The sequence below is a fragment of the Oncorhynchus kisutch genome, linkage group LG11 (assembly GCF_002021735.2).
Source record: "Oncorhynchus kisutch isolate 150728-3 linkage group LG11, Okis_V2, whole genome shotgun sequence".
NCBI lineage: Eukaryota > Metazoa > Chordata > Actinopteri > Salmoniformes > Salmonidae > Oncorhynchus > Oncorhynchus kisutch.
The window spans coordinates 40,305,377-40,377,465 of NC_034184.2; the positions used below are offsets into that span (position 1 = coordinate 40,305,377).

At 41.3% G+C, this 72,089-nt stretch overlaps 1 protein-coding gene across 1 annotated transcript; it reads left to right on the forward strand.

Annotated features, from left to right (window-relative positions):
• The first annotated feature begins 4,727 nt into the window (after positions 1-4,727).
• LOC109899691 (V-type proton ATPase subunit B, brain isoform) lies at positions 4,728-56,545 on the forward strand. The gene is made up of 14 exons (XM_020495135.2): positions 4,728-5,025; positions 38,451-38,506; positions 39,084-39,182; positions 39,308-39,401; positions 39,970-40,047; positions 40,735-40,874; positions 43,187-43,288; positions 44,134-44,231; positions 44,398-44,521; positions 51,191-51,341; positions 52,003-52,085; positions 52,305-52,409; positions 53,933-54,062; positions 55,634-56,545. Exons 1-14 carry the CDS (start codon positions 4,920-4,922, stop codon positions 55,774-55,776), a joined length of 1,509 nt encoding a protein of 502 aa, XP_020350724.2. The 5' UTR covers positions 4,728-4,919; the 3' UTR covers positions 55,777-56,545.
• Positions 56,546-72,089: the final 15,544 nt, after the last annotated feature.

Below are 72,089 nucleotides of genomic sequence, written 5' to 3' on the forward strand. Positions count from 1 at the left end.
TGTCATGTTTCTTTTACTGAGGAATGACTTCCATCTGGCCACTCTATCAGAAAGGCCTGATGGTTGTCTTTTGCTGATTCCAAACTTCTTCCACTTAAGAATGATGGAGGGCACTGTGTTCTTGGGGACCTTCAATGCTGCAGACATTTCTTGGTACCCTTCCCCAGATCTGTTCCTCGACACAATCCTGTCCCGGAGTTCTACAACAATTCCTTCAACCCCATGGATTGGTTTTTGTTCTGACATGCACTGTCAACTGTGGGACCTTATAGAGACAGGTGTGTGCCTTTCCAAATCATTTCTAATCAATTGAATTGACCATAGGTGGAGACCAATCAAATTGTAGAAACATCTCAAGGATTATCAATGGAAACAGGATGCACCTGAGCTCAATTTTGAGTCTCATCGCAAAGGGTCTGGATACTTATGTAAATAAGGTATTTATGTTTTTAAAAATGTGTAATTAATTTGCAAAAATGTCTAAACCTGTTTTCACCTTGTCATTGTGGGGTATTGTTCCTTGAGGATAATTAGGAACGTGGTTTCATTTTTATGAATTAAAAAAAAATAATCTCAGGTTGACATTCCGCTGGAATTGCTCTAATACCTACATAGTTTGTATAAAATGTTCTCAAATTTGGACCAAAAGGTGAACACTGCATATATTCTTATATGGTGTCCCCCACACATCACACTTTGTAAGAAAGTTAGAACCACTGGGGTTGGCTATAAATGACTTTCGCTCTAAGCAGCGCAAGGGGAGAACGCAGAAGAAATATCAGCCTGCACAGAGAAGAACGATACTGACCTTCACTCAACTTACCTTACCTTCCCTATATATGTCACTCCCTGTGGTTCCTTCCCCAGGCGTCATTGTTTCAGTTTCATGTGTGTGCGTTGTTCATTTTTCATTTATTGATTAAATCACTCACTCCCTGAACTTGCTTCCTGACTCTCAGTGCACATCGTTACAGAATGATGCCTCACCTAAGGGAAGCATCAGGGAGTGTTTTTTTTTTGTTTCGGTGGGGTCCGGGAGCCGCTACAGGCTCTCATGCCTCAGACAGATCGCCAGGCACCTCTGCCTCCGGTGGTTCGTCAGGCTCCCATGCCTCAGCCCGATCGCCAGGCTCCCCTGCCTCAGCAGGGTGACCGGTCCGCTCCTGATCCCCGGGATTGTCCCTTTGGTTGGCATCCTGCGGCTGGAGCCAAACACGCCTGGGAGGGGGAACCATCATGTATGCTCTCTCTCTAGCCTCTAGGTCACCAGGCTACTCATTATGGCGCACACCTATCATCACTTCCCTGATTACCTTCCCTATATATGTCACTCCCTTTGGTTCCTTCCTCAGGCGTCATTGTTTCTGTTTCATGTCTGTGCATTGTTCGTATTTCTTGTTTTGTTTTATGTTTCGTTTATTGATGTCACTCACTCTCTGAACTTGCTTCCCGACGCTCAGCGCACATCTTTACACGGAATTCCTTAAATATTTAAAGCTGTATGTCAATTGGCCTTGAGGTACAAGATTATAGATATTTTGTGTAGTCACGTCAATACATATTAGTCAAATGAACTAATACAAGTGTGGTCACTAACAGCCATAATGCCTTTATTGTTTGATCCATTGCACATTTTTCATTCAGACTCATGGCAAAATGTGTAGAATATCAGGAAATTTGCTAAAAAACATTTAGTGTTTTAACATATCAACTAACTCTTAATGTTGTGATCTTATATATCAATTACCACAAAGTGTTGGTTTATCTAACACCAAATGTGCAGTGGCCTCGTCTTTAAAGTAACACTGAGCCAGACACAATATAACAGCACTATACTTGCATCTACAGTATGAAGATTCCAGGTAGTTTAGGTAGGTAGTAAAGGTGTTTGCGTGAAATCATATCTGATAAATGAGGGCAGTGCTCCTGTGGGCAAGGAGCCCTTCAGTAGTATTAATGTGCTATTTTTTTGCATACAGTCTAAAACTTTTGGATAGGCTCTCCAGGGACTACGGGAATGGGTTGTGTCGTCAGATTCCCCACTGTAAAGCTTACCCACTTCAATTTGTAGTGCTTTTTCTGCCATCAGAGAGCTGGAGTGAGTGAATGAAAGTGTGTGTGGGGGGAGGTGGGCAGTTAAGAGCGCTGGGCCTGTAACCGAAAGATTGCTGGTTTGAATCCCTGACTCGACTAGGTCAAAAATCTGATGTGCCCTTGAGCAAGGCACTTAACCCTAATTGCTCCTGTAAATTGCTCTGGATAAGAGTGTCTGTCTACTAAAATGTAAGTGTGTGTTGGTTGGGTAGGAAGCAGAGGTTCAAAACCATCTTCAAACGTTCACTTTTAACCTATTGTGCTGGATGTGCTGCTTTAAGTGAAACAGGATCAGTGATGTTTTTATCTGGCACTCAAAATGAGTGATAACGCACTCACCAGGACACCGTGTCAGTGTGAGGCACATGTGGTTTCAGAAATCTGGAGCAAATACTCAACCTAAGGTCACAACGCACTAGCAGATCACCGATTTTGATAGATCACTAACTCGTGTACGGTAGCAATAGGTTATGTGGAATATACAGACAAAGCCTCTCTTTTGCCATATATTATATCAAACTAAATTATAAGGTGAGGAGGTCATGATTTTCATTCATGACTCATGAGATTCTAGTGGGCATTGCTGTTCTCTCAATTTTCTAATATAGTACCTGAAACAAAACATCATAGGGAAAAGCAAAAAAAACACATGCCTAAAATAGACATTGAACGTTCAGTGAGGCTTTACTGCCACACTGGCGGTGAGAAGTCATCCCATTTGGGATGTAGCACTGTTTTTATATGTAATCAACTAGCTAATTACATTTGATTTGAATAAAGGTATTCTAACTGAAGTAGACTACTTTCAATGACCTTTTAAACTGTATGCCCTCAATACACAAGTACCCTTGCCCGATCCTGGCATGTTCTACTGCTGTAGGCCAGGCAAAAAAAAAAAAAGGGGTTTATGTGTGGATTAATAGGGACAGGTCGAAAAGCATTAAACATATGGCAATTTATCTAGCGAGCTTGCAGTTGCTAGCTAATTTGTCCTATTTAGCTAGCTTGCTGTTGCTAGCTAATTTGTCCTGGGATTTAAACATTGAGTTATTTTACCTGAAATGCACAAGGTCCTCTACTCTGACAATTAATCCACACAAAACGGTTAAACGATTTATATAGCCCTTCGTACATCAGCTGATCTCTCAAAGTGCTGTACAGAAACCCAGCCTAAAACCCCAAACAGCAAGCAATGCAGGTGTAGAAGCACGGTGGCTAGGAAATACTCCCTAGAAAGGCCAAAACCTAGGAAGAAACCTAGAGAGGAACCAGGCTATGTGGGGTGGCCAGTCCTCTTCTGGCTGTGCTGGAAGTACCACTATAGCCAAAAGGTGGACATGCTCATAGAAGGCGGGGTGCTGAATTTTTTGGGGGCTCGCTCTACAGACTGCTATATTGGTCCTCTAGTACAGGACTAGTAAAGGACCAGTGGACTACTTTTGTGAAGAAAATAATAATAACAACAATACAATTCAAATAATAATAATTTCAGGGGGGTGCTGCAGCACCCTGCACATCCCTACTTCCCACAGCTATGGGCAAAATGTAATCCCCATAGGTGCTGGGAAAGACAACCTACACTGAACAAAAATATAAATGCAACATGTAACGTGTTGATCCCATGTTTCATGAGCTAAAAGAAATCCATATGCACAAGAATCTTATTTCTCTCAAATTTTGTGCACAAATTTGTTTACATCCCTGTTAGTGATCATTTCTCCTTTGCCAAGATAATCCATCCAACTGACGGGTGTGGCATATCAAGAAGCTGATTAAACAGTATGATCATTACACAGGTGCACCTCGCACTGGGGACAATAAAAGGCTACTTTAAAATGTGCAGTTTTTCACACAACACAATGCATAGCTGCCTCCAACATAATTTTTGAGAATTTGGCAGTAGGTCCAACAGTCAAAACCACATTTGGGGGGGGGGGGGGGGGTATTTCTGTCTGTAATAAAGTGTTTTTGTGGGGGTAAAAAGTGGCCACTGCTTATCACAGGGCAGCTCAGCACTCACCTAAAAAGTCCATAGTGTTTTTGTGGGGAAAAACTCATTCTGATTGGTTGGGCCTGGCTCCCAAGTGAGTGGGCCTATGCCCGCCAAGGCCCACCCATGGCTGCACCCCTGCCCAGTCGTGTGAAATCCATAGGTTAGGGACTAATGAACTCATTTCAATTGACGGATTTCCTTATATGAGCTGTAATTCAGTAACATCTTTGAAATTGTTTAATTTTGCGTTTATATTTTGCCGGGGCGGCAGGGAAGCCTAGTGGTTAGAGCGTTAGACTAGTAACCGGAAGGTTGCAAGTTCAAACCCCCGAGCTGACAAGGTACAAATCTGTCGTTCTGCCTCTGAACAGGCAGTTAACCCACTGTTCCTAGGCTGTCATTGTAAATAAGAATTTGTTCTTAACTGACTTGCCTAGTAAAATAAAGGTAAAATATATATATATATATATATATATATATATATTTGGCATTATAAAATCTATTAAGTGTGTGTTTAAAAATGTCCTCCAATTATTCGATTGAGAGTCGTGTTAATATCATTATTTAGTGTAGGATCGGTCTGTATCCCATATACACTATGTAGCGTTTATTTAAAAAAAATGTGCCTGTGATACAGAGGCGCGCGCAGGCAGCCGCAACGATCATGTGAACGCGCCCTCTGTCGTGGCTTCCAATGTCATATGACTAGCCGCCGCAGTGTCATTTAATACCGTACAGAAATAGCTAGCTTGTTACCAGTATCTTTTAGTTATTACCCTTAGCTACTAGCACACCAGCTATACTGTAGTTCAGGTAGAGGGTTTATTTAAGTATGGCAACCTTGGTGGGAAACAGGACAATGGACATCAACGGTCCTGCTGCGGCAAGGACACACACACAAGCTGTGACCAGAAACTACATCTCTCAACCAAGGCTGAGTACGTAGCTAGCTACCTAGCCAGATGCTTGATTCTCCATAGCTTGCTAACTACTGGATTGTTTGCGCGAAAACAAATACTTACAGTGTATGTGAAATATTCGATATAAAATACATTTTGCATTACCATTGAACCGACTGTCACTGCAGTGACATAAGTAAAATGCTTAAAGGTGTGAAATGGCTAGCTTGCAAACTAATATTAGCAAGCTAGCTAACCTGTGTGCGGAGCTGTTTTGCAACAGTCCCATTTATAATCTTTGCTTGTCTGTTTATGTAAAAGTGTAATCTACCAGTTTAATGTTAGCGTACACTTATAAATATAACTATGCGTTTAACTATTTACTATATTTGTTAATCATCAAGCGTTATGCGAACATAAGCTAGCTAAAGACAAAGTAAGCTAACTAGCTAGCATAGGCAAATCAGCTGACTGCTCCTGACAGAATGAATAACCGTGCGACAGCAAAATATAGCGTGTCACGAAATCAACGCCTTTACTCTATAATGTACAGAAGATTGGTGTATGTCATGGAAATTGTAACTATGTAGCTAACTAATTGTATTGGTTTGTGTTGTGGAAATTATTGCTAGGAAGATGGAGTTATAGACTGACAAATAAGTTGATTATCCCACTAAGACATAATCACGTGAGGCTGAAGGCACAGACAACATTGAGACCGATGTTTCACTGGATGTACAAATGTGACGCATCCGGTTGGCGTTTCCACTCACTACCAAATATGGTAGTGAGGAAGCCAACTGGCGTGCAGTGGGAGAAGATGGAACGAGATGGATTTTGACCGACATTCATCAAATCTACTCCTCAATTAAACATTTTAATCTCAATACAGTTTTCTGTTCCCAAAACTAGAATCTGTTAAACAGAATGGATTAAGTTTTGTTGACTTCACTCTTAGCACACTTTTTATTTTATTTAGCAGTTTAGGAGTGTGAAGGTGAACTGAGGTATTGCACACGGTCACCTCAGAGTAGGCATTCCTTACAGAATATGCAGATGCAGATTAGAATGCGCCAATAGGATATAGCTATTACTTGTTCTGCCCACTGACTCATTTGTTCCTATTGGGAATTACAAGCTGTGGTCTATCTTGGTCTAGTTATCACTGTACATAGATTTTTTTCTCCCTATTGTGTTATTGACTGTACGTTTGTTTAACTGTTTTTGTCGCACTGCTTTGCTTTATCTTGGGCAGTTGTAAATGAGAACTTGTTCTCAACTGGCCTATCTAGTGAAATAAAAATTATAAACAATCTTTGTTGCAGGCCTGCTGCTGGTAGTCATTAGATATCACGTTTTTGGTTTTTGCCCTAGCACTACACAACTGACTCATAACCAACTCATAATCAAGCTTTGATTATTTGAATCAGTTGTCATGCTAGTGTAACCGACGTGAAATGGCTAGCTAGTGGTGGTGCGCGCTAATAGAGTATCAATCGGTGACCTCACTCGCTCTGAGACCTTGAAGTAGTGGATCCCCTTGCTCTGCAAGGGTCGTGGCTTTTGTGGCGCGATGGGCAACGATGCTTCAACAATTTGAGGTGTTTTCTGGTCATTAGTTCTATTCGTATTGACTGCCATGTAAAGCAAAACTACCCAAGCTCTGGTTGATAGTTCCAGAATTTTGCAGGTTCTTATGGCAAACAAAAATGGTTGCTGTGCCCCCCCCCGCCCATGTCCCTTGCTAGCTCACCAACTACACAGCTAACACAATCATTGGGGCGGCAGGGTTGCCTAGTGGTTAGAGCGTTGGACTAGTAACCGGAAGGTTGCAAATTCAAACCCCCGAGCTGACAAGGTACAAATCTGTCGTTCTGCCCCTGAACAGGCAGTTAACCCACTGTTCCTAGGCCGTCATTGAAAATAAGAATTTGTTCTTAAGGCACATGAACATGTTCACATGTTCCTGAAGAGATCACAAAAAAAAACATTTTGATCAAAAAATAAAACGTTCAAATTCCTCTCCTGGGAGTGACATGCAAAATTACGCCTAGTTTCTTGAAACGGGTCGCATATGGTCACCAAGAGCAGAAGGCTGAATTCAGACTACAATATCAAATAAAATAAAAATATTGGTCACATACACATATTTAGCAGATGTTATCGCAGGTGTAGAGAAATGCTTGTGTTCCTAGCATTTTGTTTGTGTACTGCCTTTAGCCGGCATCAGAGACAGCAGGATGATGGCCAGGCCTATTTTCACACTGTGGTGGAGAATAGATCTCTGAAAGGCAGCCTTTTCCCAATCCACCACTGCTAAAAGGCCTGCGAGATGGAGGCATATCACAGATGGATGGTGACCCCATTAACTATCCCTTGAAATAATAACATGGGGATGCGATTTCTCTCTGTTCTTTCATATAATCCTGTATTAAATGTTGGCCACTATTCAAGAACACATCAAAAACCACATGTTATCCACTTTTAGGCAAAGAGATTCATAAAAATATAAGTAAAAGCTGAGCTGCAGAAATGTATTATTTAGCAACACAATGCAGACAGGTATTTTTGTACAGACAAGGCAAAAGATTTGCAAGCTTCAGTTCAATTGATAAAGCTAGTCATAATTTAATAATGGGAAATTTCAGTTAGGTAACAGAAACCAAACTTTGTATCTGCACAGTTGTTACTGTAAATGTGTTATACAATTTTCTGTGGAAATTGTTAAAAGTAGTCTGTGCATAGATTTCTATGGTTTGTTCAACTTTTAAAATCAATTGTTCGTCTGGTACATATTGTAAAGTGAAAAATCTGAGTCAGCGTGATTTCGTTACCATGGAATTGCTATTGCTAACATGAGTCAATTCACCTAAATTGCAGTTGGCTAGGCTATATCTTGGCTGCCAATTTCAACCATTTAATGGATATTTTAGAACGGGGCATTGGCTAGATGATTAGTTGTAATATTTGCAGTGTCGTAGACAGTCATTTTCAAAAACATGTTTACAAATAATATATATTTATACAGGATGACAATACAAGAGGGGAATGAATAAATTAACTTCTTCGGGGTATCCCCCTTCTCAATTTCCGCCTGAAGACATACTCTAATCTAACTGCTTGTAGCTCAGGCCCAGAAGCAAGGATATGCATATTCTTGGTATCATTTGAAAGGAAACGCTCTAAATTTTGTGGAAATGTGAATTGAATGTAGGAGAATATAACACACTAGATCTGGTAGAAAAACTGTTTTTCCTTATATTATTTTATCATTGTTGCATCTTTCAAATGACCAAGAACAGCCAAACATTCAGATAGGATGCTGGTTATAAGTTGAATGAAGAACATAAGAGGGCAACAATAGTTTAGCAAAGTTTCAGACAGATAACTTCAAGAATGAGCAAGCTACATGATATTGAGCATGAAGTCTCCCAGGTGTCCCACACAAATGTACCCAAGTGGTACATTTTGAAGCAAATAACTATGTACATAAATGCTATTCTAACACACCCCCACCCCCCCAAAAAATCTATATTAAGAAAGTGTATATAGATATATATATATATACATGCATACATACATGCATGCATACACACACACAGTGGGGCAAAAAAGTATTTAGTCAGCCACTAATTGTGCAAGTTATCCCACTTAAAAAGATGAGGCCTGTAATTTTCATCATAGGTACACTTCAACTATGACAGACAAAATGAGAAAAAAAATCCAGAAAATCACATTGTAGGATTTTTAATGAATTTATTTGCAAATTAGGGGTGGAAAATAAGTATTTGGAAAACAAGCAAGATTTCTGGCTCTCACAGACCTGTAACTTCTTTGGTGTTAGGGGGCAGTATTTTCATTTTTGAGGAAAAAAAACGTTCCCGTTTTAAACGGGATATTTTGTCAGAAGAAGATGCTAGAATATGCATATAATTGACAGCTTTGGATAGAAAACACTGTTACTCCAAAACTGTAAAGATATTGTCTGTGAGTATAACAGAACTGATGTTGCAGGCGAAAGCTTGAGAAAAATCCAATCCGGAAGTGCCCCAGGTTTTGAAAGCGCTGCGTTGCAATGACTCCCTATTCAGCTGTGAATGTACCATCAACGAGCTTACGCTTTCTACATATTCCCCAAGGTAGGCAGCCACATTGCGTAAGTGGTCACATGGTGGCTCCGAGAGAGATTCTCGCGTAAAATACAGAGGTAGCCATTACTCCAATCGGTCAGAGTGAAAAACGAATTGTCCCAACTGATATATTATCAAATAGATATTAGAAAAACACCTTGAGGATGGATTCTAAACAACATTTGCCATGTTTCTGTCAATATTATGGAGCTAATATATTATATATATATATATATATATATATATATATTTATATTTATATAATAACATGAGTCAATTCATATATATATATATATATATATATATATATATATATATCCTAAATGTCCATTTTATTTGGTGCGTTTTATCCAGAAAAACACCGGTTCCAACTTGTGCAACGTGACAAAATATCTCAAAAGTTACCTGTAAGCTTTGCCAAAACATTTCAAACTACTTTTGTAATACAAATGTAGGTGTTTTTTAAAAGCAACTTATCTATAAAATTGAAGACTGGATGATCTGTGTTCAATACAGGAAGACAAACTGAAGCATGCTTTCTGGTCATGCGCCTCTATCTAACAGTACACTTCAAGTTACCCTCGTTCTGGATGGCCGTACTTCATTACACAAAGGAATAACCTCAACCAATTTCTAAAGACTGTTGACATCCAGTGGAAGAGATAGGAACTGCAAGAAGGTCCCTTAGAAATCTGGATTCCCAATGAAAACTCATTGAAAAGAGTGACTTAAAAAAATCAGACTGTGTCCTCTGTTTTCGTCTGCTAAATAAGTTCTGTTATACTCAGGCATGATAAACTGTTTTAGAAACTTCAGAGTTAAAAAAAAAAATCAAAATCTACTAAAATACGCATATCTTTATCTTCAGGCATTTGAATTTGGGCATGCATTACATCCGGATGTGAAAATACTGCCCCCTGTCACCAAGAAGTTAATAAAAGTTAGATTTTATAGTAAATTATTTGAATTTGGTGCTCTGCATTTCCCCTGGCTTTTGGCCAGGTGGTACCCTAGCGTCCCACATATCACAGAGGTTAACAAACTTGTATGCCATCTGTTAATACGAATAAAATAGGTAAATAACAAGCCTAGTTGGTTTACCCACAGAAAAATACAGGAACCTTCCTGCCAGCCATGATTGGCTGAGATGATGGATGGGCTGGAGATGTCGAGAGATGAGTTCAGATTGGTCTGCCATGCAGCCTGCTTCTGTCTATAACATGAGCTGCTAAGTATGTGTGGATAATACGGTCTTCCGCAGCTTTTTTTTTTAAAGATATCATGAAGAACTGAACGGTTTGCTACTGCTCTCAACACTGCTGCCCTGAAGTTAATAGCACTATCGACAAAGCTCAGTGGGAAAAACGTTGGAGTAGTTTCTAAAGGATGTCGTGCCATGCTTACTCTCGCTGACTCTGAAAATGAATAAGCCAATGAGGAAACCCCTGATTCAGTTGACATTTTCATTGATCCAGACATTAGTGTCTTCTGATGACAATGGTGGGGAAGGCTGGCTCGCTAGCTAACGATAGCTGGCTGGCTCGCTAGGAAATGTTTACGATCTGTGTAGGACCCCCCCCCCCACGAGTTCCCGAGTTGGATGACAGTTCAAATTGTATTTATTTTTTTGTTTTTCTCCCCCCCAGTCAGTTTTGTCTCTCTCTCGTACCCAGTTATTTTCAACGCGGTATTAGTTGGGATTATGGTTCATTGTTTAGCAAGCAAGCTAGCTTCCTACATGTCATAACAAAAGACTCCACTATGCAAGTAACAATTTCACTGTTTACTGTGCATTTGCGTTTAGGGATCCTGAGTGGCGCAGCGGTCTAAGGCACTTCATCGCAGTACTCTAGGTGTCACTACAGACCCGGCAGTCCCATGGAGCGGCACATAATTGGCCCAGCGTTGTCCGGGTTTGGGGAGGGATTGGCCAGGATAGGCTTTCATTGTCAATAAGAATTTGTTCATCACTAACTTGCCTGTTTGAATAAATAAAAACGTGACAGATTGTGTTTTATATAGTATATGTTTACCAGAAACTTTAATGTGAACAACATTTTGTTGTTACATCCTGAATTCAAAATGGATAAAATCTTTTTTTTCCCTCACTCCTCTACACACAATACCCCATAATGACAATGAAGACATGTTTTTAGCACATAAAAAAAAAAATGGAATGGATATCTAATTTGTACTCTTTGTACAAAAATATTAATGTAACTTGCAACAATTTCAAAGATTTTACTGAGTTACAGTTCATATAAGGAATCAATTAATTTCAAGTATTAAATTGAGGCCCTAATCTATGGATTTCACATGACTGAGAAACCAGATATGCATCTGTTGGTCAGATACCTTAACCTCTAGTGACACCCCATCCCGTGAACGGGACCGTTATCATCATCTGACACTAATTAGCGTAACGCAACGGACATAAATCTTCCTAGAAAATCTTCCTATTCATGAAAATCACAAGTGAAATATATTGGAACACAGCCTTTTGTTAATCACCCTGTCATCTCAGATTTTCAAAATATGCTTTACAGCCAACGCTAGACAAGCATTTGTGTAAGTTTATCATAGCCTAGCATAGCATTATGCCTTCCTAGCAGCAGGCAAACTTGTCACGGAAATCAGAAAAGCATTCAAATTAAATCGTTTACCTTTGATGAACTTCGGATGTTTTCACTCACGAGACTCCCAGGTAGACAGCCAAAGTTCATTTTTTCCCAAAATATTATTTTTGTAGGCGAAATAGCTCCGTTTGTTCTTCATGTTTGGCTGAGAAATCGCCCGGAAATTGCGGTCACCACAACGGCGAAAAATATTCCAAATTAGCTCCATAATATCGACAGAAACATGGCAAATGTTGTTTAGAATCCATCCTCAATCCATATAGGGAGTCATTGGAACGCAGCGCTTTCAAAACCTGGGGCACTTCCGGATTGGATTTTTCTCAGGCTTTCGCTTGCAACATCAGTTCTGTTATACTCGCATACAATATTTTTAAAGTTTTGGAAACGTTAGAAAACACTATCGAAAGCTGTCAATTATATGCATATTCTAGCATCTTTTCCTGACAAAATGTCCCGTTTTTAAAACGGGAATGTTTTTTTTCCAAAAATGAAAATACTGCTCCCTAACACCAAGAGGTTAAAAAAAGTAGGGGCGTGGATCAGAAAACCAGTCAGTATCTGGTGTGACCACCACTTGCCTCATGCAGCGTGACACACATTCGCATAGAGTTGATCAGGCTGTTGATTGTGGCCTGTGGAATGTTGTCTCACTCGTCTTCAATTGACTGTTTGAAGTTGCTGGATATTGGTGGGAACTGGAACACTGGTGGAATATGCAATTCAAGTGAGAGACTTTGTCATGTCTTCAAACAATCATCTTTATTTAATATCGATATATTTTTGCAATAATGAAACCGGTCAACTCGACAGTCTTCACTGTTGGGATGAGCAGCCTAACTGAAAATGAACAAACAGATCTTATATAGGACCTAAAAATGCTTACTCAGACTAGTTCCAACCTTCCCATAAGCCACCTTGGTCCATCTCCTGGTTATCTGCACGTGATGTTGTTTAACTTCCAACCCGGCTTAGTTTCCCAGATGCCAGGAAGATGAGACAATGAGGCATTGTTCTAAACTCTCCCAGGCTCGCAGTTCACACACACTACAGGTTTTTAATCACCAAGTCATTGTCAGCTCAAGCCATCTCTAGCAATACCTATTTGTCTTGACCATAGGAAGCTAGAAGCTAGAGTGGAAACCACCTCTTTATAGAAACGCAGTATTAAACAGAACAGGAATGTCCTACTATTTAAGTATTGATTGCTAACTATTCATATCAAACAAATCAGGTAAAATGTCATTTTTATGACATTCCCCCATTTTGAGAACTCTCTTACCTTTTTTTAAAAGAAGAATTACAAGGTTTTAAAGACATTTCCTCTGTTTAGTGCCTAATGAACATGACCCAGGACAAGCATCATGATTCCACTATGTAAAAGACAACGCCTATGAACTCCGTGCCATTAGCACAAACCTGCTATAGTTCCTAAGTATTATCATCAAAAATTGCAATTTGGCCATGGATATAAATCAAATAGATTAGGATCAGTTTCACTCCGGATCAGAGTTCACCCCTCCATTCACCACGGCATGCTGAGAATAGTCTCAACATAGTACACAACTTCTTTACCCATGTCATCATTAGTATAACAACAATCAATCCATAATACATTCATTGCTCCACTCATATAGTTATCATACAAAACTTACTCAAATCAGTCATTTAAAAAAAAAATCATTCAGTTTCCAAATCATAATTAAAACACCAATTGAATTATCCAACCCAAATTTAGAATGACATTCCTCAGTGATTCACATTGGTTCTATCACTCAAAATGTAAAACCCTCAACTTAACACAAATCAACACTGGAAGAATGTACATTTATATTAACATACAATACATTCACCTTATAATTAACAAACTTTCTCATCAGGGTTATAATTACAGATCAGTAGCAGTGTATAGACCTCAAATCAACCTGATTTATTATAATCAATTACGTGCACAGTTGACCAACCCCCTCCCTTTCCCAGCACTCAATCTTCTGGCATTTCTTAGTTTTTCTTCTTCAGATGGCTTCAAAGTGGATGGCCCATGACAATACCCCAATTTCAATGTCTCACCTGAACCCCACCAAAATTATTATGTCTTGTCAACCAGTATACCAGCAATGTGAGAAGTTTTGGAACGGATCTATCTCCATGCTCACTCCACATGGACTTCTTTTGCACTCCTGATAGAAAAGGAAGTTGATAGCTTCAATTGGATGCTGTACACTCTGGCTCGGACACAGATCTCTCGATAGAAGTGGTGTATGACAAGGCCGTATTGAATGCCATGTCTTCAGCCGGTTAGAGGGGGTTTTGAGGTCTTCACCCTGTTTGGTCAAATTATCCCTTCCAAGCATTTTCAGTGGTTCCTCCTTTAAAAATTGCAAGCTTACACCGCAGGACCTAGAGGTAATTTGTGGTTTAGGACGGTACCCTGCGTCACCACTTCATTGCTCCAGACCAGCGCAAGGGGGAGTTAGGACACTGATTATGCTTTTGGGTCCTACTGTGTCTTTAACTGACAATGAATTGGTGACATAAACCTAAATATAAACTGATAATTGTGCACAACTTCAGTATTACTTACTAAAACTGTTGTTAAACTAAGATTTGTATTTTATTTTGTAAGCATTATTTTGGTTTTACTATAGGCCACTCCCGACCAGTCACGTTTTACAGCACCTAAGTGGCGTAGCGGTCTAAGACGCTGCATAGCATACTGTGTTGCTGCAGATGCTGGTTCAATACCCGTGCCGGCCTCAACTGGGAGACCCATGAGATGACTAGGTTTTTCTCCCTCTAAAAACAGAAATAAATAATTCTAAATAACAAACTGGCTTTATTTACAAATTAGTAACAATGTCTCACTTAATGTTCAACAATGGCCTTTTTTATTATTGATTTAGAATTATATAAAAGGCTGTTGTATATTCTCACACATATTATTTACCCTGTTATTAGCAGGACAATATATTTTGTTCATGGCTCCCGAGTGGCGCACAATGGGACTGCCTTGCAATTCTCCAGCTGTATCCACTGAACGCGTGCAACGTTCAAGGCACGGAGGAAGGGGGCACGGGATGGGCCGCAGAGCCGCGCACAGAACACTGACCTAGCCCATAGGGAAGGGAGGGGGAGGACCTCCACACTGGCAGCACTTTAAAGGGCATTACACTAATAATGGCGCTGACTCAGGAAACGTTCCCTGTGTTAGTGCCAGTCTGCACGTTCAAACTAAAACCATGTAACTAATAATGGCAGCCTTATGCTTTTGTTAATAAAATAATGATAAAAATACTTTCAAAATGTAGATGTTTATTGAGTTATGGATCCATAACGAATTACTATGGGAATAAATATCACTGAATTACAGAAATATCTTCTATGTAATTATTGGCAGAGTCACGTCATATTTTTCAATATACTGTAGGCCTACCGTAGGCAACATGAGTCTCAATAGTGTTGAGTAATGTGCTGTTAAAAGTAGTGTCGGTCTTACTTAGACTATATTGAAGGTATAAGCAATAGGATTTAAAGCGATACCCTACAACTATTTTAGCACCGTTTCGCACTGCTCTGAGACAAGCATGGGAACTGGTCTTGATTAATCTATGCGATTTTTATTTTCACTGAATCTCCGTTTGGTTATTGGTTAGACTAGAATTAGAAAATTAGGGTATAGAATAGAGGTTGACCGATTTAATTGGAATGGCCGATTTTAATTAGGGACGATTTTTAAAAGTTTTCATAATCAGATATCGGTATTTTTTTGGACACCGATATGGCCGAATTAAAAAAAAATATATATATATTTTTTACACCTTTTATTTAACTAGGCAAGTCAGTTAACACATTCTTATTTTCAACGACGGCCTAGGAACGGTGGGTTAACTGCCTTTTTCAGGGGCAGAACAACAGATTTGTACCTTGTCAGCTCGGTGATTTGTTTTTGCAACCTTCCGGTTACTAGTCCAACGCTCTTACCAACTGCCTTGCATTGCACTCCACGAGGACCCTGTTACGCGAGGGAAGCAAGAAGCCAAGGTAAGTTGCTAGCTAGCATTAAACGTATCTTATAAAAAAACAATCAATCTTAACATAATCACTAGTTAACTACAAATGGTTGATGATATTAGTTTATCTAGCGTGTCCTGTGTTGCATATAATCGATGCGGTGGCTGTTAATTTCTCATTGAATCACAGCCTACTTAGCCAAACGGGTGATGATTTAGCACTGTCGCTGCACCAAACCTAACCATAAACAATGCCTTTCTTTAAAGTCCGTACACAAGTATATATTTTTAAATATATATATTTAGTTAATGCCTGCTTAACGTGAATTTCTTATAATTAGGGAAATTGTGTCACTTCTCTTGCGTGCCGTGCAAGCAGTCAGGGGATATGCAGCAGTTTGGACCTCCTGGCTTGTTGCGAACTGTGTGAAGTCCATTTATTCCTAACAAATACCATAATTTGCCAGAATTGTACATAATTATGAGCGCTAATAGCATTTCAAACCTCACTCGCTCTGAGACTTAGTAGTTGTTCCCTTTGCTCTGCAAGGGCCGCAGCTTTTGTGAAGCGATGGGTAACGATGTTTCGAGGGTGGCTGTGGTTTGTTTTCCTGGTTCGAGTCCAGGTAGGGGTGAGGAGAGGGACGGAAGCTATACTGTTACACTGGCAATAGTGCCTATAAGAACATCCAGGATATTTTGTCAGGACAAGATGCTAGAATATGCATATAATTGACAGCTTAGGATAGAAAACACTCCAGTTTCCAAAAATGTACAAATATTGTCTGAGTATAACAGAACTGATATTGCAGGCAAAAGCCTGAGAAAAATACAATCCGGAAGTGACTCATGCTTTGAAAGCTCTGCGTTCCAATGCGTTCCTATTGTGCAGTGAATGGGCTAACAACCAGATTACTTTTTCTCCGTATTCCCCAAGGTGTCTACAGCATTGTGACATAGTTTTACGCATTTATGTTTAAGAATACCCGTAAGCAGCTACATTGCGCAAGTGGTCACCTGATGTCTCTGAGTGATTCTCGTGTAAAATACAGAGGTAGCCATTATTCCAATCGGTCCTACTGAAAAACCAATTGTCCCGGTGGATATATTATCAAATAGATATTTGAAAAACACCTTGAGGATTGATTATAAACAACGTTTGCCATGTTTCTGTCGATATTATGGAGCTAATTTGGAATATTTTTCGGTGTTTTTGTGACTGCGATTTCTCAGCCAAACGTGAAGAACAAATGCTTGTCTAGCTTTGGCTGTAAAGCATATTTTGAAAATCTGAGATGACAGGGTGGTTAACAAAAGGCTGTGTCTCAATATATTTCACTTGTGATTTTCATGAATAGGAATATTTTCTAGGAATATTTATGTCTGTTGCGTTATGCTAATTAGTGTCAGTCGACGATTACGCTCCCGGACCCGGGATGGGGAGTTGCTAGAGGTTGATAAAGAAACAGTCAAAAGTTTGGACACCTACTCATTCTAGGGTTTTTCTTTATTTTTTAAAACTATTTTCTACATTGTAAAATAATAGTGAAGACATCACAACTATGAAATAACACATATGGAATCAGTTAAGAACAAATTCTTATTTACAAGGATAGGAGTTGAGCCCCGGTCTCCTGCGTGTCCACATTCCCTAGTACAGCCATTTATTGAAGGCTATCAAATGCTTCTTAAAGATGCCCTCTGGTGGTCAAACTAGCATTACTGGTACCAGTGGTTCACACTTAAATAACGTGCCATAGAATTCTGCTGCACTGTGCAAGCTGCGCCGCAGTGCCCTGCAACTTTTAAAGTAGGAACCACTGTAGGCAGGTTACCAAAAGTGACGAAATGCTCCTCGCCCCAGCAAATGGCTCTAAACTGTTACTGTGGTGTCATTGTTCTTTCGATTTATAGTAACTGCACCACTCTGCCACCTTTTGCAGAGGCTGTGGGTTTAACCAGCTGTCTCTTTGAATAGGTGTCCCGATCAGTATGCACCCTGCCAGCAAAAATATCCCACAGATTAGTGTCCCCCCCCCCCTGCCAGCCAATTCTACCCCGTTTTCAAGCCTGATTACACATGCCCCAATCAATGCAGTCAGGTGGGGAGTTTTCTTTACATATTGGGTCCATCTACTTGCAGGGTTAAAAGCCTGCCCATTTGATGGGGTTGTCATCACTATAAGGAGCATTGTTAGAAGAGCCAAGCGTTAGAAACTTGAAAGAGCAAGGTTGGCAGCATCCACATTTTTGGTGAATGCCTCAGACCTAGGCTATTCATTAATTAAACCTATTCATACTATTTGATGAATGTCTTAATCATTTGCACGCTTACATTTTTGTATGATGAGTTGGAATATTTAAAGATACTTAAAATTAAACCTCCTTTTCCTCCCCATCCGTCATACAAGGGTGGACGTTCTATTTTGTTTGGAATTTGGCTTCTCAGAAACGTGATACTTTCTAGTTCGAAGTTCTGCCATTTCAAGAAATTAGTCAACGTACCAATGCCTGTATGCAGGCTTTTATAGCCTTTAATGATTTCAGAAAGCAGGCTGATGTTAGGCAATTCAATGTCATATTCATGTAAAAAATAATCCTGCTAAACTGTCCTTGTACCATTTATAATATATTTTTATTAATTGGTTTTCGTTTGTGATCTCTCTTACACTGGTTTTAGAAGCCATTGAGATTTTACTGAACGTTACTTTAATTCAGTTTTGCAAGGACCGTCTTGACGCTTGTCCAATGTTCCCTCTAAGCTGCCACTCATCTCCCCCAGGACTGCTGCTCAGAAAAAGTCCACAGAGTGAAGCACGAGATTGAACTTCACTCAAGTTTCCACAGCAGTGATCATCAACCTGGACTGGTTGATCTCCAAGGGTTTCCTAGTTGGCAAACATTTCTGTAATAAACCCAACAATAAAGCCTTGTTCCTATTTGTTTGGTCGTGTTCTTGGGCTGTTGGCGCACGATTCAGCTGACCTGCACGTCGGGTAGGTGAACTGTTTCTATTTTGAGCCATTTCATGTGTCTGAAGGTACAAACTCCATCTTCCCGGTGGGCCCAGAGAGCAAATCAAGTGCACTATACGCCTGCCGCTGGCCAAACGGATGGCTCAGATGAACGGGTCTGCAGTAACGTAGCAGGCATAAAAGAAAGCTACAGCAAAGTTGATACTGTGAGATTTGAAAAAGTTTAAAACCATTACTAGAGAGAGACTCAATGAGTTTAAGTTCTTACTCCGCACTGTGAACTTTTATAAGCCTAAAATGTGCGTTCCTATTTCCACTCAGCACTACAACAAGCACTGCAGAAGTAATGAATTAGTAGGAAAGTGTATCTATAGGCTTGCGTTATTAGTAGCTTGGGTCTTTTTTAATGTTATTTCATTTTCTCTGTTAATAGGAGTAACAACATGAATTTGTGCATGAAGGAGAAATAATGCGGTGCGACTCGAGTTTTGCTGTCCATCTGGAAGATGTCCCTTTTTGGTCGGTGGAGGAAAGGGAGAGCAGAGGGATGTTGAGAGGCAGACCCTCAGTCTGCTGCTCTCTCGGTCAGCTGATACTGACCATCAGATGCAGGCACCATGAGCCCAGTAAAATAAAATGCATTTTAAATGCATAATCACTCAGCTGTGCTCCACAAGTAATGTTACAAGTCTATTACTGGTGTGATCATATCGCCTGTCTCAAATTTTGAAATGTGTATATATATATATATATTTTTAAAGGCCGACAACAGTGCATTAGCAGGGCAATTGAAGCAAAGCTCATATGTGGTGTTAATGTATTGCATAGGCTTAATTTTTAAAGAGTCAAATCTTAAATAATCCTCACCTCAACCCCCCCCCCCCCCCCCAACAAAAAAATACATGAAAAATAAATAAAATATAACACCTGCACTTCACCCCCCCCCCCCTTTCTAGCTCTGACTCTACTGATAGCTACATTATTTAGGAAACATTTACTTTCTATGCTTGTTAAGATGAATGCACTAACTGTAAGTCACTCAGGATAAGAGCAACAGCAAAATTAAACATATTTTTTTTTAAATATACAAATAATCTGAGCGCTAGATCTTGGCTTGCATTTTGACTCAGTAATCTTGAAGGTTGGCGACCACTGTTCTAGTGTTTTCCCTGTTTAGGACTATCAACATCTCCCTTTACTGTGGCAATTGTGATCAAATCAACACAATATTAGCCACTTTCAATGCAACATACCGAAACAAAATGAACTATGCAAGAGATCTTTTTGTAGGCTGAACGCATCGGAGTAGGATTCTTCAAAGTCCAGATTTGTATTTGAGGTTGTTCCTATAGCGCAGTGGTTCTCAAACCTCTCCTTGGGGAACCCCAGCCATGTATTTGATCTATTCCAGAGGTAGCACACCTGATTCAGCTTTCCCACAACTAATCATCAAGCCTTTGACTTGGTAAATCAGGTGAGCTTGTTGAGGCCTACAACAAAATTGTGAAACGTCTGGAGGTCCCCAATGAAAGGTTTGAGAACCACTGCGTATAGCAAACAGTTACAACTGTGACTGTATAGTGTTGTAAAGTTTGTTCACACTGCAGGCCTTAATGCTCAAATCAGTTTTGTTTTTCAAATCTGTTATGGTCTACTGACTGTACAAACGGCAAGTTACCACTGACCAAATTTCGTTTGTGTCCAGACGGCAGTCATTTGCTGGCCTGGCTACGCTAGTTGTCATAGTAACGGTGGGTGTGTGGGCAGTGGTGTAGTCTGATTGGTGGTGCTCGGGCGTCCTATCACTCAAAGTGATGTACCAAGCTAGGGTGACAACAATGCCTGCCATGAACGTTTCCTAGTTGCTTCGAATGTTTAAAATCAGTGTAAGAACCACTTTTAAAGCCTCAAAGGATAAGATGATCCAACTTTCAAAAAAATTTTGGCCCGCCACAGCAGTCAACTAGCTAGCTTGTAAACAACTGACACAACTTGGTCGAAGAGCATTTTGTATTATTCTGTGTAAAATCTAAGACACTCCATTTAGTATGGCATGTATTCATTTGTGGTTGTCCATTAACCATTGTATGTGAAATATTACAAATTACAATTCGTATTATATGTTACAAATTTGCAAAACATACTATGTTACGAATTCTAGCTAGGTGGCAATGTTAGCTAGGCAAGGGGTTAACCTGTTATGGCTGCAATCCCGATATCGGGATCGATATGACAACTACCAGTGGAAATAGAGGGCGCCAAATTCAAACCACAGAAATCTCATAATTACTATTCCTAAAACACACGTGTCTTATCATTTTAAAGCTATTCTCGTTGTTAATCCCACCAAAGTGTCCGATTTCAAATAGGCCTTTCAGCGAAAGCACTACAAACGATTATGTTAGGTCTCCACCAAACCACAATAAGCACAGCCATTTTCCAGCAAAATATAGCATTCACAAAAAGCATAAATAACGATAAAATGAATCAATTCAAGGTTAGTATCTTCATCAGATGACACTCATAGGACTTCATGTTACACAATACATGCATGTTTTGTTTGATAAAGTTCATATTTATATCAAAATATCTGAGTTTACATTGGCGCTTTAGATTCACTAGTTCCAAAAACATCAAGTGATTTTGCATAGCCACATCATTTCAACAGAAATACTCATCATAAATGTAGATGACAATACAAGTTATACACATGGAATTATAGATATACCTCTCCTTAATGCAACCGCTGTGTCAGATTTCAAAAAAAGTTTAAGAAAAAAGCAACCCATGCAATAATCTGAGACGGCGAAATTAGCCTCCATGTTGGAGTCAACAGAAACCAGAAAATACATGATAAATGTTTCCTTACCTTTGAGCTTCATCAGAATGCAGTCCTAGAAATCCCAGGTTCACAATAAATGCTTGATTTGTTCGAAAATGTCTGTTATTTATGTCCAATTAGCTACTTTGGTTAGTGCGTTTGGTAAACAATTCCAAAGTCACAAAGCGCTTCCACTATAACGTGATGAAATGTCCAAAAGTTCCGTAACAGTCAGTAGAAACATGTCAAACGATGTACTGAATCAATCTTTAGAATGTTGTTTACATATATCTTGAATAACGTTTCAACCGGAGAATTAGAATTACTTCAGATGAGCGGTGGAACACAAGTCCTCCCCCTGTGAACGCACCTGGTGAAAGCATTGTCCACTCATGGCTGTGGTGACTATTTCCTGTGTCAATCAACCCTCAACCCCCCCCCCCCCCCCTTTCACATCAGTCATCAGACAAAGTTCTATTGACTGCTGACATCTAGTGGAAGGCGTAGGAAGTGAAAACTCATATCTCGCTGTAATTTCAATGAGACTTTGGTTGAAAACCTGCCACCTCCAGAAGAAAAAAAAACAGGAAGTGGAATTTCTCAGGTTTTTGCTTGCTATGAGTTATGTTATACTCAGACATAATTCAAACCGTTTTAGAAACTTCAGATTGTTTTCTATCCAATATTAACATGCAAATATTAGCAACTATGACTGAGGAGCAGGCCGTTTGATATGTGCACCTTTCATCCAAGCTACTCAATACTGCCCCTACAGCCATAAAAAGTTAAACTCAGTTTTTCACTATTCCTGACATTTAGTCATAGTTAGAATGACCATTTTATTTTAAGAATTAGAAATATCAGAATAAAAGTAGAGAATTATTTATTTAAACTTGTATTTCTTTCATCACAATCCCAGTGGGTCAGAAGTTACACTAAATTAGTATTTGGTAGCATTGCCTTTTTAAATTGCTTAACTCGGGTCAAACTTTTTGGGTAGCCTTCCACAAGCTTCCCATAATAAGTTGGGTGAATTTTGGCCCATTCCTCCTGACAGAGCTGGTGTAACTGAGACAGGTTTTTGGGCCTCCTTGCTCGCACACGCATTTGTTGTGCGCACAGATTTTCGATGGGATTCAGGTCAGGGCTTTGTGATGGCCACTCCAATACCTTGACTTTGTTGTCCTTAAGCCATTTTGCCATAACTTTGGAAGTATGCTTGGGGTCATTGTCCATTTGGAAGACCCATTTGCGACCAAGCTTTAACTGATGTCTTGAGATGTTTCGTATTTTGTGAAGTGCACCAGTCCCTCCTGCAGCAAAGCACCCCCACATCAAATCAAATGCATTTATATAGCCCTTTTTACATCAGCTGATATCTCAGTGCTGTACAGAAACCCAGCCTAAAACCCCAAACAGCAAGGAATGCAGGTGTAGAAGCACAGTGGCTAGGAAAAACTCCCTAGCAAGGTCAAAACCTAGGAAGAAACCTAGAGAAACCAGGCTATGAGGGGTGGCCAGTCCTCTTCTGGCTGTGCAGGGTGGAGATTATAACAGAACCTGGCCAAGATGTTCATAAATGACCAGCATGGTCAAATAATAATAATCACAGTAGTTGTCAAGGGTGCAACCGGTCAGCACCTCAGGAGTAAATGTCAGTTGACTTTTCAGCCAATCATTGAGAGTATCTCTAATGCTCCTGTTGTCTCTAGAGAGTTGAAAACAGTGGCAGCATTTTTTTATTTATTCTAGCAGCCGTATTTAGCACTTAACTGCAGTGATGCATGCACATGATGCTGCCACCCCCGTGCTTCATGGTTGGGATGGTGTTCTTTGGCTTGCAAGCCTCCCCCTTTTTCCTCCAGACATAAAGATGGTCATTATGGCCAAACAGTTCTAATTTTGTTCCATCAGACCAGAGGACATTTCTCCAAAAAGTACTGTCTTCAGTCTCATGTGCAGTTGCAAACCGTAGTCTGGCTTTTTTATGGCAGTTTTGGAGCAGTGGCTTCTTACTTGCTGAGCTGCCTTTTGGGTTATGTCCATATAGGACTCATTTTACTGTGGATATAGATACTTTTGTGCCCGTTTCCTCCAGCATCTGCACAAGGTCCTTTGCTGTTGTTCTGGGATTATTTTGCACTTTTCGCACCAAAGTATGTTCATCTCGAGGAGACAAAACGCGTCTCCTTCCTGAGCGTTATGACGGCTGTGGTCCCATGGTGTTTATACTTGCATACTATTGGTTGTACAGGTGAATGTGGTACCTTCAGGCTTTTGGAAATTGCTCCCAAGGATGAACCAGACTTGTGGAGGTCTACAAAAAAACAAATTCTGAGGTCATGGCTGAATTTCTTTAGATTTTCCCATGATGTCATGCAAAGACACTAGGTTTGAAGGTACGCCTTGAAATACATCCACATTACACCTCCAATTGACTCAAATGATGTCAATTAGCCTATCAGAAGCTTCTAAAGCCATGACATCATTTTCAGGAATTTTCCAATCTGTTTAAAGGCACAGTCACCTTAGTGTATGTAAACTTCTGACCCAATGGAATTGTGATACAGTGAATTTTAATTGAAACGATCTGTCTGTAAACAATTGTTGTAAAAATTACTTTTCAAACACCAAGTAGATGTACTGACCGACTTGCCAAAACTATAGTTTGTTAACAAGAAATTTGTGGAGTGGTTGAAAAACGAGTTTAATTGACTCCAACCTAAGTGTATGTAAACTTCCGACTTCAACTGTACCTATTTAGCCAGCCAGCTAGTAGACTTCAGCTGCAACAGAGTTCCCAAAACAATTTTCACATGTTTCTACCATGTTATTTTGACAAAATGAAACATATGTTCACAAAAAAATATTGTTTTCACATAGTGTTTAACACATTTTAACACTGTTAATAATAGGAATGTGTAGTTTGGAGTGGATTATTCATTTAAGGAACATCTGTTTTATGTTATCATGCAGAACCTAACATATCATAAACTCAGAAAAAAAAGAAATGCCCATTTTTCAGAACCCTGTCCTTCAAAGATAATTTATAAAAATCCAAATAACTTCACAGATCTTCATTGTAAAGGGTTTAAACACTGTTTCCCATGCTTGGTTAACCATAAACATTTAATGGACATGCACCTGTGGAATGGTCGTTAAGACACGAACAGCTTACAGATGGTAGGCAATTAAGGTCACAGTTATGAAAACTTTGGACACTAAAGAGGCCTTTCTACTGACTCTGAAAAACACCAAAAGAAAGATGCCCAGGTTCCCTGCTCATCTGTGTGAACGTGCCTTAGGCATGCTGCAAGGAGGCATGAGGACTGCAGATGTGACCAGGGCAATAAATTGCAATGTCCGTACTGTGAGACGCCTAAGACAGCGCTACAGGGAGACAGGATAGACAGCTGATCGTCCTCGCAGTGTAACAACCCCAACACAGGATCGGTACATCCGAACATCACACCTGCAGGACAGGTGCAGGATGGCAACAACAACTGTCCGAGTTACATCAGGAACGCACAATCCCACCCTCAGTGCTCAGACTGTCCGCACTAGGCTGAACTGAGGGCTTGTAGGCCTGTTGTAAGGCAGGTCCTCACCAGACATCACTGGCAACAGCATCGCCTATGGGCACATGCCCACAGTCGCTGGACCAGACAGGACTGGTAAAAAGTGCTCTTCACTGAGGAGTTCGCTGTTTTGTCTCACCAGGGTTGATTGTTGGATTCCCGTTATCGTCGAAGGAATGAGCGTTACACAGAGGCCTGTACTCTGAAGCGGGATCGAGGTGGAGGGGCCATCATGGTCTGGGGCATTGTATCACAGCATCAGCGTACTGAGCTTGTTGTCATTGAAAGCAATCTCAACAATCTGCGTTACAGGGAAGACATCCTCCTCCCTCATCTGCTCCCTTCCTGCAGGCCCACCCTGACATGACCCTCCAGCATGACAATGCCACCAGCCATACTGCTTGTTCTGTGTGTGATTTCCTGCAAGACAGGAATGTCAGTGTTCTGCCATGGCCAGCGAAGAGCCCGGATCTCAATCCCATTGAGCACGTCTGGGACCTGTTGGATCGGAGGGTGAGTGCTAGGACCAATCCCCCCCAGAAATGTCCAGGAACGTGCAAGTGCCTTGGTGGAAGAGTGGGGTAACATCTCACAGCAAGAACTTGCAAATCTGTTGCAGTCCATGAGGAGGAGATGCACTGCGGTACTTATTGCAGCTGGTGGCCACACCAGATACTGACTGACTTTTGATTTTGACCCCCTCTTTGTTCAGAGACACACTATTCCATTTCTGTTAGTCAGAAGTCTGTGGAACTTGTTCAGTTTGTCTCAGTTGTTGAATCTTGTTATGTTCATATAAATATTTACACGTTAAGTTTGCTGAAAAAAAGGCAGTTGACAGTGAGAGGACATTTATTTTTTTGTCATTAGTCTAAAAAAATACTTGAGGGCAAATAAATCAGATTTGACCATTCAGACACAAGTTACATTTTAATTTAATTTTTTATTTAACTTGGCATGTCAGTTAAGAAAAAAAAATCATATTTTCAATGACTGCCTAGGAACAGTGGGTTAACTGCCTTGTTCAGGAGCAGAACAACAAATTTAAAAAATAAGTCAATAAATACATTGGGGATTAGATTTTGCAACCTTTCGGTTACTAGTCCAATGCTCTAACCACTAGGCTACCTGCCGCCCAGGCACATGGCCAGGAATCAGATTTGTATCAGACTTCAAACCACTTGTGAAGGTGGTTTGAAATGTGGCTTGAAATATCAGATTACATGTGGTTTTTGGCTGTTCAGAATGCAGGAAAAATAACCAATTCAAATAGGATTTTGATTCACTTCAAACTGCCAATGTGAACACTGCTTAAAGAACCCTGTCTTGGTGAATTACTTTCAAGTTTCAAGTGCTTTTTTTTTTTTTTTTTTTTTTTTTTTTTTCACCTTTATTTAACCAGGTAGGCTAGTTGAGAACAAGTTCTCATTTGCAACTGCGACCTGGCCAAGATAAAGCATAGCAGTGTGAGCATACAACAAAGAGTTACACATGGAGTAAACAATTAACAAGTCAATAACACAGTAGAAAACAAAGGGGGGGTCTATATACAATGTGTGCAAAAGGCATGAGGAGGTAGGCAAATAATTACAATTTTGCAGATTAACACTGGAGTGATAAAAGATCAGATGGTCATGTACAGGTAGAGATATTGGTGTGCAGAAGAGCAGAAAAGTAAATAAATAAAAACAGTATGGGGATGAGGTAGGTGAAAAGGGTGGGCTATTTACCAATAGACTATGTACAGCTGCAGCGATCGGTTAGCTGCTCAGATAGCTGATGTTTGAAGTTGGTGAGGGAGATAAAAGTCTCCAACTTCAGCGATTTTTGCAATTCGTTCCAGTCACAGGCAGCAGAGTACTGGAACGAAAGGCGGCCAAATGAGGTGTTGGCTTTAGGGATGATCAGTGAGATACACCTGCTGGAGCGCGTGCTACGGATGGGTGTTGCCATCGTGACCAGTGAGCTGAGATAAGGCGGAGCTTTACCTAGCATAGACTTGTAGATGACCTGGAGCCAGTGGGTCTGGCGACGAATATGTAGCGAGGGCCAGCCGACTAGAGCATACAAGTCGCAGTGGTGGGTGGTATAAGGTGCTTTAGTGACAAAACGGATGGCACTGTGATAGACTGCATCCAGTTTGCTGAGTAGAGTGTTGGAAGCCATTTTGTAGATGACATCGCCGAAGTCGAGGATCGGTAGGATAGTCAGTTTTACTAGGGTAAGCTTGGCGGCTTGAGTGAAGGAGGCTTTGTTGCGGAATAGAAAGCCGACTCTTGATTTGATTTTCGATTGGAGATGTTTGATATGAGTCTGGAAGGAGAGTTTGCAGTCTAGCCAGACACCTAGGTACTTATAGACGTCAACATATTCTAGGTCGGAACCATCCAGGGTGGTGATGCTAGTCGGGCATGCGGGTGCAGGCAGCGACCGGTTGAAAAGCATGCATTTGGTTTTACTAGCGTTTAAGAGCAGTTGGAGGCCACGGAAGGAGTGTTGTATGGCATTGAAGCTTGTTTGGAGGTTAGATAGCACAGTGTCCAAAGACGGGCCGAAAGTATATAGAATGGTGTCGTCTGCGTAGAGGTGGATCAGGGAATCGCCCGCAGCAAGAGCAACATCATTGATATACACAGAGAAAAGAGTCGGCCCGAGAATTGAACCCTGTGGCACCCCCATAGAGACTGCCAGAGGACCGGACAGCATGCCCTCCGATTTGACACACTGAACTCTGTCTGCAAAGTAATTGGTGAACCAGGCAAGGCAGTCATCCGAAAAACCGAGGCTACTGAGTCTGCCGATAAGAATATGGTGATTGACAGAGTCGAAAGCCTTGGCAAGGTCGATGAAGACGGCTGCACAGTACTGTCTTTTATCGATGGCGGTTATGATGTCGTTTAGTACCTTGAGTGTGGCTGAGGTGCACCCATGACCGGCTCGGAAACCAGATTGCACAGCGGAGAAGGTACGGTGGGATTCGAGATGGTCAGTGACCTGTTTGTTGACTTGGCTTTCGAAGACCTTAGATAGGCAGGGCAGGATGGATATAGGTCTGTAACAGTTTGGGTCCAGGGTGTCTCCCCCTTTGAAGAGGGGGATGACTGCGGCAGCTTTCCAATCCTTGGGGATCTCAGACGAGATGAAAGAGAGGTTGAACAGGCTGGTAATAGGGGTTGCGACAATGGTGGCAGATAGTTTCAGAAATAGAGGGTCCAGATTGTCAAGCCCAGCTGATTTGTACGGGTCCAGGTTTTGCAGCTCTTTCAGAACATCTGCTATCTGGATTTGGGTAAAGGAGAACCTGGAGAGGCTTGGGCGAGGAGCTGCGGGGGGGGCGGAGCTGTTGGCAGAGGTTGAAGTAGCCAGGCGGAAGGCATGGCCAGCCGTTGAGAAATGCTTATTGAAGTTTTCGATAATCATGGATTTATCAGTGGTGACCGTGTTACCTAGCCTCAGTGCAGTGGGCAGCTGGGAGGAGGTGCTCTTGTTCTCCATGGACTTCACAGTGTCCCAGAACTTTTTGGAGTTGGAGCTACAGGATGCAAACTTCTGCCTGAAGAAGCTGGCCTTAGCTTTCCTGACTGACTGCGTGTATTGGTTCCGGACTTCCCTGAACAGTTGCATATCACGGGGACTATTCGATGCTATTGCAGTCCGCCACAGGATGTTTTTGTGCTGGTCGAGGGCAGTCAGGTCTGGGGTGAACCAAGGGCTGTATCTGTTCTTAGTTCTGCATTTTTTGAACGGAGCATGCTTATCTAAAATGGTGAGGAAGTTACTTTTAAAGAATGACCAGGCATCCTCAACTGACGGGATGAGGTCAATGTCCTTCCAGGATACCCGGGCCAGGTCGATTAGAAAGGCCTGCTCACAGAAGTGTTTTAGGGAGCGTTTGACAGTGATGAGTGGTGGTCGTTTGACTGCGGCTCCGTAGCGGATACAGGCAATGAGGCAGTGATCGCTGAGATCCTGGTTGAAGACAGCGGAGGTGTATTTGGAGGGCCAGTTGGTCAGGATGACGTCTATGAGGGTGCCCTTGTTTACAGAGTTAGGGTTGTACCTGGTGGGTTCCTTGATGATTTGTGTGAGATTGAGGGCATCTAGCTTAGATTGTAGGACTGGCGGGGTGTTAAGCATATCCCAGTTTAGGTCACCTAACAGAACAAACTCTGAAGCTAGATGGGGGGCGATCAATTCACAAATGGTGTCCAGGGCACAGCTGGGAGCTGAGGGGGGTCGGTAGCAGGCGGCAACCGTGAGAGACTTGTTTCTGGAGAGAGTAATTTTCAAAATTAGTAGTTCGAACTGTTTGGGTATGGACCTGGAAAGTATGACATTACTTTGCAGGCTATCTCTGCAGTAAACTGCAACTCCTCCCCCTTTGGCAGTTCTATCTTGACGGAAGATGTTATAGTTGGGTATGGAAATCTCTGAATTTTTGGTGGCCTTCCTGAGCCAGGATTCAGACACAGCAAGGACATCAGGGTTAGCAGAGTGTGCTAAAGCAGTGAGTAAGACAAACTTAGGGAGGAGGCTTCTGATGTTGACATGCATGAAACCAAGGCTTTTTCGAACACAGAAGTCAACAAATGAGGGTGCCTGGGGACATGCAGGGCCTGGGTTTACCTCCACATCACCCGCGGAACAGAGAAGGAGTAGTATGAGGGTGCGGCTAAAGGCTATCAAAACTGGTCGCCTAGAGCGTTGGGGACAGAGAATAAGAGGAGCAGGTTTCTGGGCATGGTAGAATATATTCAGGGCATAATGCGCAGACAGGGGTATGGTGGGGTGCGGGTACAGCGGAGGTAAGCCCAGGCACTGGGTGATGATGAGAGAGGTTGTATCTCTGGACATGCTGGTAGTAATGGGTGAGGTCACCGCATGTGTGGGAGGTGGGACAAAGGAGTTATCAGGGGTATGAAGAGTGGAACTAGGGGCTCCATTGTGAACTAAAACAATGATAACTAACCTGAACAACAGTATACAAGGCATATTGACATTTGAGAGAGACATACAGCGAGGCATACAGTAATCACAGGTGTTGAATTGGGAAAGCTAGCTAAAACAGTAGGTGAGACAACAGCTAATCAGCTAGCACAACAACAGCAGGTAAAATGGCGTAGACTAGGCAACGGGGCCAACAGATAAAACAAACAAGCAGAATGGAGTACCGTGATTTATGGACAGTCCAGCGTGCATCAGCTATGTAGCCAAGAGATCAGTGTCCAGGGGGCAGCGGTGGATGGGGAAGGGAAGCTGGACTGGCGAGTGTTATCCAGGTTTAAAAAAACGAACAATGACTAAATAGCTTGTAGCTAGTTAGCTGGTTAGCTTCTGGAGGTTCTTGAGTGTGTTCTAAAAATAAATAAAAAATAATAGCGATTCCGTATCACATTGGGTGAGGCAGGTTTCCGGAAGGTATAAACAAATTAAAAGTCAAAAGAGATAGAAAGTAAATATGGGTCCGGTGGGCGTTTGGGACGCGGCGATTCAGGCGGTTAGCAGGCCTGTGCTAACAAGCTAACAGTTTGTAGGCCCGGGCTAGACAAGGTAGCAGTTAGCGGACCGGAGCTGGACAAGCTAGCAGTTAGCAGGCCGAATTAGCAAGCAGGGAGATAGCGAGGGCTAGAGAGTTAGCCTTTGGGTGACGTCGCGATGGGGTGAGTCTGTTTATTCCTCTTCATGCGGTGACATCGATAGACCGGTCGTGGGCCCGGGTATTGTAGCTCAGGAGTATGCTACGGTGGTAGCGCAGGCCGGGCTAGCTTCAAGCTAAGTGGGTGGAAACGCTAGCCAGGGGTAATCATTCGGGGTTGCGGTTTAGCTAGATAGCTAGTTGTGAAGATCCAGCGTATTTGGAAGCTTAGGTTTAGCAAAATGTTTTTAAAGGGATAGCTATGTAAAAAAACGAAAAATAAACAAAATATAAACAAAATATACAGGGACACGACACGACAGGACGACTTACTGCTACGCCATCTTGGATCTATCTGAGATTCTTTGCTTGTTGCTTCATGATTATTGGACAATTTAACAATTTGTTGCATGCTCTGTGATTTGTAGTTGCACAAACATGAAAGGCTCTGAGTTTGAACATTTCTGGGGGTGTGCTTCCTTGAATCCCTTTGTCCTGTAAATGATCATTGAAAGTCTAGGAATATACACTTTTGTTTACCATCAAGGACATCAGAATTGAGTTGAAATTGCCTCCCTATTACAAATTGATTGGTGCTCTTGGTCCATTTGTCTCCTTTGCCTTGGATTTTGCGCCATTGAAGATTCACCAAAGATCCAACACCTCCATCTCAGAGTAGCCTATCTATCCAACTTGAATAAGCCAGAGCATTTTTTGGCAATGGGCAAGCCTTTAATTTGCCTAAAGATAGTAGGGATGTTTTCATTCCAACATCCAATAAGCCTATTCTGATACTATACAGGATTTGTACTGTTTGTCTTAAATGCTGCCATATTTCTTCTGAGTGGCAACAAGGAGATTGTTAGGTTTAGGCTGATCTAAGCAAACTTTTTTGGTTGAGTGTGTTTGTTGGCTAAGAGTTGCATGTTTGAGTTAAGGAGGTTCCCTGGTTTCAGGCTTGGGCCAATTAGCATTCCCATCTCCTGGTGGCCTGTGAGAAGCCCCCTGTGCGTGCTTGTGGTCGGGTAGAACTTGATTGTGAGCCGCATGTCACTGTTACCACTGCTTTGTACCATGTATTCAGCGTTCGAATGATGCTGCGCCCCATCCCAGCACCCACAGAGCCCCCTCTTTTTAGCTGGGAAATTCAATTGTGTTGGAATGCTCTGTGCCTCTTTTCTCTGATACTTGAATGGGCCCTTTTAGTATTTCACACCAAGGTGTCCTTCAGGGTGTGAGGTCAGGCTACCAAAACAGTCTCTAGTGGCGGATTAGGACCAATTAACATCTTTGTACACAAAGGGCTCTGGCAGCTGAACAGGCCGGTGGGTGACCCACACTGCCGTTGCATGCCAAGCCAGGGGACTGCTGCACTTGAGCTCAAGTAGCAAAAGGGGGGTGGGGAAAGTTTTTCAAACCTAATGAGAAATGTTGCTCCTTCACATCATATGAATGTGTAGCGCATTGATTAATCATGATTTTGTGTAATGAGTGGGTACTATATTTCTTTTAGCTGTGTGCAACTGTCTCAGAGGACATCAGAGTTTTTTTTTTTCAATATTAGGGAAGTTCTGGTGGGCCTAATCTAAACCATAATTTCAACAATGTGTCTGCAATGCACCACCACATTTTATTTGCTTTGTTGGAAGTACTTATTGTGTTCTAAAAGGGTACTATCCACCAGATTAAACTATGGTCATTTTTTCACACAATAAATGTGAAGATGGTCTTTGCAAATAGGGCTATCTTGAAATTGGGCTTATGTTCCCATTTTCTGTTTTCAAATATTTTCCATTAGAGCTTTGTGGACTTGTGGAAAGATCTTAAGAGGTTGCTGTACAACAGTACAGCCACAATTTTCTTGCATCATAATTATTATAACCCTTCAGTAAGTAGCCATATGTATCTCCTTTGAGCCATATATGGATAATTTGTAGGGTAAGTGTAGCTATTAAGTCCATAATAGGTCTAACAAGACCAACCAACATACATTCTGCAATTTGTCTGAGGAGAAAGGGACAAACAAACCGTACAACACATACATTAAGCCGCTTTTTAAGGGGGTATTTGGATGCAAGATTTGTCAGAGGCGAAAGTATAATCATGTCAATCATGAGGCTAATCTTTTATTTAATTGACTGTTGAGCTTGTGGGCCAATAGGAGATAAGGGTGTGCTGATGACTAGGAGTATATCTCACATATTTGTGATGGCCTGCACTACTTGTTATTTGGGATATTGACAGTGCTTCTGCATATTTCTGCAGTTACGTTTTTGTATTTTTAGTTTTGGGAACAAATTCGAGTGGGAACTCAAGAGCTTTAGGCTATGAAGTAGAAGTCCATCTGAGATGAGGTTGAATTTTTACAGATTTTAGATGCACGGTTAATTGCAAGGTTTGAATGCAATGTTTTTAGTCTGAGAAAAATGAATCATTAGCGCTATAGCAACTTCACACACACACACCTGCATTTCAACCCCTATTACCCAGACAGGCTGTAAGAGAGAGATGGGGTTAGGGGCCCTAACCTTAAATTTAAAAAAATAAAAGGATAATCGAAGATTTGCCTTTATTTTTATCAACCAGGTAGTTATAACCAAAACTCAAATGCTAGGCTGTATTATGGTGTGGCATAGTTAATAATTTAATATGTCAAGATATCATGTAGGCTAGCCTACATCATGATTATCACCACTGCATGCTTATATTTAATTCATATAGGCCTACTTGCAGATTTTTAGTTGTGCCAAGTTATGAAATAGAGCTAACCAGTATTCATAGCTCATTAGGAGATCATTTGAAATAAAACAGTTTTGAGACTGGGATCATGGTCTCGCACAGAGACTTAACAATGTTAATTAATCCTAGACTACTCATTAGCCTACGTTCAAGGCCTGTGCCTTAGGGTAGAGGGAAGCAAAACGGAATTAATCAATGACTTTAATCACTGGTAGGCGCTAAGTTTCTATCAGGATGAGATGCTGCATAATTGTATTGTAGATTTTGGAATCCTTAAGTCTCTTTACGCCTCTACTAATGTCTTTACTCCCGGTGCAGGGAGTTGATAGAGTAGTCCGAGCAGAGGCAGTTTATTTGGAGAAGGAAGGGAAACTAGTGCCCCTCTGTTGGGGTGGTCCTTTTATCACACTTGAGCACTCCCTTTGTCTCTCACACTCTGTCTCACTCTCTCTCACTCTTCCCCATCTCTCTCTTACAGCCTGTCTGGGTAATAGGGGTTGAAATGCAGGTGTGTGTGTGGGAAATGGCTATAGCGCTATAGTGCATTGACAGGTTATTTGTTGGCCACTGCCTAATTAGTGGCAAAGTGGATGCACCCCGCCAGGCTTTAGTGTTCTGTGTTAGAACCAGTCTGCTCTAATTTCCTTGCAGCTTTGATATTGGCCAAGAGATTGACGGTTCACAGAAAAAAAGAAACACAAGGGCATGATGGAAGACCTGGTGAAAACAATGCCCCCGTACTCCCCTTCACTTCGCCTCCTCATGCTATAGCTGTGCGAGGAGAAGCCCCCGGTTTTTGCAGACACTACCAAATTGGCTCTAATGTCAGCAGAGCTAATGTTTTCCCAAAGAAAGTAAGAGGACAAAGTTTTGGACCACACCTATGCTCTTCTGTTTCTCCATACTTGGGCCTTTAAAGGGGGGCCTGAACTTCCTGATTTTGGCCTAGTTTTTCGTTTTGGTCATTAAGCAATGCATCGGCCATGACTGAAGCCAAACCAGAGTTGTTGGTGGTTTCAAATCAAAGCACCTTACAGATGAAATGCTTCCTTACTTGCCCTTACCAACAATGCAGTAAAATAATATATATATATATATATATATATATAAGTAACATAACCTCTCTAGGGTATGTGAGACGCTAGCCTCCCACCTGGCCAACATCCAGTGAGATTGCAGAGCGCCAAATTCAAATACAGAAATACTCATTATAAAAATAAAAATATAGAACTATTTTACATAGAAGTTATTCTTTAAACCTGAATCCAACCACGGTGTCAGATTTAAAAAATGCTTTACGGCGACAGCATACCTTACGATTATTTGAGAACATAGACCAGCAGACAAATCATTACAAACAGTAACCAGCCAAGTAGAAGAGTTACACAAGTCAGAAATAGAGAGAAAATTAATCACTTACCTTTGATGATCTTCATATGGTTGCACTCAGAAGACATTCATTTATTCAATAAATGTTCCTTTTGTTCGATAAAGTCTCTTTTTTTATATTCACAAACCTCTGTTTTGTTCCCGCGTTTTCTTCAGTAATCCACAGGCTCAAACGCAGTCGGAACAGGCAGACACAATTTGGAATTTTATATCTGTAAAGTTCATAGAAACATGTCAAACAATGTTTATATTCAATCCTCAGTTTGTTTTTAGCCTAAATAATCGATAATATTCAACCGGACAATAACATTGTCAATATAAAAGGTAAACAAGAAAGGCACTCTCTCGGTTGCGCGCATGAAAAAGCTCTGTGACACGGCAGGGTCCACTCATTCAGACTGCTCTTACTCCCTCATTTGTCAGAATACAAGCCTGAAACAATTTCTAAATACTGTTGACATCTAGTGGAAGACATAGGAACTGCAATTTGAGTCCTAAGTCAATGGATACTGTAATGGCATTGAATAGAAAACTACCAACAAAAGAAAATCCTACTTCCTGAATGGATTTTCTCAGGTTTTTGCCTGCCAAATCAGTTCTCTTATACTCAGACACTATTTTAACAGTTTTGTAAACTTTAGAGTTTTCTATCCAAATCGACCAATTTATATGCATACCCTATCTTCTAGGCCTGAGTATAAGGCCACTTAATTTGGGCATGCTTTTCATCCAAAATTCCAAACGCTGCCCCCTACCCTAGAGAAGATAATTAAAGAGCAGCAGTAAAATAACAATAGCGAGGCTATATACAGGGGTTACCGGTACAGAGTCAATGAGCAGGGGCACCGGTTAGTCAATGTTATTGAGGTAATATTTAGGTAGAGTTATTAAAGTGACTATGCATAGATAATAACAGAGAGCAGCAGTGTAAAAGGGGGGGGGGGACAATGCAAATAGTCTGGGTAGCCATTTGATTAGATGTTCAGGAGTCTTATGCCTTGGGATTAGAAGCTGTTTAGAAGCCTTTTTGGACCTAGACTTGGCGCTCCGGTGCCGCTTGCCATGCGGTAGCAGAGAGAACAGTCAATGGTAGATGGAGGCTTTGATAATTTGTAGGGCCTTCCTCTGACACCGCCTGGTATAGAGGTCCTGGATGGCAGGAAGCTTGGCCCCGGTGATGTCCTGGGCCATACGCACTACCCTCTGTAGTGCTTTGTGGTCGACGGCCAAACAGTTGCCATACCAAGTGGTGATGCTCTCAATGGTGCAGCTATAGAAACTTTCGAGGATCTGAGGACCCATGCTAAATCTTTTCAGTCTCCTGAGGGGGAATCGGTTTTGTCGTGGCCTCTTCAACTTCCCTGGTGTGCTTGGGACATGTTAGTTTGTTGATGTGGACACCAAGGAACGTGAAGCTCTCAAACTGCTCCACTACAGCCCTGTCGATGAGAATTGGGTCGTGCTCGGTCCTCCTTTTCCTGTAGTCCACAATCATCTCCTTTGTCTTGATCACGTTGAGTGAGAGGTTGTTGTCCTTGCACCACACAGCCAGGTCTCTGACCACCTCCCGATAGGCGGTCTCATTGTTGTCGGTGATCAGGCCTACCACCGTTGTCATTTAATGTGTGTGTTCGCACATAGCAAAAGTTTGTACATTCACTCTGCCAAAACAGTACACATTTAGTCACTCTGTTTCAAGTTATCTAGAAGAGTGTCTAACCAGGTCTTGTCTTGAAGTCTCCTAGGCTAGCTAGTGCTAGCCAATTTATAGTTATTTATGGACCGTCAATAAATTACACAATGTAAATTGGACAATATTTTCATGTTGCGCACCCTTTTAGTTGTCTCATTAAATTATTTCAATAGTTGTATATTCATTTCTATAAGCAATAGTTGGTTTGAGATTAAGTAATTGAAATTTGGGGCTATTTACATTTTACAATGTAATTGACAAGACGGTCCCTAACTAGCCCCTTAGGGAAATCAAATGTCAAAGCAAATTGACCATGGGAATTACAATTGGGTTGCACCCAATTTATGATTACTTACTTACTTACAGCTGCCAGCTGTGGGCAGGATCGAAATAAACCCAACCTAAGGAAAACCGTTGTGTTTCAGCATGATATAGATATTGTTTAATGGGGGAGGGGAGGGGCTTTTTGGGGGAGGGTGTGGTGGAAATTAGTAGGGATTTATTAGGTTTATATTTTATTTTTATGGTAGTACAGAATTGGGCAGATCATGATTGATCGTACATTCCAGCACAGTAAGTGGCGGCATGCACTTAAACGGTTGTTTGCGGGCCACCATGATATGATAGAAGAAATAGAAAACTGTTACGGTACCCTTCATTCTTTGACACAATTTCTTTCTGGCATCTTGCAAACTTATTTTTTGGACAAGATTAACTTTATGACAAATAATCCTATTTATACTTTGTAGTCAATTTTGACACTAGAATAAGTGTTTATGACTCGTATTGATGACACAGACTGTTTTCAAAACGAGAAGTTTATTTTTAGGGGCAGTCGCTCTTTAATCATAGCCTCCTGGCCCGCCTCCATCTATTCTTCCATCTGCATATTTTCCCTTGACCGTGATGGCTTGGCCTCCTTTAATACCCAGTGTGGTGAGTTTGGTTAGTTAAAAGTCCTATTTCAGATGAAAAGATTCAGCAAACATTATTTTTTATTATTATTGGGTGTTCTGTAAAAAAAAATGCATGATCGCCTAGTTTGCACTACCTTGGTTGGCAAAGAGATTGTTTTGATGAGGAGAGCAAAAGAGAACCAAAGCGGCCCACCCGTGCTGTAGTAGAAAGTCTGTTATCTACCATACCATGTGTGTTTGGGAGGGCTTTGATCACTGGCGTGGTGTTGGGCTCCTGGCCCGCCCTTAGGGGAGGGATGTGGCCCTTCAGGTGGTAAGTGTTCTAATATGTGTATTTACAAAGGGGTGAGTGAACACGAGGGCTGAATTCTCCTTGATACATCTAAAACTGATGTTATGGAGTTGGGTAGAATACATTTTAAAGATTGAGTATTAGGCTAATCATTTAATTGTTTTATTCCACAGACAAAAGAGAGGTTTTTTGGCTCCCAACATAACATACTAGCCAAATCTGAGACTCTTTGAGTACAGGGAATGAATGATGAATTGTGATTAGGCAGGCCTAACTTATAATTATACAAAATTCACAGTAATTAAGTAACATTCACCTCTACGTGTCTGGCGTATTGTTTAATAAATTGTAAACTTTGGCCTATGTAAATTCTATTTTATCCCATATGTTCAAAGTGCATCATGTTTTTCTTGACATTTGGCCATGAAATGCATGAAAGGCATTTAAACCCCTTTACGAAAGTTTAGTTTTTAATAAAATAAAAAATAAAAAAATAATAATACAAATTCATGTTATTTTCCCGCTATACTGATGGTCATTGTTTTGGTCTTTTTTTTTGTGATTTAAAAAAATATATATATATGATGGATTAAAAAAAATATATGTTTATTTTAATTTTAAATATATTATTTACTGTTATTCTCTATTTCAGCATATTCTACTGTGTCTGGAGTGAATGGCCCCCTGGTGATTCTGGATAATGTGAAGGTAACTAAAGATTTAAAATGACTTTTCTATGAGGGCTCTGACACGGCAATAGCATTTCCTGAACGTGTACTTACCATCTCGATCAGCAGACCCACGCTAGGTCCACGTTCGGTGCGATGTGTGCAAGCCTTTAATCTCTTGTGGACAGACGCACGTAACGTGAATGGTATTGTAGCTTCTGTCAACAGACTGGGATGTGATGACTAAGGAGGAACTTTTTTCCAGTATGCACATTTTTTGTTGCTGATCATTTAGAACAAATCACAATTTCTCAATGCTCGCATCATTTGAATTTTGAAAGGGAATAGACTTGCGTGAAACTTGCAGTTTTCGTTAAGGGGGGTGGAGACTGCAAATCACATTTGTATCGTTCCCCCCTCCGCCCCCAGAACTTATTAGAGCATGTGATGCAATTATGCAAGATTTGTGTTCTGTGGTTCTGGCTTGCTTAGTGACATTGATAGTCTTATTTTCTGCAGGGTTAACCTAATTGCTGGCCATGTATGTTTCCTGTTTTGAAAGACCAAAATAAACATGCTTGTTAAATGGAGTTTTCCAACCTTTTTTAATGTGGCAGTTTCCCAGGTATGCAGAGATTGTGCACCTGACTTTACCTGATGGCACCAGGAGGAGTGGCCAAGTGCTGGAGGTGATTGGCACCAAGGCTGTTGTACAGGTGAGTCCCTCGCAACACACACACACACACACACACACACACACACACACACACACACACACACACACACACACACACACGCACACCACAAACGACTGAAAGATACCGTTTAATGTCATTTTCAGGTGTTTGAGGGGACATCTGGTATTGATGCCAAGAAGACGGCCTGTGAGTTCACCGGTGACATCCTGCGCACACCTGTGTCTGAGGACATGCTGGGTAAGATGAGCCTTTCACGACGAGCGGAGTGGCATCCGGTGGGCGCTAGGCAGGAGGAAGCATGAAATCCACCACTGATTAAGACTAATGTTTTCATCACTCTGTATAACTGTTTCCACCCACCCTCTTTCTCACACAGAAGAAAATACCCTGCAGGCTTTACTCTCTTGGTGTGCTAAATACAATTGTTCTGTTCCATTTTTACCTCGCCTCTGTAAATGCCTCAATTTGAGTACTGCATTGAGTATTCTCCATGAGCAAATTAGGGGAACAAAACATTGAAGAGAATCTTTGAGGCTTGTATGACTTTTTATAAATCTCCCAGTCATACCGCCTCAGTGGGACTCAAGGTTAGGTGTATTTGAATAGTTGAGTGAACCATCTGTTGCTAGTATAATTCAATAATGGGCCTAAATTAATTGGAAATATAAAATGCAGCATCTCTACCATTGTCTGAAACCTGAATTAACTGCTCATATTCTTTAACGAATCAGAGGCAGAGATTATTATGTGGATGGCAATCCATGCAATATGAAATTAAACTAATAGAGAATGTCTTTCATTTTAGGACGTGTTTTCAATGGCTCAGGCAAGCCCATTGACCGTGGCCCCACTGTGCTGGCTGAAGACTACCTGGACATCATGGGTATGATCGAGATTGATCGGAGCTATGATTCAGTTCATTCAGGAAGCGAAAGATATTCTTAGATAACCTTGTCTGTGTTGAAATGCAACTGACCCTGATGTGCAGAAATAGAAACATGGTACCTGGACTATATTCTTAGTATACTGACTTTACACCCGATCAATCCCATCTTTACTCTGCTAGTGGACAGATGTGAAGCTAACATTAGCTTGTATGGTGTGAGTTCAGTCTACAAGGCCAAACACTGTATTTATATTGACTTTTGATCCCATCCCTGAATCCCTTTCACATGTAGCTTGCCATTGTGTAGGCATGGCATCCCAATGAATAGATGACTTGAAGAGGGTCATGAGTCTTCCATCTTAAGGGAAATAAGGTCCTTGACCCTGACCTCTGGTCTGACCATTTATTCCATCTTGGGACCATGTATGGATGTATAACCTTTTGGCGGATTTCATGTATCTCCTTCAAGTGTACTTACTTCATTTTATTTGCTAAACCATATTTATGCTACGTATGTGTGCAACTGCACATACAGTGTAAATGGCTGAATTGAAACTATTATAAGGCCAACTCTACCATTTATATCCCAAATTTGACTACTACCTGGGCAATACCTGGGTTGAAAGTGGCTAACTCTCTGGTATGTGTTTCTGAACCTCTGCTGTGACCGCTGCCCTGTCCCAGGCCAGCCCATCAACCCTCAGTGCCGTATCTACCCTGAAGAGATGATCCAGACCGGTATCTCTGCCATCGATGGGATGAACAGCATCGCCCGAGGTCAGAAGATTCCCATCTTCTCTGCAGCCGGCCTGCCCCACAACGAGGTACGATGTAGACGCTTGCTCTGCGAAGGCTAGGACACCCAAACGCATACGCTATATACGCCTTAGGCTGCATTTTGCCATATTATAGCCTCAGTCAATAGCATTGGAGATGGGACAGGTGCGTGAAATAAGAAAACGCCCCAATCAGTAAAATGTCAGTGGATTTCTGAGATGTCCTCCAGACCCACACACACACACACACACACACACACACACACACACACACACTGTGGAGGACATCTCAGAAATCCACTGACAAATCCACTGACATTTTACTGATTGTGGAGGGCATTTTCTTATTTCACAGAGAGCTTCCCCCTGTCTATCGTAACACACCGCATTCCAGTAATCCACACACATCTACTAATTTTACTCACTTCATATGTCTTGTAGTGTTTGTACAATCACGCACCTGTCACATTTGATAGTCTGTATCAGAGACACTGTTAACTAGATGCTTGTTCCCCATTTCATTTTAGGCTCATGTATTAACAGCCTATTTAGTTACAATGGTTTGAACACATTGCATTAAACAAACTAAAGAGAACCTGAAGGTAGCGTATAACGTTATTATACGGCACTGCTATTAGTTGCCAACCTGCCTCTAAACATGAGTCAGATCCATGTCTCTGTGTGTCAGTGTGTTAGTTATGGGCACATGGCAGCCATCTGGACTTCGCTTCCTGTCTCACCGCCTAAAATATAGGACGGACCAACCAAAACTCCCAGAGTTCCACTGGTGTCATAGAGTATTTAATTTGGATTTGGAGAACAGAGTTGAAAATATTTGCTTATCGCAGACAGTCATTTAAAATTGGATTCATTAGAAAAGTTTACTTTTTGTGGAAAAGTGCCACAGTTAACTTACTTGGCGTGAACTCAAGCGAAAAGGACATTCGTCAACTCTTTGAGGACAGTCGAAGTTGGTAAAAGTGCTTATTTATTGTTGAAAGTAAAAACAACATGTTTTTGTCAGGGTTTTACCTTTGACTGAACTTGGAATGGGGTGAAAAATAATCTCTTGTCATTGCCAGCTTGACTGTTGTTCATCTGACTCAATTTTGGGAGTTATGGCACATTTATAGGTGCAAGGTGCTGGGCAGTGTTAAGGAAGTCAGAATCATTCTCAATTCCAACATGTTATAAGCCTCATTTTCTGTTAGTTTTATCAGTCTCCATGAGCACTTGAAATCTTAGGGAAAAGATAAGATATATCAGTGCTAAAGGACTAACCCAAAAAGTCCAGACCACCGAGCTATTGCACAATGACTTTGAAAACAAGGTTATGAGTTTCAATAGTTAATGTATACAGTCTTAAACACGTTTAAGAGTTTACTGCATCGTTTCATGAGTTCATATTGTCATATCAGACCGTGTCCATAGTTTCCCATGACTGAAGGGAGGCTATTTTCTGATGCCTTGGGGAGAGAGCGTGATGGCCGCCGGGGCCTTCTGGTTGAACTGGTAAACGAATTAAACTAATAAGACAATGATGGCGAGAGGAGATTAGGCGATCGTGTGAATAGCACTGATTTAATGTAGGATTGGTAGCCCAGCCATGAGGTTGTTAATGCTTGAGGTGGCTGTCCTCTCACCAGTCATCTCTGTTTGTAAACAGCCTCATTATGACCTTATGACTGTCCGGGCACACTGCCAAACTAAAACATGCAAGATCAAATTTCACCGGAGGCGGAGCCTCAATCAAATGCATAGAATCCCACTGAAGCAACAGAATAACAGTGATTTTGGGCAGTGTAAATGAATGAAGATAATCTGGTCGCTTGATTAGCGACTTTGTTTTGGAAGTGAATAAAATAATCAAAAGAGGGTGGTTGAATGGAGCGCCCACTGTAGAATCCTACTGTAGTAAAAACAGTGAACAGGGTACGCCTTGTCTGACTAATGGTGCTGGTTGACTTCTCGTGTCACTGGAATGGTATAAAATGCTTCTCGTTTCATTAAACAGATGTCATGGGGTCATTTGGGCTGCGGATCTCAATGGGCCAGGTGTCTCAGCTCAGGGTGCACTGAGAGGCCAACCCTGATTTTAACAGACAGCAACCATTACATTAAGTGATAAGCGTGAAATTCCTCCCCTCTACATTCCTAATCACTGAGTTTTTATCCAACTATGCACATCCGACACAAGCAGAGTTGGGCACACACGCATGCCGACACACACAGAAGACTCCAGTAACTAGCTGGCTGGATGGGGCGCTCGCTGATGTTCAAACATTTGAATAGACTGGCTGTTTTATCAACGTAAATGTTTCAAGACCTCGTCATTTTTAATCCTGTGTTTTGGTTCTCAGATTGCTGCCCAGATTTGTCGTCAGGCTGGCCTGGTGAAGAAATCCAAGGATGTGATGGACTACAGCGACGATAACTTTGCCATCGTCTTTGCCGCCATGGGGGTGAGCTGAGCGGCACCAGATAGACAAACATTTAAAAAAAATCTTGTTCTTGTCTGTTTTTTCCTCTAGTGTGTGGCTAATTCTTCCTCTTAACCCCAACGTGACACTGCCCCAGCTCCTTTTTTCACTCTCATTCACCAGGTGACTTAGCGTTTTAAGTCCCCTGTTACGTCTGCTCCTTTGAGCAGGTTCTGGCCACGTCGACAGGTTATTATTCAGCAGTCTTGAACACATTCAGCCGGCCAGTATCAAGTTCTCTCTAGTTCAGCTGCTCTGGTCATGACTATTTAACACCGGGTGGGGAATCTTCTGTGACCTGTGGCAGAGATGTTAGTGACCCACACCTCTGCTCCTCTGGGCCCCCTTATCCTCTCCCTGCTGATGGCTAATTCACACACCATAGAGGGCCTTGTAACATAAGCATGAACTCTGTAACAGGGTAGCGGAAATGCAATGCATATGGGGCAGACTGGTGTGAAAAGGGATTAGGACATTTTGAAGGATATGTAAAGGAGATTACAATTTAGGGAAAGGACACGTGTGTAAAGGACAGCATATTAACACTTAACCCTGTTTTCACATATCAGAACATATTAAGTTACCTTGAGTTGAAAACTGCTGAACCAGTAAACTGCAGCATAATTTGCACTACATTGCCCTCTGTATAGTATTTGGGAAGAATTTATCCAAATTTTTTGTGATATTTGAAAACAGGAGCTCCTTTTTCTGATATGCATTTTTTCTTTCTCTGCCATTGGGTGACTAATATATTCCTGCTTTTGTTGAAGAATGTTCAAGGCCTTCTACTATCAACTTGGTGTGTAATCTCAAACCTATCTTTTCAGGTGAACATGGAAACTGCTCGCTTCTTCAAGTCCGACTTTGAGGAGAATGGATCCATGGACAATGTTTGCCTGTTCTTGAACCTAGCCAACGACCCCACGTGAGTTCATTTGCATAAGCTCTGTGCCAAATCAGTAATGCACTAGCTCCCTCCTATAATAAATAATCTATGGATTCACGGCAATAAAGTGTCTGTAGAATATTGCTACCTTTTTTTTATTATGTTAATTAAAATTGAATTCCTTCCTTGTTCTTTTCTTTCTCAGTATTGAGCGCATTATCACCCCTCGCCTTGCTCTGACCTCAGCTGAGTACCTGGCCTACCAGTGTGAGAAGCATGTCCTGGTCATCCTGACTGACATGAGCTCATACGCCGAAGCTCTGAGAGAGGTGGGCAACCAAACTAACTCAATGAGGTCTGCTGTTTACTCCTGGGGGGAAAAATGACTCGTACTTTCTTTTTCTGACGTTTCAGACTTGCACGATAATTCTGTCAAAGTTTGAGAGCCTTAACTCTCAAACTTCTGAATATGGGTAGCAAATTCAATATGTCGGTTAAAGTTTGGTCAGTACAGGCTACATGGTTGTGATATTGAAAACCTCCACAAATCAAATCAAATTTTATTGGTCGCATACACATATTTAGCAGATGTTATTGCAAGTGTAGTGAAATGCTTGTGTTCCTAGCTCCAACAGTGCATTAATATCCAACAATACACGCATCTGAAAGTGTGTGTGTACAGTGCATTTGGAAAGTATTCAGAGCTCTTGACTCTTTCCACAATTTGTTACATTAGTCTCATTTTAAAATGGATCGGGGGGGAAAAAATCCCTCATCAATTTACACACTACCCCATAATGATAAAGTGAAAACAGGTTTTTAGAAATGTTTGCTAATTTAATAAAAATAAAAACTGAAATACCTTATTTACAATCGTTAAGAATCCAACCACCCAAGCCATAGACTGTTCTCTCTGCTTCTGCACGGCAGGCGGTTCCTGTGCATCAACTCTGGCTCCAACAGACTCTTGAACAGCTTCTGTCCCCAAGCAATAAGACTGATAAATAGCTACACAGACTATCATAGGTAACCTTGTATCCTCATTGACTTATTTATTTTTGTCTCTATTCACACTCACACATTCACCCCATCATCATCTGCTCACTCACATAACATCTGTCGTGGAAATTCTCACACAGGGACACACGACGTCAATCTTAAATGAATCATCCTTTATTTGTCAGTGCGCTGGAGAGTTTCCAACCAACTCAATGCAGCATAGTACACAAGTTAATCGGGAGCTCTGTCTGTGGGCAGTCCCAGCAGTTGTCTTATATACGGCTATGCACAGACAAGTTAGATTTGCATAATTAATTAATCATTACCGTTTTGTTTCATTCATGTGACCGACCAATACTGGTTCATAACATGTGACAGACCAATACCTCACGAGACCTCTTCTCTTTAAGCTGAGACCTTGAAACTGAGATCTTTCGTTTGTACTCAAAACAAGGTCTGGTTGTACTGACAAATTGCAGCTACTGATAGTGAGGATTTGTAGTCAGCCACTTGCATGAACACAGACATTGGTTTATAGAACAGCACATGAATAGAACACAGAAATGAGTTATAAGAAAAGCACAAACAGAAAGAATTCCATTACACATCCACATACGTTACCTTCAGAAAGTATTCAGACCCCTTGACTTTTTCCACATTTTGTTACATTACAGCCTTATTCTTAAATGGATTAAATGAATTTTAAAAAACAGAACAATCGACACAATACCCAATAATGACAAAGCGAAAACAAATACCTTATTTACATAAGTATTCAGACCCTTTGCTATGAGACTCATAATCGAGCTCAGTTGCATCCTGTTTCCATTGATCATCCTTGATGTTTCTACAACTTGATTGGAGTCCACCTGTGGTAAATTCAATTGATTGGACATGATTTGAAAAGGCACACACCTGTTTATATAAGGTCCCACAGTTGACAGTGAATGTCAGAGCAAAAACCAAGCCATGAAGTCGAAGGAATTGTCTGTAGAGCTCCGAGACAGACTGGATTGTGTCAAGGCACAGATCTGGGAAGGGTACCAAAACATTTCTGTGGCATTGAAGGTCCCCAAGAACCCAGTGGCCTCAATCATCCTTAAATGGAAGAAGTTTGGAACCACCAAGACTCTTCCTAGAGCTGGCCTCCCTGCCAAATTGAGCAATCGGGGAAGAAGGGCCTTGGTCCAGGAGGTGACCAAGAACCCGATGGTCAGTCTGACAGAGCTCTGGAGAACCTTCCAGATGGACAACCATCTCTGCAGCTTGACTGGGATGTGGATTTTAATCGTGTTTATATACTGTTTTACCCATTTCATATGTACAGTGCATTCGGAAAGAATGATGGAGGCCACTGTTTGGATCTTCAATGCTGCAGAACTTCTTTGGTACCCTTCCCCAGATCTGTGCCTCGACACAATCCTGTCTCCGAGCTCTACGGAGAATTCCTTCGACCTCATGGCTTGGTTTTTGCTCTGACATGCACTGTCAACTGTGGGACCTTATATTGACACGTGTGTGACTTTCCAAATCATGTCCAATCAATTGAATTTACCACAGGTGGACTCCAAGTTGTAGAAACATCTCAAGGATGATTAATAGAAACCGGATGCACCTGAGATCAATTTTCGAGTTTCATATCAAAGGGTCTGAATACTTATGTAAATAAGGTATTTCTATTTCCGCTTTGTCATCATAGGGTATTGTGTGTCGATTGCTCAGGATCCTTATTTTTTTTAAATTCATTTTAGAATAAGGCCGTAACACAACAATGTGGAAAAAGTCAAGGGGTCTGAATACTTCCCGAAGGCACTGTAAATGTATGTGGATGTTGTGTGAGTGAGCAGATGAAGTGAGTGTGTGCACCCTGTGTGTGTCCAATTAAAAAGGTCAATGAGGACACAAGATTAACTCCGATACTCCATGTAGCTATTTTGTTAGGTCTTTATTGCTTGGGGATAGAAGCTGTTCAAGAGCCTGTTGGTGCCAGAGTTGATGCACCGGAACAGCCTGTCGTGCCGAAGCAGAAAGAATAGTCTGGTTTGGGTGGCTGGATTGTTTAACAATTTTCCAGGCCTTCCTACCACACCGCCTGTAGATGTCCTGGATTGCAGGGAGCTCGGCCCCAGTGATGTACTAGGCTGTCCGATCGAGGGCGGCGCTATTGCTATACCAGACAGTGAGGCAGCCAGTCAAAATGCTCTCAAAGGTATAGCTGTAGAGCTTTTTGAGGATTTCAGGGCCCATTCCAAATCCTTTCAACCTCCTGAGGGAGACGCTGTCGCGCCTTCTTCACGACTGTGTGAGTTTGGACCATTTTAAGTCTTTAATATTTTGGACACCGAGGAACTTAAAGCTATCAACCTGCTCCACTACGGCCTGTCGATGTGGATGGGAGTGTGCTCGCCCACCCCGTTTCCTGTAGTCCACTATCAGCTCCTTGGTTTTACTGACATTGAGAGAGCGGTTGTTGTTCTGGCACCACACTGCCAGGTCACTAACCTCCATGTAGGCTGACTCGTCGTCGCCGCTGATAACCATCCGTGGTGTCAGTAACTTGATGATGGTGTTGGAGTTGAGCATGACCACACAGTTGTGGGTGAACAGGAAGTACAGGAGGGGACTAAGCACACACCCCAGAGGGGCTCCCGTGTTGAGGATCAGTGTGGCAGATGTGGAACTGACAGTGTTCACTACTTTTGCAGACATGAAACAAACAGTCAATCATAATATCAGTCAACGATCTCAAATTCCTAGTTTATGCTACAAAACCAACTTTATAAGATGTTTTTAAAATGTGTTCTATTTGACTCACATTCCATGATGTCCACTAAGGCATTGTTGGCAGAATAGATGGATGCAGTTCAATGCATGATTAATATAATTCACCAATACTTCCTTGGTAGTCCAAAAAATATTGCTATCAGGTTATAAATCACAGCTGGCCTGGTACATTGTTTGCTGCTTCCATTCGGGATGCACTGTTTCAGTTTCAATGACTTAATATTTTGGACAAAAACAGTCGAATGTAACTAAGGCTGGGAATGTCATTACAATCCAACTAGCAAGGGCAATGTCAGTCATAACGTGGCTAATATGCTAGCGTATCTATATGTAGCAAACTAAAAACACAGAGCCTAACATTAGCTAGGATGACGTCATGTCATTGGAGGAGTTGGTGAGTGACTGACTTTTTTCCCCCTTGTATCTTTTTTCGGTGGCTACACAGCTAGAGATGCACATGTCATTTGGTTAGCAAGTAAGAAATGACTGTTATCCATTTAGCATATCTCTTGCGTTTGCAAATTCACTCTGGCTAGCCATCTAGGCAAAACGTAGGCAAAATAAGTAAGTTAGTCATGAACACTCTATAAAACATGTTAACAGCCTAACCAGCTCTGCTAGACTGACTGAAATGGTCAGTGAGGTGTTTTCTCATGTGTGTCTGGAAGTAGCTAGCTACTAAGCTAGCCAACTTTAGCCAGTTAGCTTGGGTGCTTGGTTGGGACAACACGTGCATTGGCAGGCAATTTGCAGAAGGACGAGCATACTATTCCCCATTGTTTATCATTGCAATTTTGACAATCATCTAGCTTAAAAGGTTTGAGAGGGTTTATCTAATGTTTCTTTGTTAGATTTTTGCTCGTCTTGCTCTGACTAGCATTAGTTGTTCATCTTGTTGTTGAAGTGCATATAGGGAGAGATGGTCCCTTTTTATGGTTGTTTGATCGGTAGGACTGTGAAATTCCCAAATGTAAGAGGATTCTTGTGGTATTTAGCTACGTATTTGCAGAAATCCATTCAAGAGTGTTTTGTGGCTTTTGACAAATGATTCTAAGCATTCTAATGATATAAAGTCGCACTGTTGCAATTGCATGTAAACAAAGTCCAATTCTGACCAATTCTCCAAAGTCCGACTACTCTACCGCTGATTGGCTATGGCGCACTAGTCTGCATAGACTCCGGTACTCGATGAGACAGATGCTTTTATTAGGTTTGATTAACTGCAGTGTCTTAATTGTCCAAACGCATGACACTTTCCCACTCTATATTGCTATAGAATTCTCACAAATGCCTTAGAATGTTTAGGAATTATATATACTAACTAACTACTTGTGAAAATGACAATGTCTAAGTGCTTGCTTGTTAGAATTTATTTTTTATTTTTTTAAGTGTAATTCTTCCTGGGAGTGTACAGTTGAAGTCGAAAGTTTAAATACACCTTAGCCAAATACATTTAAACTCAGTTTTTCACAATTCCTGACATTTAATCCTAGTAAAAATTCCCTGTCTTAGGTAAGTTAGGATCATCACTTTATTTTAAGAATGTGAAATGTCAGAATAATAGTAGAGTGATTTTATTTCAGCTTTAATTTTTTCCATCAATTTCCCAGTGGGTCAGAAGTTTAAATACACTCAATTAGTATTTGGTAGAATTGCCTTTAATTTGTTTAACTTGAGTCAAACATTTCAGGTAGTCTTCCACAAGCTTCCCACAATAATTTAGGTGAATTTTGGCCCCTTCCTCCTGACAGAGCTGGTGTAACTGAGTCAGGTTTGTAGGCCTCTTTGCTCGCACATGCTTTTTCAGTAGGAAAAAGGATTGAGGTCAGGGCTTTGTGATGGCCACTCCAATACTTTGACTTTGTTGTCCTTAAGCCATTTTGTCACAACTTTGGAAGTATGCTTGGGGTCATTGTCCATGTGGAAGATCCATTTGCGACCAAGCTTTAACTTCCTGACTGATGTCTTGAGATGTTGCTTCAATATATCCACATAATTTTCCTTGCCTGATGATGCCATCTATTTTGTGAAGACACCAGCCCCTCCTGCTACAAAGCACCCCCACAACATGATGCTGCCACCCCCGTGCTTCACAGTTGGGATGGTGTTCTTCGGCTTGCAAGCCTCCCCCTTTTCCCTCGAAACATAATGATGGTCATTATGGCCAAACAGTTCTATTTTTGTTCCATCAGACCAGAGGACATTTCTCAAAAAAGTACGATCTTTGGCCTCATGTGCAGTTGCAAATCGTAGTCTGGCTTTTTTTTATGGCGGTTTTGGAACAGTGGCTTCTTCCTTGCTGAGTGGCCTTTCAGGTTATGTCAATATAGGACTAATTTTACTGTGGATATAGATACTTTTGTACCGGTTTCCTCAAACATTTTCACAAGGTCCTTTGCTGTTGTTCTGGGATTGATTTGCACTTTTCGCACCAAAGTACGTTCATCTCTAGGAGACAAAACGCATCTCCTTCCTGAGCGGTATGACAGCTGCGTGGTCCCATGGTGTTTATACTTGCGTATTGGTATTTGTACAGATGAAGGTGGTACCTACAGGCGTTTGGAAGTTGCTCCCAAGGATGAACCAGACTTGTGGAGGTCTCCAATTTTTTTGCTGATTTCTTGGCTGATTTCTTTTGATTTTCCCATGATGTCAAGCAAAGAGGCACTGAATTTGAAAGTAGGCCTTGAAATACATCCACAGGTACACCTCCAATTGACTCAAATAATGTAAATTCGCCTATCTGAAGCTTCTAAAGCCATGACATAATTTTCTGGAATTTTCCAAGCTGTTTAAAGGCACAGTCAACTCAGTATATGTAAACTTCTGACCCACTGGAATTATAAGTGAAAAAATCTGTCTGTGAACAATTGTTGGGAAAAATACTTGTCATGCACAAAGTAGATGTCCTGACCGACTTGCCAAAACTATGGTTTGTTAACAAGATATTTGTGGAGTGGTTGAACGAGTTTTAATGACTCCAACCTAAGTGTATGTGACCTTACGACTTCAACTGTATATGAACAGATTTGAATAAGAATTAATGTTGCTAAAATGCTGTCCATTCCACTTTAAATCCCAATGCACAGTCCAATGCATTCATTGACTCAATCACATGCTCTAACAATGAAATGTTCAGTAGTTTGTGTTCAGGGTCCCATTTCCTATTACCTGGTTCCACCTATGGCTCACTTCTTTGTCCCATGTCTCCCCAGGTGTCTGCTGCCAGAGAGGAGGTCCCTGGTCGTCGTGGTTTCCCCGGTTACATGTACACTGATCTGGCCACCATCTACGAGCGTGCTGGGAGAGTGGAGGGCAGGAACGGCTCCATCACTCAGATCCCCATCCTCACCATGCCCAACGATGGTGAGACATGCCGGTTTTCTCAGAGAAAAACAACCTAGATTTATTTAGGAAATAATGTATTTATATTCTTTTTATTTATTTACTTGTCACATTAGCAATATTGGCCCAGCGTTGTCCGGGTTTGGCCGGTGTAGGCCGTCAATGTAACTGACTTGCTTAGTTAAATAAAGGTTCAATAAAAAATGTTTTGTTTTGTCTCCGAAGAGCTGCGTTCTTTCTTTTTTTTTTTTGACAGGGAACAAATTGTTGCTTGCCGTTACTATAGTAACCTCTTGATGGGCCTCCAATCTGTATTTGAATGGGAGTCCCCCTACTTTTAACGTCAAAGAGAATTTGAGCGAGCATATTTTTGAGCACTATCCTCCCAAGATGTGGATCAAAACACTCATTGTCCTTAAACTGGGAAATGCTGGAAACTTTACATTGGATCTGCATTTCAGTATCTATAGGCATTCTACTCTTAAATTGTAGACATTTTAAAGTGTATACCTGGTTCATTGACATTTATTTTGGGAACAGTGATTTACGAGCGTGCTCAGTGCATGCTTTTATCAAACATATGCACGCTTTACTGTATATTCAAAGGCCACTTGATTTATCGTGACTTGAACCCTGGATATTATCTCTTGATGTTGACCTCCATGTTAACTGTGTTTTCCAGATATCACCCACCCCATTCCTGATCTCACAGGGTACATCACTGAGGGACAGGTCTATGTGGACAGACAGCTGCACAACAGACAGGTACAGACATACTCACTGATGATAGACATGTATTCACATTCTCACTAATATGGCTCAAACCCACCCTTTGTACCTGACTATTGAGGAGTCTATCTTGAGTACTATAGTTCTCTCTCCTGACAATTGTCCAATTGTTGCCCAATGATCATTTGTTTACTACTACTTTGTTGAACATTGAATTGACTATTATTATTCTATTATTTCATGCTTTCCTTTCAGATTTACCCACCCATCAATGTGCTGCCCTCTCTGTCTCGATTGATGAAGTCTGCCATCGGTGAAGGAATGACCCGTAAAGACCATGCTGATGTCTCCAATCAGTTGGTAGTTGTCAAGATCTTCTATAACGAAGCCTAATTTCTAATGAACTACAATACACATTAAGCGTTTGTTGCATACAGCACCTTTAATTCACTGACCTCCCTCCATGCTTCTCTCTCAATGGCTCACATCAACACCATCATCCCAGAAACCCTAGACCCACTCCAGTTGGCATACAGCCCCAACAGATCCACAGATGACGCAATCTCTATTCCACTCAACACTGCCCTTTCCTACCTGGACAAAAGGAACACCTCAATGCTGTTCATTGACTACAGCTTAGCATTCAACACCATAGTGCCCTCAAAGCTCATCACTAAGCTAAGGACCTTGAGTCTAAACACCTCCCTCTGCAACTGGATCCTGAACTTCCTGATGGGCCACCCCCAGGTCGTAAGGTTAAGCAGCAACACATCTGCCATGCTGATCCTCAACACGGGGGGCCCTCAGGGGTGTGTGCTTAGTCCCCTCCTGTACTCCCTGTTCACCCATGACTGTGTGTCCAAGCACAACTCCAACACCACTATTAAGTTTGCCGACAACACAACAGTGGTAGGCCTGATCACCAACAATGATGAGACCGCCTATAGGGAGGAGGTCAGAGACCTGGCAACAACCTCTCCCTCAACGTGACCAAGACAAAGGAGATGATCGTGGACTACAGCAAAAGGAGGGCCAAGCACGCCCCCATTCTCATCGACGGGGCTGTAGTGGAGCAGGTTGAGAGCTTCAAGTTCCTTGGTGTCCACATCACCAAGAAACTATCATGGACCAAACACACCAAGACAGTCGTGATGAGTGCACGACAACACCTATTCCCCTCAGGGGACTGAAAGGATTTGGCATGGGTCCTCAGATCCCCAAAGTTCTACAGCTGCACCATCGAGAGCATCCTGACTGGTTGCATCACCGCCTGGTATGGCAACTGCTTGGCCTCCGATCACAAGGCGCTACCGAGGGTAGTGCGTACGGCCCAGTACAGCACTGGGGCCAAGCTTCCTGCCATCCAGGACCTCTATACCAGGCGGTGTCAGAGGAAGGCCCTAAAAATGATCAGACTCAAGCCACCCTAGTCGTCATAGACTGTTCTCTCTGCTACAGCACGGCAAGAGCTACCGGAGCGCCTTGTCTAGGTCCAAGAGGCTTCTTAACAGCTTTTCTCCCAAGCCATAAGACTCCTGAACATCTAGTGAAACGGCTACCCAGACTATTTGCATTGACTCTGTTATGATCTATGCATAGTCACTTTACCCTTACCTACATGTACATATTACCTCGACTAACCTGTACCCCCGCACGTTGACTCTGTACCGGTACCCCCTGTATATAACCTCGTTATTGTTATTTTGTTTTTGTGTATTTCAGTTTATTTAGTAAATATATTTCTGAACTGCATTGTTGGTTAAGGGCTTGTTAGTAAGCATTTCACGTAAGGTCTGTTGTATTTGGCTTATGTGACAAATAGAATTTGATTTGAATCTCCATGTCTTGATCTACCTCTTTTCCCATGCCTTTGTCCACCTCAGTATGCCTGCTATGCCATTGGTAAGGATGTGCAGGCCATGAAGGCCGTGGTGGGAGAGGAGGCCCTCACCTCCGATGATCTGCTCTACCTGGAATTCCTGCAGAAGTTTGAGAAGAACTTCATCGCTCAGGGTGAGACAGATGAGACTCAACTTATGACCGTAGCACCACAACCAGAGAGCATGCCTAGTAAAAATCTAGTTGTATGGCATAATAAGGTGAAAACGGTGGCATGGCATTCTCCCGGGTTCCAGTATTTGGTAACAGAATGAATGGGTGTTTTGGCAGGCTTTTCACACCATTAAGTGAGAGGCATTATGCTTGGCCAGGTCATTGACACACTTGTTCAGAGATCTTGTCTGGAGATACATGTTGCATACATATTATACATTTGCCACCATGGCTTCTCCTGTATCTTATGTTTGTCTTACCTTTATTCCACAAATTCCTTTAAAGCATTGACTGATCATGTGTTGCCTGAGGTCTTTGACCTTATTACCCCAAAATTCTGCCTGCATAGCGGCATCATTCAAGTGTGATATTAAAATGGAGATTGATTTTGCCCAATGACTGAAAAATATTGTAGTATTATTGTAATACAATAATACAATATTTTGTTTGCATGTTGAATCACATTTCAGCTATTTAAGGTTTGTTAGATGTTTCTTAATAAACCATTTTGTTTTGCATGTCATTAATTGCCGATATTATCATAAAATGTTGCATCGCTGGGTTTTGAAATATATTTGACTGAGATCTGCCAGCTCTTGGCTCTAGCAAAGGACCTATGAATGCTGCATGTTGTTTATTCTTCTTTCCTTCAGGTCTTTGTTAGTAAAGGTACATTTTCAATGCCTTCAGGCATGATCATTTGTATCAGCAGAGGGAAACAAAAACCAATGGCAAACTTCATGTCAGATATATAGATGTATTTTTTTCCCTCAGCACCTTGGTGACATTCATAATGTGTGCATGTCGTCAAAGCATTATGCCAAACCTATTCTCACACTTGGCCTTGGATTGATGAGATTGCTAAAGGAAGGATTTGTGAGCAAATCTATCCAGCCTAGTGTATAGTGAGCCTGAATTCCTTTTTTTAACATGAGTCAAAGCCTAATGCGATCCATTAAAATGAGAATGTCATTAGTATTGAGTCTACTGACGTGAATTGAAACCTCAAATGGAAAACCTCGCTCCATAGTAGTAATATGAAATGCAAGTATCATGTCAGACTTTTGCGTCTTCTCTCTCAGCTGAAACAGACATGGGGCCGTCTTTTGGCCGAAAAACAAGTGCCTGCTGTTTAGTCTTGTCCTTCAGATAATGAGATTACAAAGAAGGGATTGCACAATTGTAGGCTATGTTTCACAGGGACCTAATGCTTGTAATCCTGTTGTGACACGATATGATTATTGACTTAATATCTAGCCTATAAATGATCTCTTTCCGACAGAGTAAGCTGTGATGTATTGTTGGGGGGGGGGCGGCGGCATTTAAGACATATTAAGCTCGATGAGCTGACGTTGACCATGGCACCGACAAGTGTTCTGAAAAATATCACTGAATCATTGGGGAATATTGTTGTATTCATACTCTTAATAAAACCTCTGAGTAAAATATTAAATTTGCAATTGGTCATCACATGGAATATTGTCAAATGTCATAGCATTCAATATCTAAAACGATGTAACCTCACCCCTCAGGCCCTTACGACAACAGGACTGTGTATGAGACCCTGGACATTGGCTGGCAGCTGCTCCGAATCTTTCCCAAAGAAATGCTGAAGCGGATTCCCCAGAGCACCCTGGCTGAGTTCTACCCCAGGGAGTCTGCAGCTCGTCACTGAGCGCCCCTCAACTCAGAGATCAGAGCAGTAATCTCAGCTCCCTCTGTAATGTATTGTACTGTATCTGTGTCCAGAACCCCGTATGGATTGTGTCTCATTATCTCATTTTATTTAGAGATTTAAGCTTACCCTTAAATCAAAGAATGATCCTGTTATTTATTGGGATATGTTACTGTTGGATTTTGTTCATTGAATGTTGTCCCTACCTAAAGTAAATGAAACTTTCCAAGAAGGTAAAACATCCTATACATTTAGATCTCAAAGGAAGTTGTGTGTTCTCTTTCACATTTCAATGGTTTAAATTTGTCCAATATGTTTGTTACTGTCACCCTGAAGATAGCACTTCAATCACTTATTTCAGATGGTGGGCAATTACTGTCAAATTGTAGGACTTCATCAAACACCCAGGAGGTCTGAAAGTGACATGACATAGTTTAATTTATTACACTGAACCTCATTGGTACTTAAATGTTTACTTGTATAGGCTTCAGGTAAGGGTTTCGATAATGGACAAACTTTTGGGCTACTTGAAATTGATTTATATTGTAGATGTCGAACTTTGTAGACTAATTGCTTATTTATTGGCCTCTAATTACTATTGAAAGATAATTGTTTACATGGTTTGTTATTGCTATATGTATGCGCTGTAAAAAATAATACTAAACATTCCCCTGTTTCGTTGTTAATTCTCTTGTTCGTTTGCCGAAATCATCTCTGTTATGGCTCTTCTGTTTTCCTGTCCATAAATAAATTATATTAGAACTATGAAGGATATGACATGTTTATAATCCCACCTGACATTGCATACAAAATCAATGTTATTTAAAGGGGCAATCTGCAGCTCAAATAGCCACTACCCTGCCACTGATTTGGTAAATAGCTTAGACCACTGTCAAATTCATAGATGGAGCTATGGTTGCAAGGGCGGGCTGTCCATCCATCATAATGCAATTATAGTCTAAACCACGTTGAGGCTATACGGTGTTTGTTTACACATATGATGGGTTAAGACCAATTAACGAAGCTCGTGAGACATTTATAAGTCATACCTTTCAAGAATCAATGGGTATATATGAATTTAAGAATCCCAACATGGATATAGCAACAGCAGATTGACCCTTTTAAGGTTGATGGGTCTCGCACACTTGTAGTAGGGCTTAGTAGTGACTGTCAGCAAAAAAGCCAAATTGAAATCCAAACTCGAATAATATTTTTTTATATTAAGTGTCTGAGTCATAGACTGTAATATAGTCCCAAATTAACTTGTATCCTAGATCAGACCTGAGGTTGTAAAATATGACCAAAGGTGAGTCGTGTACGTAGGCAGAAAGGAAGAGGCATAGCAAGAGGGTCCACTCCCATTAAAATCTGTCCCCGTGGAAATACAGCTATAAGCAGAACACCTGCCTTACTGTGTTTGGGACAATGACTCCCATTGCGGAGATGAGACCATCTCAACATTATATACAGTATCTCTGGCACAGGTGTCTCAAGGTATCAATTTCCTGTTGCACGTGCCAGTAATGTGTAGCCTACTCACTACTGTAATTTTAGAATTTCTTGCAATAGTGACCCCAGAGGAACTAAATCAAATAAAACTATACTGAACAAAAATATAAACGCAATATGTAAAGCGTTAGTCTAATGTTCATAGAGCTGAAATAAAAGATCCCCCAAAATTTTGGCGCACAAAAAGCATATCTCAAATTTTGTTTTTCCATGGCCTGCATACTCAGCAGACCCATTGAGCATGTTTGGGATGCTCTGGATTGATGTGTACAACAGCGTGTTCCAGTTCCCACCAATATCTGGCAACTTCGCACAGCCATTGAAGAGGAGTGGGACAACATTCCACATCTTTCAGAACTAACCTGCTCCGGGGTAGGCTAACTCCACTTACCCTGAATGAAATTACTGAGCCTTGCGTTGAGGACCAATGAAATAATATTCCCTCATCTTGCAAAGATTGCGTCATCATCCCCTTAATTTGAGGAAGGCGACTGGTTAAATATTTTATTAATTATATTGTATATATACACATACATACTAGCTACTACTTTGAAATATTTTTACCCCAACTGAACGTATGATGTCAATGAAGTCTGTCTGAGGTGCCCTCTGAATCACCTATTTGGAACACGGTGAATGCACATTATTCACCCCATTATTCACCCACTCAACCCCAAATTCCAGCTCATCCTCTCTGGCTGTAGGTACAAACTACCTAAGGTAAAAACAAAAATTCGGAATAATTTTATTCCGAATGCAATTCTGCACTTTAACACTTCTACTTTAACTATGAAATTGCACTTACACAGCCTACTGCTTATTTTATTATTATTTTTTATTGTATGTTTTATGAGTGTGAAATCCCAGCAAAAATGAATCACTGCATTCAGAGAGAGGATGAGTTTGGGGGGTAGGGTGCTAGCCAGCATGATGTGTTAGAGCAGCAGTGTTGAGTAAGTACATGTGACCTGAATGTTGTACCCTAAAGGAAATAGTACTTAAAGGAAATAGTACTTGACCTGGTGTGTAGATTGAAATATGACTGCACAGTGCCTCACAGTAGGGTACCTACTAAGCAACCAATGCTGATTATGTTACTTGTAAGTCAGAGTTATCCTCAATTTAAAAAATAAATACATTTGAAATACTTCCACAAGGGTTCTTCGGCTGTTCCCATAGGCGATTCCTTTTTGCTTCCAGGTAGAGTCCTTTTTGCTTCCAGGTAGAGTCCTTTTTGCTTCCAGGTAGAGCCCTTTTTGCCTCCAGTTAGAACCCTTTTGGATTCCATGTGGAACCCTCTATCGAAAGGGTTATACCTGGAACCAAAAGGGTTCTTTCTACCTGCAGCCAAAAAGGGTTATTCAAAGGGTTCTCCTATGGGGACATCTGACGAACCCATAAGTTTCTAGAAAGCACCTTTTTTTTCTAAGAGCGTATGCATTGTGCCTTAGGACCATCAATGTAGTCTGTCTTTGGATGATATTGTTTTTCTCATTTCACTTTAAAGCCATACGGCAGCGGTTTATATAGCACTTGTTAAGGTTCACATAAGGTTCATTCATATTGGGAAGCTTTATTACATAGCCCATCATCCTCATGACCTCAGCTTCTCTCCCTCTGAATATCTAACTCAGGTTGAGTTTAAGTGGAGTCTGATCTTGCATTGACTGGCTCAGTGAAAGTAGGTCACTAATGAAAATGAAAAAGAGATATTGTCAGTGTTTTTTGTTCTCTTTTGTGCTTTTGGTCGTATCAGTGTCGACAGATGCTGGCAGCAAGAGACGAGGCAGTCTTAAAAAATGATTGACAAAGATGATTGAGCTAGTATTAACATGATATTCTTACATATCAGACTGATATTGTTTTCCCCCCTGGCAACATTTGCATCATATTGAAAACTAGTCCGTGATTGTATAGGAGGGAATGTTGTGACTGTTAACACATTCAGTTCTGTTGTGTAGTGTTTACTGATAGCATTCTCTGCCAACTATGCCAACTATCAACCACACAATCTCTGCTGCTGTGTTCTTTGAAACCTGGACTCGCTATGAACTGTGTATGTTTGACGTTTACCTTTGGTAAAAAGCACACCCTTAGCACAGAGTTATTTACTCTTACTGACCCTTTTGTCAATGCAAAATGTATTCATCTTTAGTTTAATAGAGAAACATATACTAACTGGATTCTCTTTTGTAGATGTTAGTGTTCAGAATGCAAAATGACACTTAAAGCATCTCTACCACTTCTCCTTGTGGCTTTTCCTTTTCCTTTTTCACATACACATACAAATGTGCTCTAAATACAATGTGTTTCTGTGTTATTTTGCAGGGACAGTTTTTCTTAAAACCAAATAATGCATCACTCAAGCCAGTGATTTTGATCTCTGGAATTTGAGAAAAATATCGAAGATATTTGAAATAGTTCTTTGTAATCGTTACAGTCGAGGGATTTTTATCTGAATAAATGTGGCCTTTGCTCATACATCCAGTGTTTCCCCAGTCAAAAAACACATATTGTGTTTGACTTCCACTTTAAGAGGCTGCCTTGCTATGCCAAGCAGCTGCATATTAGGACCTATTACGTGATTTCATAGCTCTTAGAAAATTGCTCCTATTCACGACGAAACACCGGGGCTACAGAGGGAGAGAAAAAAAAGCCCCCAACACACAATCATGTCTTTTCAATTGACGATGGCAAGGTTGATGACAACATGACCATTGTACTATAATGATAACACCACAAAGGCATCTGCCCCCTCATCAAGGCTTCCGTACGGCTGCAGATACAATTTAATTCACTTCTCTGTCTGCGCTGATACCATTATGCAGCGCGTCGGCACAGGGGTAATCACTGTCTTCCCCGATAGGAGGGAAAAGAGGGGAGAAAAAAAAGACGGGACTGTTGATGGTGAGGCCGAAACTTACAATTAAGACTGCCAAATCTGACGTGTCAGAACCCCTGTCACCCCGCACTTGTACACTTCCAGGCCTGTTTATTTACCATGTCTACCAGCAATTGTAATTAACGTGTAATTTAGTTCAAGACGTCCTTTTCTGGAGTTGAGTGAGTTGGGCATTATGGAATCTGTGAAAGAGAAGAGCAAGAGAGAGGCTGGGATGAAACTGGCAGCTAAGTGCTGTTGAATGAATGACGTGGAGAGGTTGCAGGAGGAACTTTGATATCGCAGGCACAGACCTTCATCAAGTTTTAATTAGGTGTCATTGGGAAGGGAACGGCCCGTGTTAACGGCCTTAATTCCTATTTTTCCCCTTCGACCACAATGTTTAATTAGTTAAGTGGCAGTAAGACTCTTTCACTGGGGTTTGTGATTACGCCTGTCAATGTTTATAGTATTAAGTGTGTCTCTGAATGTTTCTGTTTTTACAACAACTCTAACTGGCTAAAGTGAGATTTTATACTTCAATGTTTAAAAAGTCTAACATCAGGGGCAAAAAAATGTTCCCTAAATAACTTGAATAATTCATCATAGATTCAATCTCATGTCCTTTGTTTTCCATCAACAATTTATAACCATTCTGGTGATAAGATCCATTATGTTTCTATAATAATTTGCCTTTCTGACCTTGATCACACAATGACATTAATTACGTTGTAATAAAATGCACCCATTGTTGCAGGGAGGTTGTTTTCTTTGACCTTTGTATAGTGGTCTCAAGTAGTCTCAAACATGTTCAAGTAGTTCCGCTGATGTTGTGGCTTTCACAGAAAGCAGAATAGTTAACACCTCAGTCGCAGTGGTAATATTAGTTCACCTTTTCAATTGAAAAGAGAACATATGTGGTTCACGGCAAAGCTTTGACATAACAGAAAAATGCAAACATACATACTTATATTGTCAAGTTTGTCAAGTACATTTCTTAGTAAAGTTTCAGATTTCACAGTAAGCAGAAATGCTCGTGTTTCTGCTTGTTTTGTAAAGAGCTCATAAGAAGTGCACAAAGTGTCAAAGTCCTAGTCGTCTCATCCTTCAGCGTTACCTCTGTCCTTGAGATGTAAAGCTAATTGTGAAAGCAACTGAACATGACCAATGAAAGACATGTACAACATTTTTACAAAATTGTATCTGTATGATATTCAAGATTGAAACATAAAGAGATGAGTTCCAATAAGGTGAACATTAGGATCAGACAACATGGCAACATTTGTGTTGTCTACAGTATGCCAACAACAAAGCTACTGTAGGCCTACCGCTGTAGTGTAACTCTGCTATTGATCAAAATAAAAAAATAGATGAAGAACTTGGGCTTCAATTCAATCAAATTGTTCTCGTCACATTAACAGTGAAATGCTTACTTACAGGCACTTCCCAACAATGCATAGAGCTAGAAAATAGAGAAATAATAGATAATTAAAACTATTAACAATAGAAGAAATAATAAATACATAATGAGTAACGATAACTTGGCTATATACAGTACCAGTGAAAAGTTTGGACACACCTTCAAGGGTTTTTCTTTATTTTTACTATTTTCTACATTGTAGAATAATAGTGAAGACATCAAAACGATGAAATAACACATATGGAATCATGTAGTAACCAAAAAAGTGTTAAAAATCTCTAAACATATTTGATATTGTTCAAAGTACTATTCATCACTGGTATAAAGGTCCTGAATGGCAGGGAGCTCGGCCCCAGTGATGTACTGGGCCGTAGCACTACCCTCTGTAGCGCCTTGCGGTCAGATGGCAAGCAGTTGCCATAGCAATCGGTGATGCAGCCAGTCAAGATGCTCTCAAAGGTGTAGCTGTAGAATGTTTTGAGGATATGAGGTCTCATGACAAATCCTTTCAACCTCCTGAGGGGGAAGAGGTGTTGTCGTGCCCTCATCATGACTGTGTTGGTGTGTGTGGACCATGATAGATCCTTGGTGATGTGGACACCGCAGAACTTGAAGCTCTCGACCCTCTCCACTAGAGCTCCGTCGGGCCACCATGCGGTCTTGTGAAAGTTAACCTGTTTAAAGGTTTTACTCACACCTGCTCGTCAAACATCTCATTCCAAAATCATGGGCATTAATTTGGAGTTGTTCCCCCCTTTGCTGCTATAACAGCCTTCACACTTCTGGGAAGGTTTTCCACTACATTGCTGTACCGACTTGCTTCCATTCATTAGTGAGGTCAGGCCATGATGTTGGGCGATTAGGCCTGGCTCGCAGTCAGCGTTCCAGTTCATCCCAAATGTGTTTCATGGGGTTGAGGTCAAGGTTCTGTGCAGGCCAGTCAAGTTCTTCCAAGCCGATCTTGACAAACCATTTTTGTATGGACCTCGATTTGTGCACGGGGGCATTGTCATGCTGAAACAGGAAAGGGCCTTCCCCACAAAGTTAGAAGCACAGAATCATCTAGAATGCCATTGTATGCTGTAGCATTAAACTTTCCATTCACTGGAACTAAGGGGCCTAGCCAGAACCATGAAAAACAGACCATTATTCCTTCTCCACCAAGCTATACAGTTGGCCCTATTCATTTGGGGCATTCTCCTTGTACTGCCAGATGGTGAAGCGTGATTCATCACTCCAGAGAACGTGTTTCCACTTGCTCCAGAGTCCAATGGCGGCTAGCTTTGCACCACTCCAGTCGACGCTTGGCATACATATGGTGATCTTAGGCTTAAGTGCGTCTGTTCAGCCATGGAAACCCATTTCATGAAGCTCCCAACGAGCAGTTCTTGTGCTGACGTTGCTTACAGAGGCAATTTGGAATCGGTAGTATGTGTTGCAAACGAGGACAGACTATTTTTACGCGCTACACGCTTCAGCACTCAGCTCAACAGGACACCTGTTGTGAGCTTGTGTGGCCTATCACTTCGTAGCTGAGCCGTTGTTGCTCCTATGCATTTCCACGTCAAAATAACAGCACTTACAGTTGACCAGGGCAGCTCTAGCAGGGCAGAAATTTGACAAACTGACTTGCTGGATAGGTGGCATCCTATGATGGTGGCACATTGAAAGTCACTGAGCTCCTTAGTAAAGCCATTCTACAGCAAATGTTTGTCGATGGAGATTGCATGGCAGTGTGCTCTATTTTATACAACTGTCAGCAACAGGTGTAGCTGAAATAGCCAAATCCACTAATTTGAAAGGGTGTCCACATACCTATGTATATATAGTGTACTGTACGTACGTATAGTCTCAAATAAAACTGTGGACCCTGATCTCTCTTTTGACAGCTTTTTTCCATCTAGGTAACATTGCAAAAATCAGAAACATTATGTCCAAAAATGATGCAGAAAAATATATCCATGCTTTTGTTACTTCAATGTTAGACTACTGCAATGCTCTACTTTCCACTACCCGGATAAAGCACTAAATAAACTTCAGTTAGTGCTAAATACGGCTGCTAGAACCCCAAAAATGTATCATATTACTCCAGTGCTAACCTCCCTACACTGGCTTCCTGTTAAGGCAAGGGCTGATTTCAAGGTTTTACTGCTAACCTACAAAGCATTATATGGGCTTGCTCCTACCTATCTTTCCGATTTGGTCCTGCCGTACATACCTACACGTACGATACGGTCACAAGACGCAGCTCTCCTAATTGTCCCTAACATTTCTAAGCAAACAGCTAGAGGCAGGGCTTTCTCTTATAGAGCTCCATTTGTATGGAATGGTCTGCCTACCCATGTGAGAGACGCAGACTCGGTCTCAACCTTTAAGTCTTTACTGAAGACTCATCTCTTCAGTAGGTCCTATGATTGAGTGTAGTCTGGCCCAGGAGTGTGAAGGTGAACAGAAAGACTCTGGTGCAACAAACCGCCCTTGCTGTCTCTGCCTGGCCGGTTCCCCTCTCTCCACTGGGATTCTCTGCCTCTAACCCTATTACAGGGACTGAGTCACTGGCTTACTGGTGCTCTTTCATGCCGTCCCTAGGAGGGGTGCGTCACTTGAGTGGGTTGAGTCACTGACGTGATCTTCCTGTCTGGGTTGGTGCTCCCCTTGGGTTGTGCCGTGGCGGAGATCTTTGTGGGCTATACTCGGCCTTGTCTCAGGATGGTAAGTTGGCGGTATAAGATATCCCTCTAGTGGTATGGGGGCTGTGCTTTGGCAAAGTGGGTGGGGTTATATCCTTCCTGTTTGGCCCTGTCCGGGGGTATCATCTGATGGGGCCACAGTGTCTCCTGACCCTTCCTGTCTCAGCCTCCAGTATTTATGCTGCAGTAGTTTGTGTCGGGGGGCTAGGGTCAGTTTGTTATATCTGGAGTCTTATCCGGTGTCCTGTGTGAATTTAAGTATGCTCTCTCTAATTCTCTCTTTCTCTCTTTCTTTCTCTCTCTCTCTCGGAGGACCTGAGCCCCAGGACCATGCCTCAGGACTACCTGGCATGGTGACTCCTTGCTGTCCCCAGTCCACCTGGCCGTGCTGCTGCTCCAGTTTCAACTGTTCTACCTGCGGCTATGGAACCCTGACCTGTTCACTGGACGTGCTACCTGTCCCAGACCTGCTGTTTTCAACTCTCTAGAGACAGCAGGAGAGGTAGAGATACTCTTAATGATCGGCTATGAAAAGCCACCTGACATTTACACCGGAGGTGCTGACTTGCTGCACCCTCGACAACTACTGTGATTATTATTATTTGACCATGCTTGTCATTTATAAACATTTGAACATCTTGCCCATGTTCTGTTATAATCTCCACCCTGCACAGCCAGAAGAGGACTGGCCACCACTCATAGCCTGGTTCCTCTCTAGGTTTCTTCCTAGGTTTTGGACTTTGTCCCTAAAACCCTTTTTCCTAGGGTTTTAGGCTGGGTTTCTGTACAGCACTTTGAGATATCAGCTGACGTAAGAAGGGCTATATAAATACATTTGATTTGATTTTGATTTGATAGTCACTGTGGGGATGACGTCGTTGATGCACTTATTAATGAAGCCGGGGACTGATGTGGGAAACGTAATGCCATCGGATGAATCCCAGAACCTATTCCAGTCTGTGCTATGGAAACAGTCCCGTAGCTTAGCATCTGCTTCATCGGACCACTTCCATATTGAGCATGTCACTGGTACTTCCTGTTTGAGTTTTTGTTTGTAATCAGGAATCAGTAGGATAGAGTTATGGTCACATTTGCCAAATGGAGGGCGAGGGATAGCTTTTTATATGTTTCTGTGTGGAGTAAAAAATTATCTGGAGTTTTTTCGCCTCTAATTGCATGCTGGTAGGAATTAGGTACAACGGATTTCCGTTTCCCTGTATTAAAATCACCGACCACTAGGAGCGTCGCCTCTGGATGAACATTTTCATGTTTGCATTTGGCCAGCTCGTTGAGTGCGGTCTTAGTGCCAACATCTGTTTGTGGGGGTAAATAAACAGCCCACGAAAAATATAGATGAAAACTCTCTTGATAGGATAGTCTCGAACGGCGCTCGTACTGTTTGTTTTGCAGTGATTGTACGTCCGCCAATAGACTGGAGGGTTGCAGCGGTTTATGTACTAGCGGACATACTGTAGTTTCATCAGGGTTCCCCCCTGCTGATCTGATGTCCAGAAGCTATTTTCGGCCATAGGAAACGATGGCGGAAACATTATGTACTAAAACAGTTAAGATCAGCTAAAAAAACAACCCAAAATAGCAGAATTGGTCAGGAACCCGTAAAACGGCTGCTAGCCATTGCAACGCCATCCCCTGTGTCAATTAATCGCAGATAAAGGAAAACTGCGATGCGCGATGTTTATGCTGGTTTGGAGACGATTAACAGTGTTGTTTCTGTCGCTCTCCAACAGTGTCCCACATGGTCATTGAAGAGGTCAACAGCATTCAAGAGAACCTGGACATAGAGAGGACATGCAGACAGAGTGTGGAAGCCATGGCCTCCAAGGTAGATCAGCCTAATGAGCATTGCCCTTTGTTTTCTTCCAATTCTAACTTTTGTATGCTCACAATTCTTCCCTTAAACCAAATATTGGTCCTAATTTACTAACACTTTCTGTGGTAAAATTGGTCCTGTAATCCAGTGCACAGTTATTGTTGTGAAATGCTTGCCAAACTTCTATGTCTAATCATTACCCACACTTTTTTTTGGACAGAAGCCTTCTGTGTCCACCTGGCAGTTCTGTACAATACCTCATCCTTCTCCTCCTCCTTCTCCTCCTCCTAACAGTCCAGTCCAATTTGAGCTTTACCAAAGAAATATCAATCTATATAAGTTGCAAACATTTAACCTTGTAGCAGCATGTTGTACAATGTGTGAGTTCTTTGTAGATTTACACGTGTGTGTGTGTGTGTGTGTGTGTGTGTGTGTGTGTGTGTGTGTGTGTGTGTGTGTGTGTGTGTGTATGAGCGCTCACGTGTTTTTATATGATTAATTAATTGGCTTACCATTTGAATCTGTTTGTTGTGGTCTTACAGGTTTGGATAACCACATAGGAAGACAGAAAGAGGGAGAGAAGGATAAGAGAAGGTCTAGCAGATGAATCAAAGCCCTTCTTCAATTTAAAAAAAAGGGGAGAGAAAAAGATGTTGCTTACAACAACCATGGAGAGAACAACGTTATAAAAGCGCTCCAATATGGGTCAGACCAGCCTTGTAAAGGGGTCTTTGTTCTCTTCTCTCTCTGGTGAAAACAATGCAAGAGAAAAATGAAGACATCTCTTTTCTTACTGTGATAAATGGGCTTTACTGGAACATCATAAAATGAATCTTCCAGAATGAACTAAAATATCAGAGAACCTTGAATGCTGTGTCACTGTATAATCCTCTATTGTTCACGCAGGGGACATACAAGTCTAAAGGACGGCCTAAACACAGAGTAAAGAATTTAGAACACATGATTACAAATGCATTGTTGTCAATTACAACCACCTGGAAATATTGTACTGTTTTCCCGTGAAATGTATTTTCATGTCAAATGATGAGCTTCCCTTATATTTAGGCTACCTTTGTAGTGCCTCTCAAACCCTTCCTCGGGTATCCCCAGATGTTTCACCATTTTGTTGTAGCCTTGAACTAGCTCACCTGATTCACTAATCAAGAGCTTGATGATTAAATCAGGCATAGCCTACCTTCTATGGTTTTGTCATAGTGCTCTGCACACCACTTTAGTCTGACAAACAGTTTTTCCCAATACAAGGAGTATGTGTGAGGTGGTAGACATCTTAATGGGATACTATGAGATCCAACTAATTCATTATTTTTTCCAATATGGAAGGTATTAGGATATAATGTGAAAAATAAATAATAGAAAATGAATTAAATGTGTTTGAATCCAAAGAAAGTGCCATTTTGAAGATGACAGCATTGTCAGCTCATTTACATTTAAATTGAACACAACATATTTTGGTAGGTCTCATGTAAAAAGACAGCCAAACTGACTTCTGTGAGTCATTTGTTTAATTTTCTTGAGCCCAACGCTGGTAATTCTGACTGCTAACAGCACCCAAGAAAAAAAAAGTTATATCAAAATCTTAAACTCTCCAACATTTTAAATGAAAAATCAATAATAGCGGGTACTTGCAATTTACCACCAGTCAAATCGCAACAGCGTTTAGTGTTGATGTTTGATCAAAGAAGATGAGGGGGCCATGATTTTGTAATGGTGACCTCTGAAGCGCCTTGGATAGCCTGCCTGCAAGCAGACTGATTTCTCTGAGTATGTAATTTCATAATAATCTGCTATTGATGAGAACTAATTTATCAAAGACTGTGATTCTGTGTTATGTATTGTTGATTGCATTTTTTTAAAGATGCACTTCGAAGAGCACCATCGGAAAATGGAATTGCTGCAATCTGCCCTGACTGGGATGTCATTAATAAATGCTTCTATTATAGCTCTGCTTTTTTCTCTCTCACCACACTCTCCGTCTGAAATGACATCAAGAAATGTGCATCGTCTGCACCCCCTTTCTTTCCTTAGGCTTCATTAGTCTTTACTTAGTAGTAGTATCCATAATTGACACATATGGCCATCTTGATGATAGAACTTTAGAATTTGAACGTCTCATACTGGTAGTTCAATATGGGTGACTTAGGTTGAATTGATGAAATTGTTTGGAATTTGAAAAGAAAAAGGACACAAAGTCCAAAGTGCCATAGGAATGGGGGATGTAAATAAATGTGTTTCATAAATTAATGTGAGAAAGGCCTTTTCCCCTGGCTCTTTCTAATGCCATGGCTGTTATTTCACACCTGAATATTGCTTGTGCGTCCTTCCGCGATGCCACTTACAGGTACAGTGTGATTGATGATGATGAATGAGGAAATCGGACCAACATTTTATCTGGCATCTTGTGCCACATTGTCTATTATCTGCTTTCCTTCCCATCTGTTTCCTATGAAATGTTCTTGCGATGCTATCTAAAAAATATAAACAAATACTTACATTTGTGTAATATAAATTACTCCTTTCGTTTTGCCTTATCTAAGTGAATTGCTTGCTTATGGAATATGCCATGAGCTGCAAGCCACTAACAATTGAGATTCAATCAGTGTTTAAACCTACTTCTTGTGGTTCTGAGCCAGACCCCGGCAGCAGGATAAAGTGACTAATTATATTGAATTCTGCTTATATCATTTTATTTTACCAGGTAAGTTGACTGAGAACACATTCTCATTTACAACAAATCATTGAGTGCACTGTATCAGGACAATTGACAGTGCCCTACAGTAAGGGCTTTTTAGTAATGAATATAGGCTACAAGATAGACAGGGCAGTTCAACTATTACAAACAGCCTATGTGAATGCAGCCATACACACAGCTGTCTTAACAAAATTATGCAAACTACATGCTGAAAGTAGTAGCATAGTTATTCATGCATGCAAAAATAAAATACTGAATAGCAGTTTAGCTTAGAATACCGACACAACTGCGAAAGCAAATGAATGAATGTGAACAAAATCGATAAAGGCATGACAATCTATATTTAGGCTAGTTACATTAACAGTAAGCAAACGACGTAAACAAAAGCAGAATGGAGATCAAAATAACCAAAACATAGCCTACAGCCAACTAGAGTGAGATGCAGCCATGCATAGCTGTCTTGTCAAATAAATAGGCCTATACAGCCCCCCTTCAAACATGGAAAATCATGCTGCTCGGTCATGAGATAAGCAACATTGTATGATATGGCACAATACACTTCTGTGAATCAAATTCGAGCCACGTAATCAATTAAGCAATGCCAGCCTATCATAAATGCGTACAGTTCCATTTACAGCAACGATAACCAATAGGCTACCAAGAAAACCATAATAGAATGTATCTATTTCTATGATGAAAAATACCGATTTGTAGTTATACACAGGGGTGTCATTTGGGTTATTGCATTGGAATATATAGAATTTTGCTTATATCACACTATACCACTATAAACATAAAAGTTCAAATGTTTTTTGTCCAAGAAGTGACAGGTTCAATGGCACAAAATCTCAGCTGTGCATTATCATAACCGTGGACAGCGCCCTACACAATAAAGCAAGATTTTGATAAAAACCAACCAGCTAGATTGTTTCAATCTTACCTTTTCAATGCAGCCTCCTTGATGCTCTGTGGACCTTCCTGAGTAATCGATCATTCCATTCTCCCCAAAATCTTCTTGTAAGATCCCCCTCAAATGTCAGTTGGATTAGGTGAGCTTCCTTGGGTGTAGCATGCTTCTTCTGTGATGACTGAACACGTTTCTGAAAATGGAAAATATGTTATTCCATGTAGATGTGAACACCCCAAAAGTCAGTCCATGTATCAGTGCAGTAAGCACAATCTGCAAAGCGGAGAGAGGCTCCAAAAATTGTATCAGGATATCAAGTGGGGTCCATTTCTCCTCAAGTTGGGTCCATTTGTCCAAGAGCAGGTGATTTCAGTCTGCAAAAACTGGCGAGCAACTCTAAACTCAGCTTCCACCAAATCTATTTTGCTTAGATCCAGCAGTGATTTCACCTTGTTCACATCTAGAAAGTAATGTCTCTCTGGGTCAAGGGCACACAGGGCCTCCAACCAGTTGGTTCTTGGGTTCGCAGAATCGTTCTGACATTTCACCAATGACGCATCCAACGTGCCGAAGAACACTCAGTCTCTTTTCCTATGTCCTGCTGGCCTACTGTACTGTCCACCACGTATTGCTGGAGATTTGTTACTTACATAACGTTGTCATTTGCTTGGAGCTGTTGGTGGTGCATCAAATCTTTTGGTACTATCAATAGCATTCTTCCAGGTAGAATACCTATCTTGGGTCAAGGCCTTGTCTGTGTTAGCATTGGACCCAACACAGACTTTTCAACATGGGAAACATGCCACATCTGCAGTAACCGAGTATTCCAGCCACTCTCTTCCTATGAACCAGTTGCTATTAAATTAAAGTTTTTGGAGAGAAAAAAGAACTGGAAAACCTGCGGCTATGGTAGGATTCTAGGTTAACTTGGGTTCGCTCCCCTGTTTCAGGAACAGTCGGAGGTGGAGGTGGCTGTGGAGCCATTATACTGACAGCACTTGTGGGGGTGGGTATGCTCTGCACACGGAACTAGCTGAACTCGGCAGCATCATCACTGCTGTGTTAGGCGGTGGTTTGATGCTGCTTCTGCTGCTCATTGCTGTCCTTCTTCTCCTTTGTTTGGGCACTCTGGCGAAGCCGATTTCTGATATCTATCGTGACAGATTAGCTGGTTCGAGCTAGCTAAATAGGCTACGGCTAATAACACTAACGCTTTTTACAGTTTGCTAAAAAGCTAAACTACACTCGGTAGTGGTGGGGCGCCGGGACAGAATTGAGTGAAGCAGCTTCAAAGGTAAACTTGACCGCTCCCTTATAAATGAAGACCAAACCAGGCGTATCATGTTGTTCACTTAGCCTATCACAGCGATAAGAGCTGAAAGCTGACACAGCACATTGAAAAATGCAGATATTTTTTTTGCCAACCTGTCGCTCAATCATTTAAACTATTTGCTATTTTGATATAGGGACAATAAAATTAAACTGAGGGGGCTCAAGTTTGAACTGAGGGGGCTAAGCCCCCTTTAGCCCCCTCGTGGAGCCGGGCCCGTTCTGTGCAATATGAGCTTTAGGAACCAGAACATCATGACAGTTTACTATAATATAACTATAATAGTTTGGCCATAATTGAATACTATTGACATACCATCAGAAAGATGAGAAAGGCCAAAGACAGTAAATCCAAAGCACCAGGTTCTTTCTATGTGAAAGAGTTCAGTCAGCCTCCTCTGCATCTATTTCTCTCTCTCTCTCTCTCTCTCTCTCTCTCTCTCTCTCTCTCTCGGTTAAAAAGGCCATCACAGACCACAATTTAGTCCTCCAATTACCTTGCTGGTGTCTGCCTACTGGGTATGGCTTATCTGATAAAGAGGAGGAAATGGACACATGGAAGCAGAGCTATTGACAAAGTAGTGTTTGCTATGGTACTGTGTGTTGATACAACATGTAAGTAGCCACATTTATTTATTTTATAAATTTTTTGGGAAGATTTTATTTGATATTTTATACACAATACAAAACATACACATACAAACATCAACTTGATTACACCTGCCCAGAAGCATGAGTACACACCTCCATCTCCAATGCCCGCATCACTTTTTGCCACATGGCCTCAAACTGCAGCATTTTGTTTCTCTCCGTAGACTGCACACTTAACATTTTTAGATAAGCATTTGAATTTTCCACGTGCTGAATACAACAGGTGTAGACCTTACTGTGAAAGTCTAACTTACAAGTCCTTAACCAACAATGCAGTTTAAGAAATAGAGTTAAGAAAATATTTACGAAATAAACGACTAGGGGGCGATATTTTAATTTTTGGATGAAAAACGTTCCCGTTTTAAACAAGATATTTTGTCATGAA

Bases quoted from the DNA above. Each gene is read 5' to 3' on its own strand.
- LOC109899691 (XM_020495135.2), top strand. From the start codon at position 4,920: ATGGCAACCTTGGTGGGAAACAGGACAATGGACATCAACGGTCCTGCT. The intron at 43,289-44,133 runs GTGAGCTGAGCG...CTATCTTTTCAG, and splicing joins TCGTCTTTGCCGCCATGGGG to GTGAACATGGAAACTGCTCG. The intron at 51,342-52,002 runs GTGAGACATGCC...TGTGTTTTCCAG, and splicing joins CCTCACCATGCCCAACGATG to ATATCACCCACCCCATTCCT.